The sequence below is a fragment of the Tetrao urogallus genome (genome assembly GCF_951394365.1).
Source record: "Tetrao urogallus genome assembly, chromosome: 7".
Classification (NCBI taxonomy): Eukaryota; Metazoa; Chordata; class Aves; order Galliformes; family Phasianidae; genus Tetrao; species Tetrao urogallus.
In genome coordinates, this window is record NC_136820.1 from 16,460,918 (window position 1) to 16,526,394 (window position 65,477).

At 40.9% G+C, this 65,477-nt stretch overlaps 3 protein-coding genes across 3 annotated transcripts; 1 reads left to right on the plus strand and 2 right to left on the minus strand.

Annotated features, from left to right (window-relative positions):
* Positions 1-8,445: 8,445 nt before the first annotated feature.
* On the plus strand, positions 8,446-26,207 carry EFHB (EF-hand domain family member B; the record flags this gene model as incomplete). The annotated part of the gene is made up of 13 exons (XM_079538489.1): positions 8,446-8,511; positions 8,764-8,826; positions 9,689-9,832; positions 11,308-11,488; positions 12,019-12,129; positions 14,679-14,808; positions 15,198-15,281; positions 16,919-16,986; positions 18,327-18,481; positions 19,444-19,651; positions 20,950-21,150; positions 22,672-22,853; positions 26,043-26,207. The coding sequence occupies 13 exons, from the start codon at positions 8,446-8,448 to the stop codon at positions 26,205-26,207; spliced, it is 1,758 nt and encodes a 585-aa protein (XP_079394615.1).
* A 402-nt stretch (positions 26,208-26,609) lies between these two features.
* On the minus strand, positions 26,610-29,539 carry LOC306948793 (PHD finger protein 7-like; the record flags this gene model as incomplete). The annotated part of the gene is made up of 8 exons (XM_079538490.1): positions 26,610-27,310; positions 27,469-27,587; positions 27,703-27,816; positions 28,040-28,408; positions 28,567-28,691; positions 28,887-28,988; positions 29,084-29,175; positions 29,512-29,539. 8 exons carry the CDS (start codon positions 29,537-29,539, stop codon positions 26,610-26,612), a joined length of 1,650 nt encoding a protein of 549 aa, XP_079394616.1.
* Positions 29,540-29,798: 259 nt separating this feature from the next.
* LOC306948794 (uncharacterized protein) lies at positions 29,799-43,421 on the minus strand (the record flags this gene model as incomplete). Its single annotated transcript, XM_079538491.1, is given in 11 exon segments — positions 29,799-30,233; positions 30,445-30,667; positions 40,496-41,192; positions 41,351-41,469; positions 41,585-41,698; positions 41,922-42,259; positions 42,263-42,290; positions 42,449-42,573; positions 42,769-42,870; positions 42,966-43,057; positions 43,394-43,421. Coding segments are annotated over 11 exon segments (2,301 nt in total).
* Positions 43,422-65,477: the final 22,056 nt, after the last annotated feature.

Sequence of the window (65,477 nt, forward strand, 5' to 3'; positions counted from 1 at the left end):
CCTTCATTCCTCTTCCTAATTCCCCTTTTGTAAACTCAGCACAAGTTCTGAGGAGCATTCTGTAGAGAGCTCCACAGCTCTAGCCGAACCCAATCCACCACTGAAACACTCCCTTAAACCTATTTTTCACTAGTATTACGTGATAAGGAAATCAAAGTATTACTCTTAATGAATATAACATTTTGAATAAGCTGTTATTTTCTCACTGTAAATACAATTTTAATATAAATCCTCAAAAAAATGTATATTTTCCAACACCTTACTGATAACTCCTATTTGCTCAACACTGCTAGTTTACTCACGCTTCTCAAAATAATTTAGTCTCTTCCAGCTAAAATATTCCAATCTTTTATTCATCTGTCTGCCCCAAGGTTGTGACCTGCTAGACAGTTATGACTACCCTTAGAAATCAATGATTTTTATTTCAGTTGCACAACAGGAGCAAAATACTTCAGATGTAAGTCCTTTTAAGCATTTGGAAGAAAATACGCAATAATGAAAGAAAGTTTTATGAAGCAAAAAAAAAAAAAAAAACCAACACCACATATTCCACCATCATTATTAGTCCCTATAATTACATACCAAAATCCTCTCATTAAATTTGTTTTGATTGAATACTTTAGAATACAGGAATGGATCTACCTGGTTTAAGAACACCAGGCTTTTCATCCTTATGGCATTAAAAAATAAATAACAAGTGACATACAGCTGATGTGTTAGTTCTCAGGCAAGACTTATTTCCACATGCATTGCTGAAATCTGCTTGAGAAGTTGGGGAAGAACATGGATAAAACTGGATCAGCGACAGAGTGAATCTCTACCTAATTATAATACAAGAAAAAGCAGCACGGTGTTGCCAAAATACGGATAGCTCAGAATGTTAGCCATTTGTTTATCTCTTCCTTTGGAAAAATGAAGATAATTTCTTTATGTTTTAAAATAAAACACCTGTTTGCACTGTAGCATTTTAGTGTGCCTAGGTAACCCTGAAATAATTTTAAAACCTTTAATCTTAATTCACCCCATGCTCTTCTAGATTCTGGAGCATGAAGATATGAGGGTTAAATCCAAGTGAAACCAAATGAATTACTCTTTGAAAGAAGTGACTTCCAGATGATGTGCAATGTGCAAAAAATCAACCCATTTAGTCTCTATGATCATCTTTTTGCTTGCTGCCTTAAAAACATACAAAGGGTGGCAGGAAAGAAAAAAACAGAAAAGACTGATTTATCCTCCACAAATCTACTTGTTTAAACTGGTTATTTACAACCTCTAGTTACTGACTTTACCATATAGTTAATTCACTTACAAAATATTACTAATCTCTACAAAATTCGTTTGGGACTCAAAGTTGAATTAAGTTGTCAAAACAAGTATCAGTCTTTCATAAATGCCCAATCAGAAAATCTTGCAATTTACACACCCCTCCCTTCTTCAGAAGAAAGCATTCTATACACTCAGGTATTGTGCAAAATTAACTAGCTGTCAAGATGACAAAGATCACACTACTTGCAAGGCCAACAAGCCCTGCCTGAAAACATCTTGCAAACAGCCTTCCCTCAATAGCTGCAACAGTATGCCTATTAACTTAATGAAACCTACCACAGTTGTACTATGCAGTTTTTAATAAAGAATAATAATAATAAAAAAAGAACTGGAAACCTCATAGAGCATATCCAGCTGATTTTGTTATATATAAAGTCACAATCATTTTCTGTAAGCATGTATGCATCATCTTTTACAAGTTTCAGATTACAATGAAACTGTCCAGTAAGCTCACAAAAGGACATCATACAAACATGACAGAAGAGGAATCAACAGATCATCTTAATCTGAAGTAGTACAACTATGACAGCCATTACAGCACATTCTTGGCCTTTCTTTTCAGATTTGTGCTCAACATACTGGCTCACAAGAATGTAAAGGTAGATTTCAATGCTACAGAACCCACATATGTTCCAGAACTCAGGCCACACTTGTTCTCCAGCTCTTAAAGTCATCTGTAAAACACTAGCTTTGGGAAACAAAAAAAGCACCACACAGAAGACAGCAATATTACTTTCACTATCTCACAAACACAAACCATAATTTTAATTCTTTTCTGACAAATAAATTTCAAGGCAATTCTGAATGCTTACTTCAAGAGCTTAGCAGCTGTATCTTTTTTTTTTCTTCCCTTCTTAGCTTCACTTAAAGTCTCCAGGAAAGATCCACTAAATGCATCATTTCCTAGCCCTGCCATTACCAAGAAAGTGCTTCTGTTAATCCTACCAGGTAATTTACCAGAAGCTGGGTATTCTCACCCCTTTAGAAGTCAAATTTACATTATTCTAGGTAGTCCTTGTTAATGAGGTTTGTGAGAGTTAAAGGGTCACAAATATTTTCATGGAAAATCATGTAAAATTTCTCATGTTTGAGTTCATAACCAGAATTCTACCAGTTCCTGCCAAGACCTACAAACTCACAACTTAATGGAACTTAATTCAGTCGTTTAAGCATTCAGATCAGTGTCTATTTTAAACAAGAAAGTCAAACAGAAGTATCAAAATAACTCTTGTGACAAAAGCCAGACTACTAAAGGGATTAAGACAGCTAACAATGCTCCTACAATGAATGTGATTAAGTACATAATCAAAGACCTCAAGAAAAGTCAATGATTAATTCAAACATGGAACATTCTATCACTTGAAATACTTTCCCATTTCCCAAATGATAATATTTCTTATACATAATATTGTACTAATTTCTAATACATTTTCTGATGTTTCACAAATAGAGATCATACAGCATCAAGCTTGCAACCATTGTTTAATTTGGTTATTCTGGACTACCTTGTCTGTTTTAAAAAGCAGTATCGAAAGAAATCTACTTATTAAGGACTCTTGCTAACAAAGTTTTCTGTTACTCTCTCCCAGAATTGGTAAAATTACTGTGCCATCTTTCAGCAGTGTTCATGACAGTGACACACATAACTATCTAAACATTTGTTCCAGTTTGTATTGAAGCATTATGAAGATGTAAATTAAAGATGTGAATCAACAGTCACCACAAGAAAAAAAACTTCACAGATTTCCAATTAAATGCAACAGTTATTAATAAACTATTAAATATATCATATAAAAGACACATAGTATCAACTGCTTTGAGACAAACTGGCCCATCATACAGCAAATGTAAGTAACGATGACTGTCTATCATTGTCCCTAAGCACCTCACTTCAGCTAACTTCTACTTTTTACTGATGTTTCTTATTACATAATATCATCTAGGCAAGACACCTAGTCTGTCCACAACTACCAAACTGGGAAGAAAAAAAAAAGATGCCATATTGAGTCTGAATATTGTGTAAATGGAGCTCATTAATTTTAGCTCAGTTAACTGTTAAGTCTTTTTCCACTCCTATGTCGTGGAAGTGGCATAAGGTTGAAAAGAATCACAGAAAATCCTGGGAGAATAATAGCCTTTCTAGGGCCAGTTTCTTGAAACATTTTGATGTTTGATGTTTTGATTTTTACAGTTCAGCTATGCTCTAAAATACGAGGGTAAATGTTTCTACAGCGCTCCAAGCTTCACCCCTAGCTCCAACCGAGACTCAGACAGTGCACACACCGTCCACTAGGCCTGCCAGCATTCTCTGGATGGCGACGCGTTGTCTAAGTATTTTACTTCCCACCTTCTTCATTGGCCTTTCTCCAGTCGCAAACGAAAGGGAAAGCAAGGGGTCCACCGCCCTCAACCCTTGCACGCACAACTCGAAGGGCACAACCCTTCCCTCACAACTGGACCAAGCGGCGTTGAATCGCAGTGGAGGATCTCCCTCCCTGCTACGGCTTCGGGCCCGGCCCCACCAGCCCTGCCGCCTCCCCTCCCCCGCAGCTCCCTCCCAGGCTCAGGAATAAGGGGAAGTGGGAAAATCGGGGGCGCCATTTTGAGCCGGGAAGAAGAGCTCAGCCTCTCTTCCCCTCCACCGGGCTGCCCACCTTGGCAGCCCGCCCTGCCTCCCAGTCTGCCCGCAGCGCCCGGCGAAAGGGGAAGAAGTCCAAGCAGCCCAACCGCACACCGGGCGCCGTCGCAGCTTCACCACCCCGATGCGGCCCCCGCCCCACCAGCCCCGTCGCCTCCTCACCTGGCCAGACCGCGACGGCCGCGCAGTGGAAGGGGGTGGATGGAGAGTCAAGAGGCGGCGGTGGCGTAGCGTCTGCTTTTCCGTTTGTCCACCCGCCCGGCCAGTAGGGCTGGAGGCCTAGTCGGAGCAGGGCCGCGGGAGGAGGGGGCGGCGGGGAGGCGGCTCCACGGCAAGCGCGGGGTGGGGGCGAGGGGCGGGGGCGCAGCTGGGCCTCACCCAGAGGCCGCCGCCGCCGACTTCCGCCGCCTCCTGTTCCCCGACCAAAACACACACGCACACGTACTTCCGGTACTGCCGCCACGTCATGGCCCGCACGCGGCGCACGCTTCCGGTTCGCCCGTGAGTCACGTGACCCCTCGCTCCTTTTTTTTTTTTTTTTTTTTTTTTTTTTTTTTTTTTTTTTTCCTCCTCCATTTTCTCCCCCTCCTTACTGAAAGGGCTGAGGGTGGTTGGGTGCTGATGCCTCCCGTCCCTCCTCAGGTGACAGGCTTTTGCAGTGAGCAGGCATCTTCTATGCCTCTCCTCTAGGAGACACGTATATTTTAAATTATCAATGTATCTTTTAATATTGGCAATATATATTTTATATTAGCTGCATATATTTTAAATTAGAGATGTGCTTAGTATTGTGAGAGTGCTGAAACTGAAAATGGCAGGATGCAAAGGCAGAACAAGTCTTGATTGCTAGTAATACAGGCAGACACTGTGGGATACGTCTTCTTCAAGAGGCTGTTGGGCATCAATTTTTGATGTTTTGTGCTACTGGTTGTTTGAAGTCTTCACAATCCTGCATACCTTTTTGATGTGTATAGAATTGCAAAATGTCCTGAATTGGGAGAGATACACGTGCATCATCAAGTCAAACTCCTGCCTCCACACAGGACCACCCAAAATTCAAACTCTGTGTCTGAGAGCTTTGTCCAAACACTCCATGGACACCATCAGCCCTGGGTCATGACTACTGCTCTGGGGAGACTAAGGTAGAATGTTGAAAGGTTAGAGGAAGCTTCAGGGAAGACTGGTAAGAATGGCTATAAAGGCTTGAAAACTTGTGTCATAGAGGAAGAGGTGAAGATGTGCTGAAACTCATAAGTGACAGTAGTATGGATCAATCACTTGGTCCCACGTGTGGGACTCAGAAGTGAGCTGTGTAGGAAACAAAAGTGCGATAATAAATATTTATTCAATTTGGCAGATGCATCAAGGTTTTGTAGTTGGCATTTGAAAAAAATCAAAAGCAGAACATGCAAGAAATTATACAAGTTCATAATTCATCATGTTTAATCACTTGTATAATTTAATGAAGGTTGTTTAGAAAATCCATCACTGGAAATACTGAAACAAAATGAAGTGGTATTTTTCTCGCAAACTATGCTTTAGTTCAAACACATGAGAAAGAATTATTTTCATCCTAGCCAGGGCCAGTACAGAAATGAACAGTTTTGGATGAAATACATACTAGGGTACACCAAAAGTAATGCTTCCTAGTTTATCACATTTGGCTCATGATGTCACAGGAGGATGTTGGTGATATGGCAGTAAAGATTGAACCTTCCCACTGATATTCTGCTTCATTTTGTTGTCATGTGACAGATGGCAGCAGAGCCATAATCTGACAAGTTGGTGTCTGACATGAAAGTGCATGTGAAGCAAAGGTTTGTAATTGGAAGCCTCCATGCAGAAAAAAATGGTACCTACTGACGCTCATCAGAGCTTGCTGAACGTTTATGGAGATCAAACAGTGGATGAGAACACAAAGAGGCAGTGGGTAATATGTTTCAACAGTGGTGACAGTGGTTCACCTCCACTGCTGCAGATTTTTACAAGCACAGCATGCATGTTCTTGTTCACTGCTGGCAAAAATGCAAAGCTAATGGTGATGTCTGTGTTGAAAAATAGTGTTTTTTTAGCTGAGAGTTTGCTCTATCAAACAGTGTTATACTTTTTGTGGTATATGCTGTAGTTTGTGTGGAAATAAGAGGCATTACTTTCAGAGCGACCTGTGTACAACGGTAGAACTGCGTGTGATACTAGTGTGCTGCTAGAAAGCATACATTACAAGCATGAGATTCCTACTGGCTATGGCTGTGACACAGACCTGCAGTCTCTCTTTCCTGCTTCATGAAACCCCAAGTCATTCACATCTGGATGAAGCTGACATAAGCAAAGATTCAGTGTGAATGTATGAAATAGAGAGTATGGAGCAGTAATTAAATGAATTTTCATTACCGTATCTTGGACTTAATGAGTCCATGAATGGTAGTGGTGAGGATGAGTTTCTTCTACTGGACTAACAGCACTTTAATAACAGGCCTGAAATCAACAGGCTAGTCATTCCAGTGATCATGTTTTCCTATTTGTTTCTCTATGTTACTGTTAAAATATGAAAAGTTAAACTTTGCATTGGATTATGTTAACAAAAATATGTAAATAAATAAATAAGTGTTATCAATAGGTCATGATCTCAACAAATTGGGTTTTTTTCAGCATTTTTGAATGGAGTTTAACAATATGCTCTATTCATGCTTTTTTGTTTAAATGTAGATATATAACAATAAATAGAAGTTGACTTCAGAGGATGTACTATCTATTCATCTATTTATTCTGTTAGATTTTTCATCTTGGTTTCACTTCCTCAGTTTTTTTTTTTGTTGTTGGGAAATATTTTGTTAGGGAAATATTAATCTATCTTTCTAGTAACCTATTTCCTACCAAGGTTTATGAACTCCCTTGTAATTTATGTTAGAAGTAGCTCTTGTAGATAAAAATATTTTCCTATTTTCTTTGGCACCTGTACAGAAAGCAGACAGTGAGGCATCACCCTCTTTCGCAAAGAAGTTACCAATGGAGAACATTTGTATAAGCAGATTTTCAGTCTGAAGAGATTCAGGATCTGCTTCTAAGAGTTGTGTTGAAGATTGCTCCAAGAAGCACAAATATTGCTAGTAAGTTTCAAGTTGATTCATAGGGATCCCCATCTCTCTTGAAAATCACAGAGACAAAACAGAAAAAATCTGGGATTTCTGTACTTGTTTCTGCAATAGGTATTGCTTTCCCAATGCCAGTGATTATTTTTTCAGCAAGGCTGAAGGGATTCTTTGAGTTAGACAGTGTAGCCACCTGTTGGGGAGAAACACTGTAAAATAAAAGAAATCAGAAGTAGCAATGTATAAAGTGATCATACCTTGAGTACAAGCCAAGTAGAAATGCAAACACATAAAATAGTAAAAGTTCAAGTCCTTGTTTCAGCTTTTTGTATATGCTCATTTGAGTGTGTGGGCTTGCAATACTATGCTTCGTTCTCTCCCTGAATGAGTAGTTCCCTCTTCTGCTGACAGTTTTATTCTTGCCCAGTTACTCCTTTCAATCAGATAAAATCCATCCCTCATTTCTAACAGGCTGGCTTATTCAAATCATAGTTTGGCCTTTACTAGGTAGAAATTGTATGTAATAGGGGAACAGGTTGCACACTAAGGCATAACAAGTAATCTAATGATTATAGTTAATCATTATATTACTTGTCAGGAACATTTAAAAATAACAACAAAAATGTTTGAAGGAGGTATAAGTAAACCAAACATTTTAAGAATTTCCTAAAGTTTATTTGCCAAGTGGTCACATTTGTTCTACATTACTGGCTTTGTACCATCATTCTTACAACAAAAAAACATCTACTCTTGAAAAAGGATGCCAGCAATAGCCACTGCTAAATTAGAGCTGAGAACGTATGTTACCTGGAAAAGATTATGCTGTGGTCACACATGCTCACAGATCACACGATGGACATGCATCACTGGAGTAGGTGGCCAGACATCCCTGACATCAGGCAGGCTGTTCACCCCACAGGAGCCACAGCCAACCTCCTGCCTGCCATTTGTAGGACAGAATCCTCAGAGCTCAGCATTCAGTTAATTTCTTTATCAAACAAAAGTTAGAACTGTGACTAAAATGGCAGCAGCTGGTAATGTTTGTTAATTAATTACAGATAAGGTACGTACATTTACCTAAAATTGGTTTTGCCATTGTTTTGTTGGGAGGAAGGGGGGAGTTTACTGATGTCGCCTGAGAGGAAATCAGCCTTTCTGAAAGCAGAGGAGCTTTAAACAGCAGCGAAAATTGATCTGCTTTACCTAAGCTACTTTTTGGAAACAATCTGTATCTGTTTCCACTGGGCAAGTTTGATACTTGTGTTGGTGTTCCCCTGGAGGCCAGGAGGCCATCAGTGTGCGCTGGCTGTTGGGGAGGTGTGGCAGAAGCTGGAGGTGGCACCTGGGGCATGACCGTTACCAGGCCAGCGGGTAAACCGCCCCACTTGCACCATGGCGGATCCGCCACAGCCTGTCTACCAGGGGAGTTTCACGGACAGATTTCCCCACATCTCGGCTGTGAGTGAAACCTACACGCTTTCTATGCCTTACCAGTGGTCATAGGTCAAGGTCATAGTCTGGCCTTGAGGCTGAAACAGAGGCAGCTTGTGGGGCCAGTGGGCTCCTCTCACTGCAGTCCTGCCTCACCCTCAAAATAAAAAAAAAAAACAACCTTTCTTTTTAATGGAGTGGGACAATTAGCCATCTTGTACGAGATGTTGGAGCATTTGGCTTAGTTACACCTTGTTTTTTTTCGGTTGTGTTGCTTAGGCTGGGAAGTTGTTTCCAACTGGTGATACGGCTGCACAGTGCCTCACTGAAGCTTTACCCAGGGTGAGTGTGCTTTTGAGATTCTCACTTTTAAGTTACTGTGTGATTTCACACTAGTGATTGTGCTCTCAGGCCCAAAATCTGTTATTTCTCCTACCTCATGGTGTTTTTTAAAATAAAGAACATCAGTGAAACCACGGTCATATTTTTCTACAGCTATTGTTTAAAGGGATCACAGAAAATAGCTGGTAGGCATGTAGAAGTTTATAATTTTTTTTTTCTGTCTGTATGTTTTACAAAATTCATCATATCCTCTTATGGTGGATTAAAGAAGATTGTTTTACACCACCATTTTTCTCTGTTGATACAATTACAGTGATTATTTTGAAGAGTTGTTATTACTTCTGATAGAGGACCTTCTCCTTTATCAAGGTTGCCCTGTTAGAGTTGTGTTTCCCATGCTCTCTTCCCAGTCTCCTTGAAGAATTAGAAACTGCATCCTTTCACTGACAGCTCTCCCTTTAAATGAGTGCATAAAAAAAGCCAACAAAACAAGACGGTTGTTGAAGTAATTTCTGAAATTGCTTAATTGATGGGGGAATTGTTGTAGATTAGGTTAAACGTTTCTTAAGTTGGTAAATGTAACATATATAAGGAAGCTTTTATCCACTTAAAGCCTAAATCAGAAAGGTGAAGCTTAGATACTCTTTCCTGACTTATATTGGTGATTTGATTAAATTTAGACTGGGTCGTGTTGACCTTTTGTTCAGAGTATCTGCACCTGCAGCAATGCAGGCATGTGTTATAGTCCTAAAACATCTTTCTGTTTTGCTCGTACATCTGTGGAATCACACTGAATTGGCTTTTTGTTATTGTATTATGGAAATCTTCTGTAAAATCGTTATTTTCTTTGCCTTACGTATAGCCTGCTACTCCAGCTGTTGTGAAGAAGTTTCACAATATGACAAATCCAGCTCCTGGTGCTAAAAGAATATTCTATGGCAGAGCAGATGATCCTGATGTTGCAGCTCACTTGACACACGGCATAACATCAGGTTCTTCAGTTGCTGTAAGAATGTGACTTGTTGAGCTCTTAGCAAGTAAACTATTACCAGAGATTGTTCAGCAATTTTTTATGTATTCTTTCTTTCTTTTGAGTTGTAAATGATTTTGTTAGTTAAAAAGTGCTATTTTGGACATGTCAATCTATTTTGTGTATATTACTCAGAAATTGTTTATGTAAGATGTAATCAAACAACTGAAGAGCTTCTGGTAATTTTATTCAAATTTCTGAAAGTAGTTATTTGTTAGTAAAATAACACTTGCTGGTATGTCTTGTCAGCAGGGCTTGTAAATTAAGAGTTTTCAGTTTAGCAAATGAAGAAGCTTAGGCAAAACTTTATAGGCTTAGTCTCTAGGTTGGAAAACCTAGGACCTGATAATTGATGATGTTGACTAGCACATTCATTAGGCATATCCAATATAATAGTAACAATTAAAAAAATTGGACTTGTACTGTACCTCCTCAGAAGTTTTACGTTGAATAGATTGCCTAGTTTAGTCTGTATCATCTGTGGAAGACCTTTTTACTTTGTGTTATTAATTAAATGTTAACTGGAGGAAGAGTTGGAGGCAGTGAGTTTTCTAAGCATGGATTTGGATCATTATATCTATTACTACATTTTTTTCCCCCCTATCCAATATGTATCTATATAACATTCACCAAATATTTAATAATAAATCCTCTTTAGGGTCCCCATTATTTTGATGGCCAGTCTGAAAAACTGTATAATTTGAGAAGATCAGTGTAGCCCATTTTAATATTTTTTGAACCTTTTTTACTTTTTTGATATTTTATTATTCTCTTTGTGTTGACCTAAGCTTACAAATAATTGCTATTGACCCAAGCCTTTTGGGGAGACGTTGTGTCCAAATTGTGTTGTGTTAAGCTTTGAGAAATCCTCCTAAACTCCTTTCTGTTGATACTTCCTTTTGGATCACAGTATTAGTCTGTATCTTAAAGTATGCATGGGCAGAACTGAGAGTAGATGTTTAGTGAATGGACTTAACCACTAGATGACAGATGTCTTTCCTCATAAGAACTAGGAGACATTCAAAAGATGTTATAGCTATATCATTTTCACGCTTCAGTTTTGTCATATTGTAATTTGTAATTTCACAATGGTTTCTAATATACTATATATATATTATAATATATATTAAAAGCAGAAAAACTATAGTCTGAAATTTTATTTATCAACAAATGAAAAATCCTGTATAAAATTAAAAAGTTCTGTCTTAGAGTCTGTGTTTTATTTTGCTGGACATTTAGCATAGCACTGATTATTAATGACCTTATCTAACAATACAGTTCTGTATTACAACTTGTTAGAAGAAATTATGAGTCTAATAATCTAAAACATCTTTAGAAGACTTAGTATCAATCTGCTGTTCTTGTGGATGTGAGGAGTTAGCTGTCCTGATGTGTGAAAGATTAAAATTTGCTGGTTTTCTTGTCTCTTTTGTTGTTTGTGACATCTTTAGGCAGCTTCATTGATAAATCCACTTCCCAAAACTAATTTTCAACAAAAATTACAAGACAGAAAAGAGGCAATCTACTTCAGTAATCGTGAAGCACCTTTGGGCAGGTCACATGATCAATCTGCTATGTTACCCGAGGGCTTGGATATAATCAATACCACATTTGGAACAAAAATTATCCAAGGTAGGCAAAAGTAATGCTAAAACATACTTCTTGTAAATAAAAGATAGTATGCAATTTAATATTTAGCCTAAATTGTATGCTTCCAACAATTCTGGTTTAGCAGAAAAGTCATTACAAAAGATACTGAGAGGCATAAAAATGTACTGGTGTTTTTTCAGTTATGATAAGCAAACAGACATCTGAAACATTTTGTAACTAATAGGGCTTTTTGCTGTGTAAAATATATTACCTTGACCTGTCAATCTTTCCTCCATATATGCGAGCAGATCACATTTGTGTTCACCATGTAGTCCCTTTGCAACATTTACATTCATCTCAGTTTCTGTGATTCTTGCTTTATTCCCATATTATCATGTTACAAGATTCCTATTGATTTTATTGATTTTCTGCAGGGATGATTTAAAAATATCATATTTCCACTATTTCCATATTTCCATATTTCCAAGTATTAGCATCTTCTCCAATAAATACTATTTCATATTTAAAAACGAATCAACAATAAACCCATATATGTGTTCTTTTCTTTTCAGATACATCAGCTGGGGAGCTTATAAATCCTCCAAAAACTTTTGCAGAAGTAGATAAAGAAGCCAGAGAGGGACATGATTTGTATGTTGTGTCACACAATGATTATTATTCTGGTATGTTCACAATGATTATTATTCTGATCTGTTCAAAGGCTAGTAAGTAGCAACATAAGAAGACCTAATATAAATTTGAATCTCATTGCATCTTCAAAATATATACACATGATTTTTGAGATGCAAGCAAATACTGTTTATTTGTTTATTAATATAATAGAATATAAATCATTTTAAAAGCAATAGTGGAAAAAAAATCAGATATGCAACTGAGAAGAGTACTCATTTCTAGAATTGTAGGTTTGTTGTCAGTGTGTTAGGCACACACATAAGAGCTTAATGAAGGTGCTGAAAGACTGATTTTGGTTGGGAGCTATTTGAAAAACAAAGTATCCCCAAGAATGCAAAAACATCTAGATGCTCTGGTTGCTTAGTGACTTCAGCGTTATCTATGCCTGTTATCTATGTCTGAGCAGTCTCAGGCTCAGAGGTGTATACTGTGAGCCCAGCCTGTCCCATTACTTTTTCTTCTGATTCCTCTGTTACATGAGGATACAAAATTTAGGTCTTCTGATAGGAGCTCGATATCAAGCTCTGGTTACTAGGAAGAATTTCAGTGTGCTGTCCGGCGCTCTGAAATGCAAATTCCTCAACCTGCTGCATAGTGCCTGTGAGTCTGTCCCACAGTCTTGGTTTATAGTCTTCCAGTGGGCTGTACCTACACTGCTTCAGGAGTTATACTTATTTGAAGTGTTCCTTAGTAGTTATCGTTTATCTTGTGGGTCTACGCAGGAACACTGGAAAATAGGCAGCACATGCATTTGTTAGGCCACCACTTCTGTTTTTCCCATGTCCATCTTTTCCACTTACATTTGAAACTTATGTTATAGATCTATAAAATTGGCATTACGGTAAAGTTGGCCATTGTGCTAGTACCAACAATTTAGGAGGTGTTGGCTCAGAATGTAAGAAATTGTGAAATAGATATTTCAGTTGTAATAATGAATAATTTCATATGGAGGCTGTTTTCAGAGAAGTGAAATTATAGTACTGTGGTCTCTCACTGAGAAATTCTGCTTTTGCAGAATATGGCACCATTGCTATAAATTGGCCAAATGTAATTTTCTTTCCTCTCCTCCCCAACTTTATTAGGTGTTTTAGTGGAATTATCTGTTTCGGTCTTCTTTATAACTTCTATCCACAAGACCATAGAGAAGTCAAGACAAGAGCAGACAAACTAAGCAGCAGGAAAACAAACTGTTTTTATGTAAAAGGGAATAGAAAATCAATGATATGCTTCAGTTTTGAACAAAACATAAATGTTCCCTGCAACAATGCAGCCAGAGGAAGGCTTTATTAGTAAGCAGGCATTGATAATTTTTTTTTTTTTAATTTAACTTGCAATTCTTTTCAAAAAGCGATTGAAAATGCAGAAAAAAAATCATGGAATCATAGAATGGTTCGGGTCGGAAGGGACCTTTAAGATCGTCTAGTTCCAAACACCCTGCTAAAGGCAGGGACATCTCCCTTTAGACCAGTTTGCTCAAAGCCCCATCCAGCCTGGCCTTGAATGCTTCCAGGGAGGGAGCATCCACAACCTCCCAAATCATTTTCCTCAGGGCTGCTCTCAAGGCATTCTCCACCCAGCCCGTATCTGCGCTTCGAATTGCCCCAACTCAGATGGAGGATGTTGCACTTGGCCTTGCTGAACTTCACTAGGCTGGGCCCACCTCTCAAGGCTGCTCAGGATAGCATCCCTTCCCTCTAGTGTGTCAACTGCACCACTCAGCTTGGTGTTGTCTGCAAACTTGCTGAGGGTGCCCTTGATCCCACCATCCATGTAATCTACAAAGTTGTTCAATAACTCCAGTCCCAACACTGATCCCTGAGGAATGCCACTCACCACTGATCTCTACTTGGATGAGTGGCACTTGTGAAATGCCATTTTTCTTCTGTGATGGGTTGCAGATGCTTGTTACTCTGTTACACAGAGTACTGAAGTGATGTTCTTGTACATAAAACAGGCAAATCTGGATTAACAGATTCATAAACATGTAGTGCAATATCTTTTTTCCCACTGACTTTACTGCAAAATTCCTACTAATTCAACATAGGAAGTATCTATCTGAAAGTGCAGCAAGTCAAAATACTTTTTTGCTTAATTGTTTTAATAAATAACACATTGAATGGCATTTGTTTCTGCTTAAATGCAAAATTAAAAAGTGGTTTCATTTGCATGATTAAACAATCTACTATTTTTTCATTAATTCTGTTAGGATTTTCTTTTGTCTTTATTTAGACATAAAAAGCATTTTGGACATCCAGCTGTTTTATAACTCGAGTAGTTTTTGTGGCTTTTTTGTTGCCTTTAGTCTGCTCTTTTGAAAATGAGATTAATCTGAAATACTTAAGTGTTGCATGAATTACACAAATTTCTTGTCTTTTATTGAGAATAATAATTAGGAATTTATTTTTTTTCTTTATTATTTTACTTTTTTTCTTTATTATTTTATGAATGAATATGCTTTGTTGTTGTTGTTGTTTTTGTATATTTCTCCTGCTGAAGTGTTTTAAACAAGTTGAAACAATTATTTTTTTTTCTTTAATAGGGGAAGCAATAAATAGGAAGTATGACTCACCAAACTTCAACAAATCTTATGTGTATGGAATAGAAACCCCTCACTTTGAAGATGGACGAAATGTATCCAAATCCTTAAATTGGCTCTATGATTGGCAATTGTAAGTTACAGTGAGTTAAGTAGTAAATTAGCAGTATGAGTTTTAAAAAAGAGTCTTCATATTGAATATAATTTTTTTTATCTTGCTATCCTTCAGTTTGTTAGATTTATTGAACTGAAAGGTAAGTGCAAGGACTAATTTTCAGAATAATTTATTAAAATCTGTTCTGCTATAGTATGAAGGCATAAAACATGGCATTTCCTTCATGTTACATAAAGACATACATAAAAATCTTTGATTTTTTAAATATAACAATTTTCAGTTCCTAAATTGTATTTCCCTTGCAAAGAGTTGCTGTTTCCTTTTAGTATATGTGTTTTTTTTAATATTATTGAGTGGTTGTAGAATATTGTTAAACAATTGCTTGCGAGTTCTCTCAACATTCACAGGAAAAGAGCAGCAAAAATTGTGTCCAAAAGAATTGATGACTTCAAGGAAAAATTTCAGCCTCAGATTGGAAAGGTCCTTGATCCGTAAGTAAGCAAAGATACCTTCCAAGAATAAAATTTATACACACTTTCCAAGCCTCCAGTTTCTTTTTCTGTCTTAGATAAGCAATATAAATTTGTGTTCAAAGCTTCTACTGGAGTGCTTAATTACAAGATGGGACTCTGCGTGCCCTCATTGTGAAAGTAAGTAATGAAGGCTGTGTTGTGGCTATATCATGAAGTGTTTATTTATTTAGTCTTTTGCTTTTGGGAAGATTTGAAAGGACTGAAATGTCTCGTATTGTTTGGAAACAACCGTTTTGCTTACTCTGACACTGGATTTGTTGATCTGCTTTAGTCCATCTGTATTCAGTTGGATGTGAAAGTAAACTGTAATATTGTCTAGCAGCACGTACTTAATCATATTGTTACAGTGCTTCATGAACCTCGGGTGATTTCCAACAACTGTTTTAGTTCTCAAAAGAGTGCTTATGGTGAACTGTGGTAGTCTTATGGCACGGCATGATCAGGATCCAGCTGTGCTACTAAACTGGCGTTGCTGAATGCAAAGATTGTCTTTACAGATGTTTGGTATTTCTTTACAACTGTCTGGGGACCCAGAACACTATTGACTTTTGTACCAAATTTAACTTTGCATTCAAAATCACAGGCTCAAAGTGACTCTGATCGATTATGCTGATAGTTCCCATTAGGAGTGAGCATGTTTCCCTTTCTGTAGAGACAGCCAGTTTATCCTCTGTCCTTTCTGTCCTCACTGTGAAGTAGACTTAGATTCTGATCTGCATGAGGCAGTGTGATCAGTCAGGGAATACAGATTGCTGTACAAGCTCAAATCCAGCACTAATTCTACGGGAAAGGTATAACCTAGCAACATTTAATCATATGTGTAGTATGAAAAGGAGAAAAACGCACAGTAGTATTTCAGTTACCATGCTTCCATCTCTGTAGTTATGTGCTTTTTGTTTGTTGTTGTTGTTTTCAGAAGCAAGCACTACTCCTCTTTTCAGTCTTGACAGAGACTTCTAATTCAAGTAACAAAATTGTAATTGTTAAACACAAAGATAAAATGAACACTGCATCTTCTTCAGATGCAGAAATAAGTTCTTAGAGTCATCAACATCATCTCAATTTTCTATTAAAAAAATGGGGTCAGGTTTTCTGAGTGGATATTTGCTTTGTTGCTATTTTGTATTGCTACTTTGTAGAAAACGTTAGGTGCGAAAAAGCAGATGTAAATAAATCTTTCTACTGTTGTCAAAAGCGGTTTATTTTGGAGACACTTTTCCAGATGGAGATGTGGTTTGTCCTAAATAATATCTGTCAGGTATACTATAAAGCATTTCTCACTCTTTAATTTCTATCATTTTTATAGAAAAACAATTTATTTTAACATTCAGATGCTTTTTCCTATTACCTTTTTGAACACAATATGTTTACACTTCGTTCTGTTTAACAGCCAATTTTCTAAATGTATATAGCAGGATGCTTTTCTGCAATTATAACTTTAAAGCAGTGTACTAATGAAAACAAATCCAAGTTAATTATGTATATAATTCCTAGTTATATAACAGGTGAGCATGTTTCTTTAATGATGACTTACAGTTTATTTTAGCCACTAATAAACTATTTGACAAATAACAAAGAAATGTGCACATTGACAGTATAGCAGAAACAATGAATGTTCCTGCAGACCATACCTTTGGAATGTTACTCCGTCCAGATGAATATGGTAAGTCTTACAGTGGCAGAATAAAATCTTGACTTGTTGATGAAACTATGCTGAAGTAATATAGTATATAGTTTTCACAAACTCCTAAGGATAACACTAAAGTTTTGGAGGGGCAATTTGAGAAGAAATGAAGCAACTTTTTATTATTTTTTTTTAGTTAGTATTTTTTTAAGCTTTTGTATCTGAGGCAGGAGAGGAGAGTGTGAGAAACTCATATTGACATCTAAGTGACAAACTAAAAATGGATATTTGCATCAATTATGTGTCTTTCCTCACAATGATTTTTCTAGTATGTTTTCACAAGAGTAAAAGTAACAAACAATAGTTAAGGAAAAATAGGAATGTACAGACATTGGTAGGGAGACAGAAAATGGAATGAGGGGGAAAAAAAAAAAGATCATTGTGACAAAATTTTGAAAGCTGCTGAACTCAAATAACAGTTGTTAGAATTTCTGATATTTTGGTATAATTATTAATGACTTGGAAGCTGCAGCAAAGGAAATTGCTGCAAATAGTTAAGCAACAAAAATTAAGTGGTTCAAATTTATTTAAGTCATTCTTTATTTATTTAAGTCAAGACCAGCGTACTTATTTTAAATTCTGTGTAAGCCTGTGTACCTGCTTTACTCTGTTGGGTATTAAGTGACATCTTATATGTGTAGGTATGCTTGCCTTTTAAGGAACTTCAGAAGGAACTGAACAAACAAAAGAAAGCAGAATGACAGCAAAAATTAATTTTTAACATATAGAAAATAGTGCATGTATATTCCTGTTTGAATGGGGTTAGGTGAACTACACTTATTTGCTAGTTGGACTCTGAATTTCTTGCACTCCATATTGCCTTCAGTGTTGTAGTGGGGAATTGGATGAAAATTGTAGATCAGTGTGTCAGAGTGTTTGAAAATGCCAACGGTGTTAAGATACATAGAAAATTGGAAGAATTACACAAGAATAGTGCCAAGAACAGTTTTGCCTTTTAGAAATCAGTGATATTGAAGCCCTTGCAGGTATTACATTGTATTTTCTACTAGTTCTTGTAATCACATGACAAGCTGGTAGTGATGCATTAATAATGTATTTTATTTTGTTCTCAACTATTTGCACATCAAGTAACTCTTACTATATTATGCTATAAAGATGTTTCAAAATATTCAGTATTAACTGCATGTCAGTAGTGAAAATGTGTGATCTTTTAATGAGATGGCCTTATCAAATATTCTGCACTGAATAAAATCAGCATCTTGAAATTAAAATTCTTCTACTCTAGACACTCAGTCATTTTTTAAAATGTCTATTTTCTATATATGTGTAACTAATCGAGGAAGTGTTTACTTTTATAGGTGTTGGAGATCTTCTTCACTGTAGGGTTCCAAGTGAGTTCCTCCGTGGCAAAGACAGAGAGAGAGCTGTCTTAGCTGCAGTTAGACAGTGTTTGAAGAAAGCTAACTATGAAAATTTTGACATGTTACTAGAAGCATTCAGGCATTATGATAAGGTTAGTGTTTTGGAAAAAAATAAAGTAAGTGTATTGTGTGTCATTAGTACTTCTGTGTTGTAGAGGTGCATATGTGAAGAATAATAATAATAACAAAGCAAATATAAAAAAGAATATGAAGACAAGATAGCTTAGTTACTACAACTATATAAAAACCAACCAATCAACCAAAAAGAAACAACCTAACAACCCAGACCTAAAAATCAAATGAAAACTTCTGGAAAGTTATAGTTGCTGTACTGGCTCTATATTTAACATAAAATCATAGGCACTGGCTGGCAAATCACTGCACAGGCCGGATCATATACTATAGTGATAAGTTGGATCTCCTAAAGAAAACAGTCTTCTAAAAACCAGCTTCTCAAATTGCCACTTATCAAAATAGATACTGCAACAATTTTACCCAATAGTATTTGGAGATTCCAAGATAAAGACAAACACGGGAGAAGAGTAAGAAAGAATAACCTTACCATTTTTTATCTCCTCAAAATTTATTTTTATATCACCTCAGAAGAAAAATGATAAAAGAATTTTATTGATGTTTTTCTCCAAACTGTAATTCTTTGCTGCATTGCCAAGCACCAGAATTTCAAATCTCTCTTTTTTTTCCCCTCTGGATAAAAATATTATTTCTATTTCATACATAACATTAATGATAGTGTATGCAAAATGTTTAATGCCTGACTTTCAAAAGAAATCTTGGTTTTCCTTTAAAATTTGTGATTAGATTGCTATTTTGTCACAGTAGATTATCACACTGAATTTTAATCTGAAGTCACTGCATTATTTGGGTAAAAAATTATTCATTATTACTCTTGTATTCAGATTCTGAGTTTCTGATTTACTTGAGGATTTTTTGGTGCTCTTTTGAAATGGTGTGGCTACATATGTATATATATGTACACATATATGTTAGAGTATTTTTATAACAGTTGTTATAACAACTATTTTATTTATAATAGAATGGTGATGGGATGATAGACAAAAACGACCTGAGGAAGTCCTGTTTTCAACTTAATCTGAATCTGGATAGTGACCTCTTGGATTCCTTATTTGACTATTGTGATTTGGATAAAGACGGTTTCATTAATTATCAGGAATTTGCAAACTTTCTGAATTGGAAAGACAAAAAGGCTGTAGAAGAATTTGAAGAAAAAGTAATCACAAAAGGTAGGTGAATTAATACTGAGAGATTACGTAGTTGAGCTTGTTGCTACAACAGCAAGAATCCTTCTGAAGTAGACTAGGTTCTCCATTAGAAGAGCAGGATTTACAGAGTGCATATAGCCCTTTCATGCCAAACAGTGTTGGCCAGTGATAGCAGAGAGATATATACAAATTACAGAACCCTGGAGTTATTTTCATACGATTATAGAATGGTTTGGGTCGGAAGGGAACTTTAAGATCATCTTAGTTCTAAACCCTGCTATAGGCAGGGACGTCTCTCTCTAGACCAGGTTACTCAAAGCCCCATCCAGCCTGGCCTTAAATACTTCCAGGGAGGGGACACCCACAACCTCACTGGGCAACCTGGTCTGGTGTCTCACCACCCTCACAGTAAAGAATTTCATCCTAATATCTAGTCTAAATCTACTCTCCCAGTTTAAAACTCTTTCCCCTCATTCTATTGCTACTTGCCCTTATAAAAGGGCAAGTTTCTCTCCAGCTTTCCTGCAGGCCTCCTTCAGATACAAGAATGCTGCTATAGGGTTTCCTCAGAGCCTTCTCCACGCTGAAGAGCCCCAGCTCTCTCAGCCTGTCCTCATAGGGGAGGTGCTCCAGCCCTCTGATCAAATTTGTGATCCATTCATCAAATCCATTTTTCTCCAACAAGGATGTCATGCAGGACAGTGTCAAATGCTTTGCACAAGTCCAGGTAGATATCATCGGTTGTTCTTCCTTTATCTACTGATGCTGTAACTCCATCATAAAAGACCACCAAGCTTGTCAGGCAGGTCTTACCCTTGGTGAAGCCATATTGGTTACCACCAATCACCTCATCTTTATTTTCCATTTGCCTTAGTAGGGCCTTCAGGAGAATGTGCTCCATGATCTTTCCAGGCACAGGGGTAAGACCGACTGGCCTGTAATTCCCTGGATCTTCTTTTTTTCCCTTCTTGAAAACTGAGGTTATATTTCCCTTTTTCAATTAGTGGGAACTTCACCAGACTACCGTGACCTTTCAAATATGGTGGATAGCTGCTTGGCAGCTTCATCCACCAGTTCCCTCGGAACCTGGGGATGGATCCCATCAGGTCTCATGGGCTTGTGCATCTTCAGATTTTGTGTTTAGAGGTTGTCTCATAAACCAGGAGGAAGTAAAAATTTCCTAGAATCGTTATAAAGTATGCAAATTTTTAATCTTATGTTATCTACTTTATAATTCTGAGAAGTTCAAGCAACTTTTAAAAATCTCTTATAACGTGTTGATAATAAATCCTGGCTATTCTGTAACTTCTCTTTAACAGGGAAAAAACTAGATGTTCCTCCTCAGTCTGACATCAAGACAGATGATGAGCCACTGTTGAAGCAAGAATATCTTGCAGAAGAAGCAGAAAGCTCAGGAAAGACACCAAAAACGCTTACAAGACCAACGGACAGTGTATTTGCAGACTATCAGACAACTTCTTCTCAGTATAATGCTGTAGTAGGTGGTCTTCCAACAAACTGTAAGTTCAATGGACTGTACCTCACATTTCTAAGCATTATTTAAGAAAAAATCAGGAGTAAGTTTGAAAACTATTGCTGCAGATACTGCTAATGTTCAATAGTGAATTAACTTTTATCTAATCTAGGATTGTGGCTTGGAATTTATCAGTTTGAATATTTGGCATAGATTGTAGAAAAATTTGAAATTTAGTGTAGACATACAAAGCATTTGATGCTGTTCCACACAACATCCTTGACAATTAGCTCAATTGCTCAGTGTCCAGGTGGAGACAAGTGAAAAGCAGTGTTCCTTTTTTTAACACCTTTGTCAGTTACATGGACAGTAGGGTTGAATACTCTCAGCAAGTTTGCAGCCAGCACCAAACTGCATGGTGCAGTTGCATGCTGGAGAGAAGGGATGCCATCCAGAGGGACCTTGACAGGCTTGAGAAGTGGGTACGTATGAACCTCATGTACTTAAACAAGGCCAAGTGTAGAATCCTGCCCCTGAGTCAGGGCAATTTCAAGTGCAAATATAGACTGGATGATTAATAGAATGAGAACAGCCCTGAGGGAAAGGACTTGAGGGTGTTAGTGTATGAAAAACTGAATGTGAACCATCAGTGTGCACTTGCAGCCCACAAAACTGACCATATTCTGGGCTGCATCCAAAGAAGTGTGACCAGCAGGTCTAGGGAGCAAATTCATCCCCTCTCCTCTCATGTGGTCATACCTGGAACATTGTGTTCAGCTCTGGAGACTCCTACATAAGAAAGACACAGAACTGTTAGAACAGATCTAGTTCTAGTACCAGTGAGGATGATCAGAGGACCTGAAGATATTTACTGTGAAGATAGGCTGAGAGATGTGGAAGAGAAAAGCTCCGGGGAGACTTTATAGTTTCTTTTCAGCTTTTAAAAGGGGCCTAGAGGAAAGCTGGGGAGAGTCTTTATCAGGGAATTAGTAATGGGACAGTGAGTAATGCTTTTAAACTAAAAGAGGGTAGATTTAGATTAGACATTAGGAAGAAAATCTTCACTATGAATGTGACAAGACTCTGGAATTCAGGCTGCCCAGAGAAGCTGTGTATGTTCCATTCTTGTAAGTGTTCAAAGCTGGGCTGGCTAGGGCTTTGGGCATCCTGGTTTAGAGGAAGGCACATCTATCCATGACAGTGGAGTTAGAACTAGGTGATCTTTAAGGTCCTTTTCAACTCAAATCATTTTATGTTTTTGAGAAATTAAGGTTATAACTATAGGAAAACAAGATCACCTTAGAATCATCCAAAAATGTTTTTAGAAGAAAGTGCTCAAAAGTTACTAAAATATTTCCCATTCTCATGTATTGTTATATACCTGGAGGTAAGAATTTGGAAGTAAGAATCCTACCAATAGTAAAGATGAGGGGGAAAATTATATAAACTCTTGAAGCTATATGAGTCAAAGGATCAAAATTGCTCTTATTTAAAGCAAAATATTTTATTGTCCCTGGAAGTATTCTTTACATACTTTTCTATATTACCCATTTATTAATTTCCACAGATTATCCCGTATGTGGCGTTCCAACTATTCGTTCAGATATTCCAGCTCCTCGAATTCGCCGCATTAGTGACAGAACTAATTATGGTGATCAGGCCAATGCTTATGCATTGTTGTTCCCTTCCATCTTCAGTCAAAAGGGAGTGTATGAAGGAGACTTCTTTAAATCAAGATCAAAGGCAGAGGTACAGTACATTTTTTCCAGAACTTTCTTTCTAGATAAATGCAATGCCTTGACCCATGGGGAACCGGAAAGTTGTATAAGTTGTGAAATTTATTATTTTGACATTACCATCCTTTAATATCCATTCAGACATCTGAAAAATATATGCTCTTCACATTCAAAGTTATTCATAAAGATGGTAGATACTGAAGTCGTATCTCAATGAAAGGCGTAATATAAGGAAGTATGTCAGGTTGTTGCAGCTCACATGCTCAAATGCTGTGTTGAATAATGCTAATTATACAATATGCTAATAAGATAATTTAGGGCTTCAGAGTCTGTCTTTCAACATTTCTGTAATGTGAGAAGAACAGGGGAGGAACAACCTCATGCATCAGGTTAGGGGCTGACCTAAAGTAAAGGAGCTCTGTAGAGAAGGACCTGGGTGTCCTGGTAGACAGCGAGTTGGTGATGAGCTACTGGTGTGCCCTTGTAGCTAAAAAGCACAATGGTATCTTGGGCTGTGTTAGAAAGAGCTGGCCAGCAGGTCAAGGGAGGTGATCCTCTCCCTCTACTTTGCCTTGGGGAGGCCATGTAGAATCATAGAATCATTTGAGTTGGAAGGGATCTTTAAAAATCATCTAGTCCAACTCCCTGGCAATGAACAGGGACCTCTACAGCAAGATCCAGTTGCTCAGAGCCCTGCCCAGCCTGACCTTGAATGTCTTAAGGGATGGGTCATTCACCACCTCTCTGGACACCCTATTCCAGTGCTTCACTACACTTATCATAGAAAAACTTTCTTATATCCAATCTAAATATCCACTCTTATAGTATGAAACCATTTCCCCTTGTCCAACCACAATAAAGCCTGCTAAAAAGTCTGTAACCTTCTTTCTTAAAGTCCCTATTTTGATATTGAAAGCTGCTATGAGATCTCCCCAGAGCCTTCTCTTCTTCAGGCTGAAGAGCCCCAGCTCTCTCAGCCTCTCTTCACAGGGGAGGTGTTCCATGTCTTCGGTCTGGAGTACTGTATCCAGTTCTGGGTTCTCCAGTTTAAGAAAGACAGGGAACTACTGGAGAGAGTCCAGTGAAGGGCCATGAAGATGTTTAGGGGTGTGGAGCATTTCCCTTATGAGGAAAGGCTGAGAGACTTGGACCAGTTCAACCTGGGAAAGAGAAGACTGAGGGGATTTTATCAGTGCTTGTAAATATCTGAAGGGTGGGTGACAAGAAGTTGGGACTAAGATTTTTTCAGTGGTCTCTAGTGATGGGACAAGGATCAACAGGCACAAACTGGAACACGGGAAATTCCATGTGAACATGAGGAAAAATGTCTTTACTTTGAGTGTGGCAGAGTACTGGAACAAGCTTGTGGAGTCTCCTTTTCTGGAGATACTCAAAACCTGCCTTCACACATGTCTGTGCAGCTTACTCTTGTGAATGTGTTTTAGCAGAGTGGTTGAACAAGATGATCTCTAGAGGTCCTTTCTAACCCCTATGATCCTGTGATTCTGTAATTCAGAACAGATGTGAAATTTCCATCTTTGGATGTATTCAAATTCTGAGCTACATTCCAAGGAATATGGTTTAGTGATGAATTTAGCCCTTCTTTGATTGTATGATTAGATGGATTATCCCCAGAGATCTCTTCCACATGAATTATTGTATAATTCTATCAGTAGATAGAATCATATAAAAATAAATGCATAAATAGGTTTGTTGTTGTTGTTGTTGTTTTAGTTTTCTTAGAGAAAGAATTTTGCAGATGTGTAAAATTAGTTTCTGTCACACAGGAATTTTCAGTAAAAATTTTGGCCAGATTGTCTTCCCTTGAACTGCCAGGTTTTGCTAATAGCAATTTACAAGCATTTTTCAACTGATATCTTTGAGGGCTGCTACCACTCTTGTTTGGCAACCCAAAGTTCATCCAGCATAAATGCTAAAACAATGTTGCCCCTTGTTCTATGTTGCTTATGGTTTTTCTATTTTATTTCTCAGCATTTTCTAATGAAAAAAGAGATCACTTAATTATTGAAATATGATTTATGAGTCAACGATAGGAAAATATGAAATTTTAATCTGAAATGGAAAAAGAAACATTAACTGTCCATCTCTTCTAGTCATTTTATTAGATAAATGACTGGATGTCATATGAAAGTACATCTGGAAGTGCATACATTTTGCAGAAAAAAATGTTGCTAATTAGTGGTGGGGATGTAAAAGATATAGTGTCATGTTCCATAAATATCCTTAAAATAGCTTGTCACGTACATGAGCATTTACCATTTTATAACGTAGCTCTCAAGCAGGAAATCTGTGTGTGCAGAGTATGGCTAACAGCAAATAGAATTTGTGCTTCACTGAGAAGTCCATTGTACCTGTCAAGCACCAGATAGATCTCTGAAGTTATGTGGCCTGAGATGTCATCCTCCATTGTAGACTACACAGGCTATACAGAGTGCAGTACAGAACTATCTCTGAGTGCATTAAATCATCCAATATTCATGAAATAGATTGCTTCAGTGTTGGTGATGTTCTTTTGATTTATATTGGCATGGATCATTAATATCTTGAAACATTTAGTAGCTAACTAAATTATTACATGAAAACCTGAAGTTGTGTCATAGTATCAGTTTGTGAATAGGCCTCTAGTAATTGATGACAATTCTGACTATGAAACAGTTTTGTAATGTGATGTTTCCTGTTATAAAAGAACAAAGTGTTTCTAAACCTGCTGTTGTCTTCAATAGAATTCAATAGTAAAAAAGAATTTAAATTACTTGGCTGAATAATAGTGTGTACTTGATATTCAATACGATCATGTTGATAGTACATAAGAGCCAGACAAAACCATGTGTGCACTTGATAATGTAAGGTTTAGTCAGTGATTATTTTATGGCTGCTGATGAGTCAGGACATAATTGTATTTTAATAAGTTAGTATTGATAAAGAAAGTTATGAGAACTGCTAGTTATTTATCCCCCATATAGTAGTATTCGTATTTGCATTTTCAACATTAAAGTTGTTTCAACCTTATTAAAACAGTTTTGTATACCACTGTTTTCATCAATATAAGATTCCATTTCACTGATGTGGGAACTTCATGGGTTAATCATCCAGGATATGGATTGCAAATGTATGTGAAAACTAGACTTCACAGTTTAAAGAAATTACCAATCAGAATTACATGAGTTGTATTCTTTTATAGGTAGCACAAATTCTTCACAACATTGGTGTGAACATTTCAGATGAAAGATTTGAAGAAATATGGAAACAAGTATGCATGAAACAACAAAAAGAAGAGGTTTGTGCAGAAATTATAAGAAATATACTGGATGAGATTCACGCATCAGACACAAAAGACAGTTGCTAAATCCACTCTTTGAGCTCTGCATTAAGTTAAATTGACAGCAGTCGTAATTCTGGTACTTAATGCAATAAATATTTTTTTGAAAGATGTGCTTGCATAACTGTAATTCACTGTTTCTGGTCTTTCTGAATAGTGCTTTCACCATGGTCTATATGATTCTTTCTGCCATCATTGTGGGTAGTAGCCATGGGAAGAAAAAAGGATGCAGCGTTCTTACGTTATTTATTTTTTTTCTCTTGAACTATAACTCATAATACGTTAGGCATAGACAATTTTTTTTTGTAAATTTTTTTTGAGTTTATTTTAAGACATTTTTGAGATTATTATCATTGAATGGAATGACATCTGGCACTGTTTGGAATCTTGCGTAAGGTGTTGTCAGCAAAATGAGCCAGCACACGGGGCTCACATGCGGCTAGTCCTGCGGCCTCTTTGGGGCCGGCTGCGGGGATTCGTGGCCCGATGTGCCCGGGAGCGGCTTTGCACCTGGGCTGGCCTTCGTCGCCTGGACTGGCTCCTGAGGTGTCTTTGGAGCTGGCCCCGGGATTGTGCAGGCCGACGTTCCACAGGGGAACGGCTTCGTGTCTGGGCCTGCACTAGCTGCCTGGGCTGGCTTCTTCCATCAGCCGCTGGGGCATCCCCTGACGACCCCAGTGCTCCCCGTCTGGTGTAGCGTGGGGAGCCACTCTCAGCCATTGGAGCAGGTGCGTGGCTCCTCCCAGAGCGCCTTTGGGGATGGCTGCTGGAACGTGGCGCCTGAGATTGGATTGGGGAGCGGCTTCGTGTCCGATTCCGCTCTCCCTGCCCGGACCTGCGGCTGCCGGCTGCTCGGGAAGCCCTTGAGGACCGTGGTGCCCTCTGACCGGCCGATGTTGGGGTGCACCTCTCAGCTGCACCCGATGGAGCTGCAGCATGGCTTTGGCCTGTCCCAGGCTGGCTGGACTGGCTGCCGCTGTCAGGCACCTGGGAACTGTGACCAGGCCCTGATGCTGCCTGGCTGGCAGTGCTGGAGCTGCTGCTCTCGGGTGCAGTGGAGCTGTTGGATGGCAGCAGTCCTTGCTGGCTGGCGGTGCTGGGGCCGGTGACCTCTGAGTTGACACTGGAGGCTGTAAGGGGGAAAGTCAGGAAGGTCAGCAGGGTGGGCCTCCAGCCCCGGCGAGGGCCAGGCTGCCATCCAGCTTGGGCCAGAGAGACTTTGGCAAGGCTGCCTCGGGCACCCGCTGCCAGGCCTTGCCTGGCCCCCACATGGCTATTTGCCTCTTACCGGTGCCCACGCCAGCACAGGCTTGGCACTCCCACTCGTCCGCGCTGTTGCTCAGCTGGGAGCAGCACCGGTGAGTGCCTTCTGCAGCACAGGAGCTGCACAGGAGCATCTCCCAGGGCCTGGGAAAACAAAGGGGTTGTGGCTGTGAGGACAAAGTGCATCAAGGGAAGGAGTGCTTGTTCCCCTAGCCTGAGATCCCACGCGTAGCCCCCGAGGGGTGCTGAGCTAACTCACCCCTCTCCCTCTGCCTGCTCCCTGCCCTGTGGACAAAGGCACTCGGTGGCATCACAGCGCCCGTGTCTCACTCCCAGCGATGCGTATGCATTGCCGTCCTCCCACATTGGTCCACTGCCAGAGAAAGGAGAAAATGCAATGAGCTCCTGCTGCCCCTGGACTGAGGCTGCTGCAGAGCAGCCCTGCTCTTGCACTCCGAGCCCGTTTGCAGCTTCTCCTTGAAGCTGAGGGCAGCCTGGGGTCACGGGCAGCAAAGGGCCAGGCCTGCCGGAGCCGTCCCTGGGCAGGCGCAGCTCTTGTGCCCTTGATTCTCAAGAGCCGGCAGAAAAACACCAACCTGAGTGGGATTCGGATGCCCATGATGAGCATGTCAGAGAGGAAGGCATCCGCATCTCTGCAGAGGGGGCACTGGAAGCAGTTAATTCCCGCACGGATGGCCTGTCCCTGTAGCAGAAACACAGTCATCAGTGGGAGCGGGAGCAGGCTCAGGTGCTGCGGGTTGCCTGCTGCAGCTTGCCCGCTGGTGTAGGGGAGGGCTCCTACCTGGACACAGGCCCGGTGGAACCAGGCGTGTTTGCAGGCTGGGCACACCAGGGTGCTGTAGGACTTGTTGTCCTCCACTGGCTCCATGCAGATAATGCAGTTGGTGTTCTGCTCTGGAGTCGCCTCCGCAGCCTGCTTAGGGCTGTGCTTCTGGCAGAATGAACTGGGGGAAGACGAAAGGGATGGGCAAGGTGAGAAGAGCTGTGCGGAGGGCAGAGGAATGGGAGGGAGCCCCGGGCCTTGGCTCTGCAGGCTAATGAGAGCAGTCACAGGGGGTTGCTCACTTCCTTGGCTGGTATTGCCAACAGGGGTTGTCCTTACCTGTAGTTTCCATAATACTGGGTGACACATTCACCCACCCGGGCGCAGGGCAGATGGAAACTCAGTTCACAGCCCGTCTCTGCACACGTGATGGGGGCCCCCGTTTCGCCACAAACGAAGCAGTGCTGGAAAGAGCAGAGCAGTGCCATCAGGAGCAGGCTCAGCGCCTTTGTGGCTGGCCCTGCACCTGTGGGCAGGGCTCAGGACAGAGCATGCAGGCACTGGAGCTGGCTGGAAGGGCCAGGATTGCTTCCTCGGGACCAGGCTGAGCTTGAGGAGCCTCCCCTGGCCCAAACCAGCCTGCTCGGTCAGGTCCTCACCTTCTGCGCTGCCTCCTGGATTACGCGTTGGACGTATTCAGGGGACACCTCAGCAGTCGTGTTCACTCTAGTTGCCTGCTGGAGAAGGCCGTTGGAAAATGCCTGTTTGAGAGAAAAGAGCAGGATCGTGTGAGGACAGGAAGGAAGGAACCATTGCTTGGAGGAAGGTGAAAAGAAGGAGCCCCAGGGGCACTCACCATACAGAATGCATGGGCACATATCCCAGAGTCCAGGTGCTTGAGCCCACAGATGTCTGGGTCAGCATCTGTCTGGCCGCACAGCATGCACGCTGGAGAGGAGAGAGCAAAAGCAGTGACTGTGTGGTGCAGGGCCAGCTGTCCCTGAGGGCTGTGCCCAGGGGCCTGCTCTGTGCCTGCCCTGATGGATGAGGGGTAGGACTGCAGGCTGTGCAGGGCAAGGGGGGTATTGCAGGCTGTCGGCCCCAGCAGACAGCCACGGACGGCCCAAGCGAGGCCACCCCGGCCAACGCGCAGAGGGGCCCACCCTGCCCACAGTGGCTGGGGAGTCCCTGCCCACGCCTGCCTCCCTTCTCAGCCACAGGCAGAGCCCCAACACCCCTCTGCCTGGTGATGGGGAGCTGTGAGTAGGGATGCTTGGCTCTCACCTGGCTCCGTCCAGTTGGGAGCCTCCATGGCGCACATCGACAGCGAGCACTTGCAGAGTTCCTGCTCCGGCAACGCTGAGCTTTCTCCTCTGCACACTCCTCTGCCAACTCTGAGGGAGAAGCAGGACAAGGGTGAGTTGACAGCACAGGGCACAGGGGGGTGGGAGCCTTCCTCCCGCTATCAGCCTCAGGCAGCCCTTTCCTCCCTGCCCTCTCCGCACCTCACCAAGTCACACTGACGCAGGTTCTGAGCTTGGCAGCCTTTGTTCTGCTCGCAGCCCCATGGGTCACAGTGGCCGCTCCCTGGCACCCACTGTGACACAGTCACCACCTGGCGGGTGAAGGTGGGGGCCCTGGATACCCAAGCAGGAAGGCGTGGGCTCTGCGCAGACCGAGGGGCCGAGTGTTGGCCATGCTGCAGGAGGAAGGATCGCTTCCCTCCACCTGCTGCCAATGATCCCCGTGCCAGTGGAGCTGTCTGTCCCTCGGGCACGGCTGCAGCCCTGGAACCACCCTAGGGCAGCCGTGCTCTTCATTGGCAGCAGAGAATGGCCGTGCTCAGGACCCGGGCCTGCAGCAGAAGCGCGGTTAAGGGCAGTGGGGCCTCGCTTCTGGGGTTGGGGGCTGGACTTCTCCCTGATCAGTGCCCCGGTGGGAACAGGTGTGTTTGTGCTGCTGCAGGAACTGCTTGACACACGTACACTCCTGACACAAGCGGAATGCTTTAATAAAAACAACTTAAAAATCAGAACAGCTTTTTTCCTGTGTAACCGAACTGTAATGCGTATTTTATATGCGATCAAAGACCTCCTTCATTCTTCTTCATTCAATATGGCTCTGGCAAGCCAGTGGGTTGGACACGCGTGCTTTAGCGCTGCACAGAGCTGCAAATTCTACTTGTTGGGTGCTGGATTTTCACTGCAATACACATACGAGACCTTGGGAAGACTCAATTGCTGTGGCACAGCCAGTGAACCCGGTGCGGTTTCCCAATCCTTGTTTCCTCTCGTTCAGTGCTTTGGGCACACAGTGGAGATGTTCATATTTCTTTCTTGACTTCCTAACGCGTAGGAATTCACGTTCATAAGCTTCAGAGCTGCAAGCGGTGTTCATGATTTCTGTTAGTTGCTGTGGGCTATGTGCAAGGCAAAGTTTTCTTGAAAAGGAGCAAAGCAACCTTCACTATGACTTAAAAATTGTGCATTTATGGTAGCAGCTATGTTATAAGAACAGCGAGACTGCAGGGAACTTGTCGTAGAGTTCTTAGAACAAATAAGCAGGAAATCTTGATAAGGAAAATGTTTTGGTAAGAAAAATAAAGCATCAGTAAGCTCCCAACCTATTTGGTGAAATATTCTCCTGAGATTTTTTCTTTTTAAATAGGCAGTGGCTAAAAGACCCAGCACATTCTGGCGTTTATGCACACACTCTTCCTCCATCCTTTTTCACCCAAGAAACCTTTCATCTCTGTTTCACCCAAGGAACAGAACATTTAATAAATAATGGAATTTAATTGGTTCTGTTAAATGAGTTGCACTCCTCCTGATTTTATTTTAGAGTGAACGTGTTATGTTTGCAGTGACAGAGTTGGAAGACCTTTCTTGCTGTATGTTTTTTCTTCTCCTCCAAAGCCGTGCCGTGAATACTGAATTTCTGTAGTGGAAAGCACCTGTTAAAGTTAGGACTGAAGCTTTGAATGTGCAAAGTCATTTGTTACTCATTTTATATTTCTGTTTTGTAATTTCTACATGTGAATATTAACATACATATGCCACAAGTTCATGTGCCACCCTTGGCAGTGACTCGTGCTGTGTAAGGCAGCTGCTGCACTCAGTTATTCCCGTTACTGTTGTCAAACGGGACAGTGCCTCTGTGCAACGGCTCATTTTTGGGCTCCTGAAAGGTCTGGTGGGCCGTGTTCCTTGGAAATCCATGTAATACAAGCAAACATAACTTTGCCTCGATACGTGCTGCGGAAATAATGTCAATATATACGTCTTAAAAGGATTAAAGACTTCCATATTCTTTTCTTCCCAATAACTTAAAATTGCTGGGAATTGATTGTTTGGTTGTTTTGATTGTTTTTACATAGATTTGCTTACATATTTGGAATTGACTGTTTATGGTCTTTCTGAATAGTGTTTTCTCCACGGTTCTATATGATTATTTCTGCCACCATTACTGTTAGTATCCATGAGAAGAAAAGAGGATGTAGCATTCTTACATTCTTTATTTTCTCTCTTCTCCCCACCGCCTCCCCCCGCACTGCACTGTAACTCATAATACTTTAGGTATAGACAGTTTATTTTGTTTTTTATTTTTTTTGAGTTAATTTTAAGATATTTTTGAGTTGATTATCACTGAATGACTTCTAGCACGGTTTTGAATGTTCCGTAAGTTCTTGTCAGCAAAATGGTAGCAGAGAACTGTCTAGGTTAAGTTATTTGATGTGTTTAAAAATCCATGCATCAAGCTGCTTGACCTTAAGATACTTAGTCGTGGTGTAGGATCTAATGTGTTGTTGTCATGGTTTTATGATTTTTGGTCATCAGTATTCCACACCATAACATCATGTAATGTACTGGGGGTGGGGTTTGATATCTGCCGAATGTTCGTCCGACGGAGAAGAACTGCATTTCCCCAGGAGGCTTTGCGGTCAGCAAGGGGATATAACTCCATGCAAGGTCACCTGATCCTTCTTCTTCGCCTGCGCTTCGCTGTCTGCGCTTCGCTATCTGTGCTTCGCTGCCTGCGCTTCGCCATCTGCACTTTGCCGTCTGTACTTCAGTCACTCAACTGGACTGCACTTCTCACCCCAGCATTGTGGTGAGGTCTATACAATTCAAACAGATTCTCTCTCTCTCTCTCATTGTATTTTACTAATACTATATTTAGTAAAATCATTTGTTCCACCTCAGATTAGTGCTGTTGTTTTCAAGTATTTTGGGGTCCCCTGCTTCCCCTTTCCCAGAGGCGCGGATCCGCAGATCCCTCCACCCTGCTGGTCACGGAACTGGGCCGGACCAGCCCATAAACCGTTGACATTTTTGGTGGAGAATGCGGGCAACAGTTGCTTTCTAGCTGTTTGGACTCTCTGCTCTCGGAGAGTTCCGTTGGGAAAGCTTATCTGTTTTACCACTACTCTCTGAAAACGTGACCTTGAGAACTCCAGGCGGACTGCCAGTATCGTAGGATATTTGTAAACTCTGAGCTTTACTATCTTGCCTCTGTAAAAAAAAGAAAAAAAAGAAAAAAAAAAAAAAATGCTTTCTGTAGTGAAACTGACTCTTAAAGGGCTGCACGCTGCTGCCTCTTCTTTCCTAATGCTCAAAACATACTGGGCATTAATTAAGCTGGCCACCTTGCTCTATGGAGCAATCGGCATATACAATCAATTGAAAACATGGGTGGAAATATGGACCTGGCACGTTCGTACAATGTGGCTTACAATTCCGGAGACAGCTGTCAATTTTACAGGACTGGGATTTTTTAAGGTTTCCAGTCTCACCTTTCAGCCTGTAATGCAGTTTTTGAATGAACACCTAGTCGCATTACTAATCTCCCTGAATGTATTGCTCATCATTTCGCTCAGTATTAGTATTTATTATATTTTGAGCATGTCCTCCCCAAAACCAGAGAATACTGAGTGGCAGGGAGTGTGGAGAGGTCTGGGAAAGACTTTAGACAGATGGAAATCTTCAGTCTCATGGAACTTTACTCCAGAACACCTGAAAGACCCCGAGAGTCTAAACAGCTATTTAAGGCAGGAATGTTGCGGCTTGGGCAGTTCTGAGGAGGCACATATGATTTGGGGCCTGGCTAATGCTTATCGGGCCTTATTCAATACTATCCTGGAGAGAGAGAGAGCTTCTGAAATTGAAAGGGAGAGTCTCAGGGAAAAAGTTCAAAATGAGCGAGAGAGTCTCCTGCTCCAGAGGAAAAACCTCCGATCTGAGAGAGATGCCCTCCGAATTGAGAGAGACTCCCTGCAATCCAAGCTCGACAATCTTCAATCTCAACAACACACCCTCCAATCTGAGCTAGATACTGTCATAATCGAACGAAACAAGCTCCAAGCTGAACTGGAGGATGAGAGCATTGGAACTGACCAACCTGATCAACCACAGGAGGCACCACAATCGATGTCAGTTGCCCCTGTAAGAGGACGGAAAACAAAGCGAATCTCGACTCAGTTAGAAGAGAAAAAAGAGGAGGAAAGAGGTCCAGAGGAGTGGCTCCGAGGGCCAAGAGAAGCACCTCTGAGTCCAGGGGAGGGGCCCTCAGTAAGACCACGGTCACCAACACCTACAAGGGCAAGAAGTCCTGGAAGAGCAAGAGGTGAGCAAGATATTGTTACCTTTGTTGATCGATCTCTGAAAATGAATGAAATTCGAAGTCTGAGAAAAGACTTCTCACGCCACCCAAATGAGCCTATTGCTACTTGGTTACTTCGATGCTGGGACAATGGGGCCAACAGTGTGTGGCTAGATAGTAGAGAAGCTCGCCAACTGGGTGGCATTGCTAGGGACTCAGCCATTGACAGAGGTATTAGTACATGCCAGAACCAGGCCTTCACCCTCTGGAAGCGGATGTTGTTAGCTGTAAAAGAAAGATACCCCTTCAAAGACGATCTGATGCCTGAGAAGAAGAAATGGGCTGATATGGAAGAAGGCATCCGTTATTTGAGAGAATGTGCTGTGGTGGAAACACTACATAGCCCCGATTTCATTCCTGATGAGCCAGACCAAGAGCATGATCCCGAGAGAGCCAGGTGTACACCAAACATGTGGCGTACATTCACAAAGACTGCACCAGAAAGGTACGCCAGTACATTTGCAGCTATGTATGGCAGAGGGGAAAGAAGACCCCTTATAAATGAGTTGCTTAATAAACTTCAAGACTTTGAGTTACATTTAAGCCCTCTACGAGCTTGTGTTTCAGCCATTGAAAAAGTAGCTGAAAAGCTGGACAGAATGGAGAACAAACAAGAAGATATAATAGGTAAACTATCAATCGTGCCTGATGCCGATGAATACATGGTGGTAACAGATACATCCAATGAGGAACAGAATTCCCAAAACAGCCTACTTGAGGGGCTAATCAACTTGATTTCCTCCCAGTCAGTGTCATCCAACGTCTCAGCTATCAAAAGAAGACGTCCTCCTGCTCGAACAAGTGACAACAGTAAGACCACGTCACGTTTTGCCTTGTGGCATTACCTACGCAACCATGGAGAAGATATGAAGAAGTGGCATAAGCAACCTACTCCAGCACTTCAAGCACGGGTAAAAGAATTACAAGACAGATCAACCACCAAGGTGAACTTCTCCAGAAAGGTGATTGCTCCAGTTGCTGCAGACAACGGAGGTAACAAATAGAGGGGCCCTGCCCCCAGCCAGGGGGGGGAAAGGGATAATAGAGTTTATTGGACTGTGTGGATTAGATGGCCTGGCACATCAGAATCACTAAAATATAGGGCCCTGGTGGATACTGGTGCACAGTGCACTCTAATGCCCTCGAGTCACCAAGGGACAGAATCAATTTATATTCATGGGGTGACAGGAGGTTCCCAAGAACTGACTATGTTGGAGGCCGAAATCAGCCTCACTGGTAGAGACTGGCAAAAGCACCCTATTGTGACTGGCCCAGAGGCTCCATGTATACTTGGTATTGATTACCTCAGAAGGGGATATTTTAAGGATCCCAAAGGGTATCAATGGGCCTTTGGAATAGCTGCTGTAGACACAGGTGTTAAGCAGTTATCTGTTTTGCCTGGCCTATCAGAAGATCCATCTGTTGTGGGGTTGCTACAAGTGGAAGAGCAACAGGTACCGATAGCTACAAAAACGGTGCACAGACGGCAGTATCGCACCAACAGGGATTCCTTGCTCCCCATTCAGAAGTTAATTCATCAATTAGAGAATCAGGGAGTGATCAGCAAAACTCACTCGCCTTTTAACAGCCCCATATGGCCAGTGCGTAAAGCCAGTGGAGAATGGAGGCTGACGGTGGACTACCGTGGCCTGAATGAAGTTACACCCTCATTGAGTGCTGCTGTGCCAGATATGTTAGAACTCCAATACGAACTGGAGTCAAAAGCAGCTAAGTGGTATGCCACCATTGACATTGCTAACGCCTTTTTCTCCATTCCTTTGGCCAAAGAATGTAGGCCACAGTTTGCTTTCACATGGAGGGGCATTCAGTATACCTGGAACCGTTTGCCCCAGGGGTGGAAACATAGTCCAACCATTTGCCATGGGTTGATCCAAGCTGCACTGGAACAGGGAGGTGCTCCTGAGCACTTACAGTACATTGATGACATCATTGTGTGGGGCAACACAGCAAAGGAAGTTTTTGAGAAAGGAGAGCAAATAATCCAGATCCTTCTCCGTGCTGGTTTTGCTATTAAGCGAAGCAAAGTGAAAGGACCTGCCCAGGAGATTCAGTTCCTAGGCATAAAGTGGCAAGATGGCCGTCGTCACATCCCGACAGATGTGATCAACAAAATCACTGCCATGTCTCCCCCCACTAATAAGAAAGAGACACAATCGTTTCTGGGTGTAGTGGGTTTTTGGAGAATGCATGTTCCAAACTACAGCCTCATTGTAAGCCCACTTTATCAGGTGACACGGAAGAAGAATGATTTTGTGTGGGGTCCTGAGCAGCAGCAGGCTTTTGAGCAGATTAAACAAGAGATAGCCCGTGCTGTGGCCCTGGGGCCAGTACGGATGGAACAGGATGTGAAGAACATCCTCTACACTGCTGCTGGAGAGAAAGGCCCCACTTGGAGTTTGTGGCAAAGAGCCTTAGGAGAGACCCGAGGCCGACCCTTGGGATTCTGGAGTCGAGCCTACAGGGGGTCGGAGGAGGGCTACACTCCAACTGAAAAGGAGATCTTAGCTGCGTATGAAGGGGTTCGGGCTGCTTCCGAAGTAGTCGGTACTGAAACACAGCTCCTTCTGGCACCTCGACTGCCAGTGCTGAACTGGATGTTCAAGGGAAAGGTTCCTTCCACCCATCATGCTACTGATGCCACTTGGAGTAAGTGGGTTGCACTGATTACACAACGAGCACGGATGGGGAACCTCAGCCGTCCAGGAATCCTAGAAGTCATCATGGACTGGCCTGAAGGTAAAAAGTTTGGAACACCACCAGCAGAAGATGTATCTCGTGCTAAAGAAGCCCCACCATACAATGAATTACCAGAGAATGAAAAGAAATATGCCCTGTTCACAGATGGATCGTGTCGTATTGTGGGAAAGCATCGCAGATGGAAATCTGCTGTGTGGAGCCCCACACGACAAGTTGCAGAGGCCACCGAAGGGAAAGGAGAATCAAGCCAATTTGCAGAGGTAAAGGCTGTCCAACTGGCCTTAGATGTCGCTGAACGGGAGAGGTGGCCAATGCTCTATCTCTACACTGATTCATGGATGGTAGCAAATGCCTTATGGGGGTGGTTACAGCAGTGGGAGCAAAATAATTGGCAAAGAAAGGGCAAGCCTATTTGGGCTGCTGACCTATGGAAAGATATTGCTACCCGAACAAAAAATATGGTTATAAAGGTGCGTCATGTAGATGCTCATGTGCCCAAGAGTAGAGCTACAGAAGATCAGCGAAATAACCATCAGGTAGACCAAGCTGCCAGAATTGAGGTGGCTCAAATAGACCTGGACTGGCAGAACAAGGGTGAGTTATTTTTAGCTCGGTGGGCCCATGAGACCTCAGGTCATCAAGGGAGAGACGCAACATACAAATGGGCCAGAGACCGAGGGGTGGACTTAACTATGGATGCCATTGTACAAATCATTCATGACTGTGATACATGCGCCACAATTAAACAAGCTAAGAGGATGAAACCTCTCTGGGAGGAAGGGCGATGGCAAAAGTACAAATATGGGGAGGCATGGCAGGTTGATTATATCACTTTGCCACGATCTCGCAATGGTAAGCATTATGTGCTCACCATGGTGGAGGCAACAACCGGGTGGCTCGAAACATATGCAGTACCCCATGCTACCGCCCGAAACACCATATTAGGTCTGGAGAGGCAAATCCTGTGGCGACATGGCACCCCGGAAAGAATTGAGTCAGATAATGGGACTCATTTTAAAAATTCACTTGTGGATACTTGGGCCAGAGAACATGGCATCGAGTGGATTTATCATATCCCCTATCATGCACCAGCCTCTGGTAAGATCGAACGCTACAACGGGTTGTTAAAAACCATGTTGAAAGCAATGGGTGGCGGAACATTTAAACACTGGGAGAAGCATTTGGCAGAAGCCACCTGGCTGGTTAACACCAGAGGATCAATCAGTCGAGATGGTCCTACCCAATCCAGCTCCCTACATATTGTAGAGGGAGATAAGGTCCCTGTAGTACATGTAAAGAACATGTTAGGAAAAGCAGTTTGGGTTTTTCCTGCTTCTGGGAAGGGCAAACCTCTTCGCGGAACTGTCTTTGCCCAGGGACCTGGGTCCACCTGGTGGGTGATGCAGAAAAACGGGGATGTTCAGTGTGTACCACAAGGGAATTTGATGTTGGGGGAGTGCAGTCTGTAATCCCATGTGTTAAGCATGATGTAGTGATGTAGAATAAGGGGTCAATTTCAGAAGCTCTCTCTCTCTCCAGGATAGTATTGAATAAGGCCCGATAAGCATTAGCCAGGCCCCAAATCATATGTGCCTCCTCAGAACTGCCCAAGCCGCAACAGTTGTGGTGAAGTCGCCTCGGTTACGAATCCATCAATTAAACGCAAATAGAAATGTCCAGTATTATTGCAGATGACTTCCATTGTCTATGCCAGCTTACGGCTATTTGTCTGTAGCGTTCATTTTGACAGTGATGAAAAAAAGAAGGGATATTTTAAAGAATATTGGAAAGTGATATAGACATACAGACCAGGTAGTCAGAAAAGCCTGGGAGGTCGCACATTCAGAGCACTAACTGTTCACCTGTGCCCAAACACTGGTGTGCGATCAGTACTGGCTGGGCTGTAACCAGGAGGCAGGGTGCACTGTGTTGCGAACTCAAATCATGGCGAATCATTTTATGAATTTTGATACAGTGGATAAACACAGTCCCACAAACAGCCAAAAATATGCACCTGTGCTTTCCGTTTTGACTAAGGAATTTGAGAACGGGTTTCAAGAGTGCCGAAAAAATGGTTGATTTTTTGGAATATTTGTGACACCATTATCAGTTGACCTCAATACATTCTGCAATGGAATGTATGAAGACTCTGTTGGTTACACGCATTAGCTATATTATGGATGGTGCATGCAACTCAAAACAATTCTTCTTCACTGAAGAAGAAATCACAGCCTGTGATGTATATATGTTTTATCATCACTCAGGGATATTGAAGCTTGGAGACCGAGAGAAAGAAGGCAGTGCATCAAACACCAGAGCCAAAGCCAAAACAGGAACGGCGCACTTTCTTACGTCGAGTATGGCAGGATGGTGTTGATGTGCATACCAAATTATGGACTGATTGTGAAACCTTTGTGTGCGTCAGCTGTTAAAGGAGAAGGAGAATTTTTGGAATAGAATCCACCAGAATGCCAAACTGCCTTTATCCAATTGAAAGCTGCTCTGGCACTTCCCAATCTGGAAAAGCCTCTTGAATGACATGTGCACAAAAGGCACCACATTGTACTGGAAGTGCTAAAAGAGCACACTGAGTCCTGGGAGAGGCCGGTGGAATATTGCTCTAGACAACTGGGTCAAGTAGATAACGGGTGGCCATCGTGTGTACAAGCAGTGGCAGGAACAGAGCTGCTCATAGAGGAGCAATAGAGTAGTAGAGGATTCTGCCCCTCTACTCTGCTCTTGTGAGACCCCACCTGGAGTACCATGTCCAGTTCTGGGGCCCCCAATAGAAGAGGGACATTGGAGCAGGACCAGAGGAGGGCCAGAGAGATCATCAGGGGGCTGAAGCATCTTCCCTATTAGGACAGGCTGTGAAAGTAGTGGCTCCTCAGCCTGGAGAAGGCACTCAAGGGGACCTCATAGTGACCTTCCAGTACCTAAAGGGGGCCTACGGGACTCATACAGGAGGCTTGATAGACAAAATGACTTTGGGACAGAAATTAGTGGTTCAGGCACTCAAAGCAGAACCACCACTCAGAGCTTCTGGCACTGCAGCAGCGCAGAAGGAGAACCCAGGCAGGCCCTGGCTCAGCCCGCAGCTGGTTGCTGGGGGAGGTGACTTCCATGCCATGGACACAGTGACAGCCCCAAGGCCATAAGCATTGCCAGAACATAGATGCCCCTGCTAGCCTGGTCTTGGCCTGCGGGCATTGGAGACGTTGAGCCCCAATGGAATTGGGGCTGAAACGCAGCTCTGCCTAGACCCAGCCATGGGAAGGAAAGTATGGAAGGGATATGTGCAAGGGAGAAGAGTACCCTGGGGTTCCAGCCCCAAATGCATCCCACCTTGGGAAAGGCACAGGAGAACGGCACTAAGAAACGTCTAAGAGAACTCCAGTTTCTATTGTGCTGACCTCTGAGGACCTCTGAGCCAGCACATGGGGTTCACATCCAGCTGCTCCTGTGGCATTGTAAGATACTTGATAAATTCAGTCTTTGAGCTCTGCATTAAGTTAAATTGACAGCAGTCGTAATTCTGGTACTTAATGCAATAAATATTTTTTTGAAAGATGTGCTTGCATAACTGTAATTCACTGTTTCTGGTCTTTCTGAATAGTGCTTTCACCATGGTCTATATGATTCTTTCTGCCATCATTGTGGGTAGTAGCCATGGGAAGAAAAAAGGATGCAGCGTTCTTACGTTATTTATTTTTTTTCTCTTGAACTATAACTCATAATACGTTAGGCATAGACAATTTTTTTTTGTAAATTTTTTTTGAGTTTATTTTAAGACATTTTTGAGATTATTATCATTGAATGGAATGACATCTGGCACTGTTTGGAATCTTGCGTAAGGTGTTGTCAGCAAAATGAGCCAGCACACGGGGCTCACATGCGGCTAGTCCTGCGGCCTCTTTGGGGCCAGCTGCGGGGATTCGTGGCCCGATGTGCCCGGGAGCGGCTTTGCACCTGGGCTGGCCTTCGTCGCCTGGACTGGCTCCTGAGGTGTCTTTGGAGCTGGCCCCGGGATTGTGCAGGCCGACGTTCCACAGGGGAACGGCTTCGTGTCTGGGCCTGCACTAGCTGCCTGGGCTGGCTTCTTCCATCAGCCGCTGGGGCATCCCCTGACGACCCCAGTGCTCCCCGTCTGGTGTAGCGTGGGGAGCCACTCTCAGCCATTGGAGCAGGTGCGTGGCTCCTCCCAGAGCGCCTTTGGGGATGGCTGCTGGAACGTGGCGCCTGAGATTGGATTGGGGAGCGGCTTCGTGTCCGATTCCGCTCTCCCTGCCCGGACCTGCGGCTGCCGGCTGCTCGGGAAGCCCTTGAGGACCGTGGTGCCCTCTGACCGGCCGATGTTGGGGTGCACCTCTCAGCTGCACCCGATGGAGCTGCAGCATGGCTTTGGCCTGTCCCAGGCTGGCTGGACTGGCTGCCGCTGTCAGGCACCTGGGAACTGTGACCAGGCCCTGATGCTGCCTGGCTGGCAGTGCTGGAGCTGCTGCTCTCGGGTGCAGTGGAGCTGTTGGATGGCAGCAGTCCTTGCTGGCTGGCGGTGCTGGGGCCGGTGACCTCTGAGTTGACACTGGAGGCTGTAAGGGGGAAAGTCAGGAAGGTCAGCAGGGTGGGCCTCCAGCCCCGGCGAGGGCCAGGCTGCCATCCAGCTTGGGCCAGAGAGACTTTGGCAAGGCTGCCTCGGGCACCCGCTGCCAGGCCTTGCCTGGCCCCCACATGGCTATTTGCCTCTTACCGGTGCCCACGCCAGCACAGGCTTGGCACTCCCACTCGTCCGCGCTGTTGCTCAGCTGGGAGCAGCACCGGTGAGTGCCTTCTGCAGCACAGGAGCTGCACAGGAGCATCTCCCAGGGCCTGGGAAAACAAAGGGGTTGTGGCTGTGAGGACAAAGTGCATCAAGGGAAGGAGTGCTTGTTCCCCTAGCCTGAGATCCCACGCGTAGCCCCCGAGGGGTGCTGAGCTAACTCACCCCTCTCCCTCTGCCTGCTCCCTGCCCTGTGGACAAAGGCACTCGGTGGCATCACAGCGCCCGTGTCTCACTCCCAGCGATGCGTATGCATTGCCGTCCTCCCACATTGGTCCACTGCCAGAGAAAGGAGAAAATGCAATGAGCTCCTGCTGCCCCTGGACTGAGGCTGCTGCAGAGCAGCCCTGCTCTTGCACTCCGAGCCCGTTTGCAGCTTCTCCTTGAAGCTGAGGGCAGCCTGGGGTCACGGGCAGCAAAGGGCCAGGCCTGCCGGAGCCGTCCCTGGGCAGGCGCAGCTCTTGTGCCCTTGATTCTCAAGAGCCGGCAGAAAAACACCAACCTGAGTGGGATTCGGATGCCCATGATGAGCATGTCAGAGAGGAAGGCATCCGCATCTCTGCAGAGGGGGCACTGGAAGCAGTTAATTCCCGCACGGATGGCCTGTCCCTGTAGCAGAAACACAGTCATCAGTGGGAGCGGGAGCAGGCTCAGGTGCTGCGGGTTGCCTGCTGCAGCTTGCCCGCTGGTGTAGGGGAGGGCTCCTACCTGGACACAGGCCCGGTGGAACCAGGCGTGTTTGCAGGCTGGGCACACCAGGGTGCTGTAGGACTTGTTGTCCTCCACTGGCTCCATGCAGATAATGCAGTTGGTGTTCTGCTCTGGAGTCGCCTCCGCAGCCTACTTAGGGCTGTGCTTCTGGCAGAATGAACTGGGGGAAGACGAAAGGGATGGGCAAGGTGAGAAGAGCTGTGCGGAGGGCAGAGGAATGGGAGGGAGCCCCGGGCCTTGGCTCTGCAGGCTAATGAGAGCAGTCACAGGGGGTTGCTCACTTCCTTGGCTGGTATTGCCAACAGGGGTTGTCCTTACCTGTAGTTTCCATAATACTGGGTGACACATTCACCCACCCGGGCGCAGGGCAGATGGAAACTCAGTTCACAGCCCGTCTCTGCACACGTGATGGGGGCCCCCGTTTCGCCACAAACGAAGCAGTGCTGGAAAGAGCAGAGCAGTGCCATCAGGAGCAGGCTCAGCGCCTTTGTGGCTGGCCCTGCACCTGTGGGCAGGGCTCAGGACAGAGCATGCAGGCACTGGAGCTGGCTGGAAGGGCCAGGATTGCTTCCTCGGGACCAGGCTGAGCTTGAGGAGCCTCCCCTGGCCCAAACCAGCCTGCTCGGTCAGGTCCTCACCTTCTGCGCTGCCTCCTGGATTACGCGTTGGACGTATTCAGGGGACACCTCAGCAGTCGTGTTCACTCTAGTTGCCTGCTGGAGAAGGCCGTTGGAAAATGCCTGTTTGAGAGAAAAGAGCAGGATCGTGTGAGGACAGGAAGGAAGGAACCATTGCTTGGAGGAAGGTGAAAAGAAGGAGCCCCAGGGGCACTCACCATACAGAATGCATGGGCACATATCCCAGAGTCCAGGTGCTTGAGCCCACAGATGTCTGGGTCAGCATCTGTCTGGCCGCACAGCATGCACGCTGGAGAGGAGAGAGCAAAAGCAGTGACTGTGTGGTGCAGGGCCAGCTGTCCCTGAGGGCTGTGCCCAGGGGCCTGCTCTGTGCCTGCCCTGATGGATGAGGGGTAGGACTGCAGGCTGTGCAGGGCAAGGGGGGTATTGCAGGCTGTCGGCCCCAGCAGACAGCCACGGACGGCCCAAGCGAGGCCACCCCGGCCAACGCGCAGAGGGGCCCACCCTGCCCACAGTGGCTGGGGAGTCCCTGCCCACGCCTGCCTCCCTTCTCAGCCACAGGCAGAGCCCCAACACCCCTCTGCCTGGTGATGGGGAGCTGTGAGTAGGGATGCTTGGCTCTCACCTGGCTCCGTCCAGTTGGGAGCCTCCATGGCGCACATCGACAGCGAGCACTTGCAGAGTTCCTGCTCCGGCAACGCTGAGCTTTCTCCTCTGCACACTCCTCTGCCAACTCTGAGGGAGAAGCAGGACAAGGGTGAGTTGACAGCACAGGGCACAGGGGGGTGGGAGCCTTCCTCCCGCTATCAGCCTCAGGCAGCCCTTTCCTCCCTGCCCTCTCCGCACCTCACCAAGTCACACTGACGCAGGTTCTGAGCTTGGCAGCCTTTGTTCTGCTCGCAGCCCCATGGGTCACAGTGGCCGCTCCCTGGCACCCACTGTGACACAGTCACCACCTGGCGGGTGAAGGTGGGGGCCCTGGATACCCAAGCAGGAAGGCGTGGGCTCTGCGCAGACCGAGGGGCCGAGTGTTGGCCATGCTGCAGGAGGAAGGATCGCTTCCCTCCACCTGCTGCCAATGATCCCCGTGCCAGTGGAGCTGTCTGTCCCTCGGGCACGGCTGCAGCCCTGGAACCACCCTAGGGCAGCCGTGCTCTTCATTGGCAGCAGAGAATGGCCGTGCTCAGGACCCGGGCCTGCAGCAGAAGCGCGGTTAAGGGCAGTGGGGCCTCGCTTCTGGGGTTGGGGGCTGGACTTCTCCCTGATCAGTGCCCCGGTGGGAACAGGTGTGTTTGTGCTGCTGCAGGAACTGCTTGACACACGTACACTCCTGACACAAGCGGAATGCTTTAATAAAAACAACTTAAAAATCAGAACAGCTTTTTTCCTGTGTAACCGAACTGTAATGCGTATTTTATATGCGATCAAAGACCTCCTTCATTCTTCTTCATTCAATATGGCTCTGGCAAGCCAGTGGGTTGGACACGCGTGCTTTAGCGCTGCACAGAGCTGCAAATTCTACTTGTTGGGTGCTGGATTTTCACTGCAATACACATACGAGACCTTGGGAAGACTCAATTGCTGTGGCACAGCCAGTGAACCCGGTGCGGTTTCCCAATCCTTGTTTCCTCTCGTTCAGTGCTTTGGGCACACAGTGGAGATGTTCATATTTCTTTCTTGACTTCCTAACGCGTAGGAATTCACGTTCATAAGCTTCAGAGCTGCAAGCGGTGTTCATGATTTCTGTTAGTTGCTGTGGGCTATGTGCAAGGCAAAGTTTTCTTGAAAAGGAGCAAAGCAACCTTCACTATGACTTAAAAATTGTGCATTTATGGTAGCAGCTATGTTATAAGAACAGCGAGACTGCAGGGAACTTGTCGTAGAGTTCTTAGAACAAATAAGCAGGAAATCTTGATAAGGAAAATGTTTTGGTAAGAAAAATAAAGCATCAGTAAGCTCCCAACCTATTTGGTGAAATATTCTCCTGAGATTTTTTCTTTTTAAATAGGCAGTGGCTAAAAGACCCAGCACATTCTGGCGTTTATGCACACACTCTTCCTCCATCCTTTTTCACCCAAGAAACCTTTCATCTCTGTTTCACCCAAGGAACAGAACATTTAATAAATAATGGAATTTAATTGGTTCTGTTAAATGAGTTGCACTCCTCCTGATTTTATTTTAGAGTGAACGTGTTATGTTTGCAGTGACAGAGTTGGAAGACCTTTCTTGCTGTATGTTTTTTCTTCTCCTCCAAAGCCGTGCCGTGAATACTGAATTTCTGTAGTGGAAAGCACCTGTTAAAGTTAGGACTGAAGCTTTGAATGTGCAAAGTCATTTGTTACTCATTTTATATTTCTGTTTTGTAATTTCTACATGTGAATATTAACATACATATGCCACAAGTTCATGTGCCACCCTTGGCAGTGACTCGTGCTGTGTAAGGCAGCTGCTGCACTCAGTTATTCCCGTTACTGTTGTCAAACGGGACAGTGCCTCTGTGCAACGGCTCATTTTTGGGCTCCTGAAAGGTCTGGTGGGCCGTGTTCCTTGGAAATCCATGTAATACAAGCAAACATAACTTTGCCTCGATATGTGCTGCGGAAATAATGTCAATATATACGTCTTAAAAGGATTAAAGATTTCCTTATTCTCCCCAGTAGCTTAAAATTGCTGGGAATTGCTGGTTCTGATTGTCTTCCTAGGTAAGTTTCCTCAGTGTGCAAGTCATTTTCAGCTATGAGTGGACATTATTTATTTATTTTTTGTTTCTTCTGTGTTTATTTACACCATGCTGTCCAGTAATTCTGGTACTAAATAGAGTTCCCAGAAATTTGAGTCTCTGTCTTGCCAAAAAAGATGAATAAGTGGTATGTTTTTCGAGTGGTTTCTATCAAGTAATTTTTTGGTGCTTTCTTTTTGGAGATCTTTTTTTGGAATGTAGTTATTTGCATTTTACAATCAGGTATCATCAGGCACCATCTGCTTGTTGAGTTTACCTTGTTGAATGTCCAGAATAATTCTCTAACAGATGGGTAGGATTTTGAGGATGCCAAAGATCCACAAGGTGCCACATAGTTGGGTCATTGCATAGAATCTTTATTTCTTTCTCTTTAAAACTTAATTCTGAAAGTGTCAACAGACATTATGCAAATGTGTATGAATGATTTAGACTTCTTTAATAAGGATTAATCTGCACTGGGAAAGGCTAGTTACAAGGATGTTTTGTACAGTTATAGTGTGGCTTGCGAAGGCTGATTAAGGCTCTGCTTAGTGCAGCACCCTTGTGATACACAGTTGTCTGCTTTATGCAGGTGTAGTTCCCTGTGACCTGCTTTGCTACTACAAATAAAATCAGTCAAGTGGATTTGATTCATGTTTGCATGTTGCTGTGAAAACAGAACTTGGTTCAGTTTACACTCCTGAACAGTCTATTTTCTTTCATATATTTCATATTATTTTACAGAAAGCAGAGCAAATTTTTAAGCTGCTAGAGAGAGATATTTGTTATATTGATACATAAGCTATCTCTTACATCAAAGATAGGCTTGGATTAGTGCACAAACTTTTACTAACATTGTAAAAATAAAGATCAGATACAGTCTGTTAGCTTTTCTTGGTTGCCACGTCTCCTGATCTGGAGCCAAAGCTGACACTACCTGCCAGCATTTTTTTTTTTGCTGTTGAATCACATTGGGAGTGTAGAATGATGCTATCTCTGTATTTTTTGGTCTTCTTATTCCAGTGGATTTATACAGGTAACAAAACAGTGCATTTGTATGATGATTTGCTTTGTCAAAGTGAAAACCAATAGAAGACAAATGTGAATGGATGTCAGACTTCTGAAATAAGCATTTCTTTTGCATTTCTTATTTACACTATCTTTAGGATGGAAAGCAGTATAAAAATCCTGAGGAAAATTGAGGTCATGATTAATCACCTCACTTTAACTAGACTTAAATTACAGTAAAAATAGTGATAATGACATATAGTGTTTTTTATGTCTGCTTTTGTCCTCATTCTACAGACTGGGAAATAAACACTCATATCTACATTTTTTTAGGACAAAAGTAGCTGTTGAACCCTCAACTTAAAACATTAGGCATGTATCTTCATGCATGCAGGCATATAATTATCTGTCACAGACCTGTCTGATTTTCTTTTCTGAAGTTAATCGCACAGGTGCTAAGTAAACCAGTCAACCCATGTTAAAACATTATCAGTGCTTAATTCATTGGCACTTAAGGTAATATACAGTTCCTCTCTAAAGCTGCTTGAACATGAAGCTTAATAACACTAACAGGGAAAAAACTGTAACCAAAATCTCAGATAGCACAATAAGTATTTCCAACTTGAATAACAATTTCTTTAAACTTTTTTTATTTTTATTTTTTAATGACTGGAAACGATAGCAGTAGACTGATCATATTGTCACAGAAAGTACTTGTACTTCATTACTGACTCATTTTTTCTTCAAGCTATTTTCTACAATTTGTTGAAGTTCAGAGAATTTTCTTAAGGGTAATATTGAGGGCGTAGAGTAGGAACACAGCCTAATAATATTTGCAGATAGTTGGAGGTGTGCTAATAATGTTTCAGTGTCATTGTTATTGGTCTTATTAGTTGAGCATGAAAAAGAACTGGGATATGATTGAATAAAATGCAGCACAGCAAATATTTGTTCATAAAACAAGGCTTGGATCAGATGAGTGATGATTACTTTCATTTTTACTGCTTCTCCAGACAGAGAATTAGAAAAGCAGAGGGCTGTCCTGAGTGGAGCTTTGCATGAAAAAGCCTGAGCGCAGGGCTTGAAACACAACAAAACCAATTTCCAGTTCTCCCCCTGGTTAACCAGTTACCAGAATGACTGGGGGAAAAAATCTACTTGGAATGAAAATACCCTAAAGTTTTCTATGCTGTAGCATGTTTTCTATGGGTTATTTCTTCTTTCAGTGGGAAAAAAAAAAAGAAAAAAAAAAAAAGAAAAAAAAAAAAAAAAAAAAAGGAGGAAAGAAAATAGGCTCTGCTCTTTTTCTTTTCCCCGCTGAAGAAAGTTGAACAAAAAACAACCATAAGAAAACAGGAAAAAAGTAGGGAAATTTAAATTTAGTAATAAATGAAATATTTGTTTTCCAGTAGAAGAAACACTTGTGTGAAAGAAGCTTTTGTTTTTCTTTGATTGTAAGAATAAATTTTGAAGGAGCTCTTCAGTCAGCTCCATCAATTTCTGCCAAAGAATCTACAAGGAAGAAAGCTGTAGTCTTCAAGGAAATGTCTCAAAGTCTGTTGTCCTTTTCCAGCATACAGCTTAAGGTTTAGGAGAGAAGCATTTTGCATATCTGTAGGGTAGTAAATATTATTCATCATTAAAAGATTATTTGCATAGATGAGAAGTTGTGTATTGGATTGTATGACTGGAGAAAATATGAATGGCCTTGAATATTTTGTAGTGTTTTGTATAATCAGGATGATATGTTGCATTGCTTCAAGCCGTTTTCCTGACATGAGAGCTGCAACAACTCCTTGAATTTCTGACCAAGAAAACCCACCATTTTTCTTCTTCTTTTCCTTTTTTTCCTTTTCCTTTTCCTTTTCCTTTTCCTTTTCCTTTTCCTTTTCCTTTTCCTTTTCCTTTTCCTTTTCCTTTTCCTTTTCCTTTTCCTTTTCCTTTTCCTTTTCCTTTCCCTTTCCCTTTCCCTTTCCCTTTCCCTTTCCCTTTCCCTTTCCCTTTCCCTTTTCTTTTTTCTCTTTTTTTTTTAAATTATTTTTAATTTTTAAAATATAGAGTTCATTCATATCCTTAACATTAACCTGAAATTACAGGTAGCCTATTTATTTTTTTTAATCCAGCATTCAAGAATACATCACATTTTAAACTATAAATGTGATGAATGTGATACATTTTGAAATAGAATAGTTGGTCATGTTAAACACAAACTGTCTATTCCTGTCACTTAACTGCAGACAATTTATTGAAGGACCAGCTTGCCTAAGGCATCCTTTATATTAAAAAGAAGAAAAGATGTGCACTTCTGTGGCAGCTCAGTTTTCAAGCATTTTTATCATTTGTCAGAGTTTAAGGAAAAATTCATAATCCTTTTTTTTCATAAGTTTAGCACATGAGCTTGATGGGATGCTTCCAAACTCAGCACTTAATTTACTTTCTTCTTTCCCCAGACCTTCTTCTATCATCCTCATATGTATACATTGGATTACTATATGAAAAAGAATAATTTTCCTCAAGATTACTTTACTTGTGAGTTTGCTGGACTGCATTTTTTTCCACCAAGTGACTTACTTTGTAGCAAAGTGTTGGCTCAACATTTGCTTTTAATGAGCCATAACTTACAGCTATTTGATTAAATGCTATTTTTGCAGGGTGGCAGTAGAAGTACTCAGAAGCCAGAGTGAAAAGGCTCTTGTTCCCAAAATTTAAAAATTAAAGTTCCACCTCTGATTTTTGATTGAATATTGATTTAGCTGATAAAATATGATATTCTTTTTTTTTTCTTCTGTGGGGTCTCCTTGTGATTTCCAGTCTGAATTTAGCCATAACAGAAACTTTGGCTAAAGATAATGATTATTTCATCAGTAGGGGGCATTCTTGTATTTCCAGGAAAGAAATACATCTCTGTTATTCAGCTATGTTGAATAACATGCACACAGCAGCTGCACAGAAAGACTTGAGAATAGAATAGCAACTGTTAACTGAAGGGTAGAATTGCTTAACTCTGCATTTTCTGAAAGTCAGGTGAGATATCCATTTTCCACTTCTATTGAATTATAGAAGTAAATTGAAAAATAATAGAGGTAATTATGTCCCTTTCTCTGTACTGAATTTTAAAGGGAAACATTAATTTGGGGATGTTTAGTACTCTTGTTCATTCTGGTCATATAGTACATACGATATATCAGTCACATAATTGATAATGTTTTCTCTGTAGCATTTGTATGACTTGAGTTGTCCTGAGGTTTCACTGTGCAAATTTAAGCAGGTTGCAGACTTTCAGTCAAGTTCAATAAGTGTTAAACCAATCTGGATCTGCTAATTGAGATTAAACTGGGAATATTTCTGTCTGTGAGGGTTTTGCAACTCCTCCCTGTCCATCATAGCCTCGTTTTACAGCTCAGATCTTCCGGGAACATAATATTTTTATCATTGTTAGAAAAAAATGAGAAACTTGTATTAAAAAAAATCACATCCATTTAATAGTAAGTTTGTGATCTCATGTATGTACCAGCTATGGTGAATGGCTAATATGGCAATTAAAATTGCAGAATGGAAAAACAAATCTTTAATGGATCTCCAGAAACCACAATATGTCTTATGTATTGCAAAAACGATTAAAAATGACCTCACAATTACATAAAAAGCCCAAACATCAGTGAGTACATATATCAGAAAAACACTCAAACAAAAAATTTGAATTTTTTTGATGGATTTATTTATTTATTTATTTTTAACCAGCAATCATATGGACCACTTCCAGACTGAAAGGATGGAAAAATGACTTTAAAAATCTTTTTAACTGTTAAAAATGTTGTATTACTGATACTCTGTAACAAATCTGTTTTTAATCGTTTGGCTCTGTAACAATTACAGGATTTTCATTCATTTGATTTTCAGTACTGAGTTAGTGATTATTGATGTAGCATATTCTGGTAATGTCATTTCTGTTTTGATTCTCGTATCTTCTCAATGACAAGTTTTCTTCCCTGTAAAGTATATGCCATTTCACACAATAATAGACACATGTTACATATCTGCCCTCAGGAACAGCTGATGAGCAGATAAGCAGAGCTGGGGAATGTTTCTAGCTCTCAAGTTTCAGCTTTATTAGTACCTGTTAGACTTTTCCCAGAGAAAACAAAACTAAACCAAAACAAATTGTGCTGAAAATCAATTAAATTGTTCCTTTAGTAAGCAAAACCTGAGAGTACATATATATATTTGTTAAATCTTCATGTGACAAACTTTTGCAAATAAAAACCTAAACTTGAAGGCAAAAGAAATCTTCCCCTACGATCATAGAGATGGGAGAATGACATATAAAAACTCTCTTGTGTTCAAAAGAACTTTTCAGTAAAGAACAGGAGATTTTTTAAAAGGCCCACTTGAATTACTTTTAAGAGGTCTGGTATTTCAAAGGAAAGGCTATCAGCACTTTGGAAAAATAAAGGCCATTAAAGTTCCTCACAGAGTAACTGGAAAGGCAGGCACTCAAAGGCAAGAGATATTTCAAGCAATATAGGTCTTCATATTACCTTACTCATATTCTTTCAGTGATTCATTCTGTAACTTTGGTGTAGGGCTCCTAAATTTGATTTCTGCTTTAAAAGTAGTGAATGGGAAGCAAGTCCGAAATTGGATATGGAACTCTTGTTCAAGAAATTGAGCTCAATTCTGCATTTGAGTGTTACTTTTCTTGATTAATACTGGAGAGAATAAAGTCCTTGTTCTGAAGTTGCCATGTTGCCACGTTTTGCTCTTTTCTTAACTTTTTCTTGAAGGTCAATGAAAAATTTTTTAAATTTCATCTGAAAGAATACTACAATTGAATGAGTATTTTGTCTTGGGTTGAATCTACCCTTGGGGGTGAACAGCAATCATGCTTTTCTTGCAAAAGCATATCTTCTCCAGTGCCATCCAACAGCAAAATCCTGCAGTCCTTGCACAGAAGTCTCCATATTAGCAACAGCTCCTGCCTCCAGCACTGTTGCAGAAAATGATGGTACTGACACAGAAGTGGCTGACAGGCTGACAATGAATATTAATCTGTGGACACACGGTTCATGGTCAGACCACTGTGTACGTCATTTGAGCTGTGTCCTATCCTTTTGCTCACTGTGTAACCTTATACGTGGAAAAGATTATTTCATTAAGTTTTATTTACCTACCAACAGTTTTTGTACAGTAGTTTAAAATTATTTCGGATGCTTTCCTAAGCATAATTAATTAGGGTAAATAGAAATTATTTTACTGAAAGTCGCTAAATTATTTCTTTTGCTGATTTATGCTGTTGAATTTGTTCAGTGCAAAGGATTTAATCTCTGACTCTAATTCCAAATTTACACTGTATTTTTTAATTCCCATGTTTCTTTCTACAAACTCATTTCTGACATCTATCCCACAGTTTCTACTGCTGTCTTATTTATCTTGTGATGAAGGCTTTTCTTTACATCTTCTCTAACTAACTACATTTCTGCCTTCACTTTGCTTTCTCTACTGGAACAACAATCTTACTAAAGGCTTTTCTCCTTTCCATGAGTCTGCCTTGCCTCACATTCCTTTATATTATCCTCCGAAATTATTCTAAAGCCTCTTTTCCCTTTTCTCAGCTGCTTTAGAATAATCTTTATCTTATGCCATGTCACCTCCTCACCCTGTTTCATTTAAAATGATGGAAGTAAAATCATTGTAAAATGATTGTACAATGAATAATGTCTCATTGTTATTTTTCATGTCTGTCTCTAAATCCTTTAATCTTGTTTGTGAAGTTTAAGTGCCTACTCTTGTATTTTGCTTGTTTTACATCTCTCTGAACCATACTTCCCTTCACCTTTGCCTTTACTCGTGTTACCCTCCTTAATACTGTGACCACTCCTGTTACTATTTTTATGTCTTTCCTTATCAAATTCTTGACACAAACACTATTTCACTATGTACTAAATAGTTTCCTTCTCTATATTTGGATTCTTCCTTCCTTAAAATAAAAACCTTGTGCTACAAGAAACAGCACATCCTAGCTCCCAATAACAAAAAATCTCTCAATGTGAGGGAAAATAGGATTCAGAGATGCTGTGAACTACTGGAAGAAACAATATTTTCATGCTCTGTCTACCTGTCTGATTAATGTGGAAAAATAAATTTAAATTAGATTTGCCAGCTTGAAAAAGTTGCAAAATTCTGATACTGTTTGCCTTAGACAACGTTGAAAATGTAGGACATTCATGGAAGCAAAGCATTTCTTTGAAAATATGCAAATATGTGTATAACCTTCTGTAAAGGACAAAATTTAGAAATAATTATCTCATTGCCAGTGTTGACAGTACTGCCTTTGATATTATATACTTTCAGGACAACATAACAAAATAAGATGATATTTAACATGATTATGTAAAGACAAATACCAGTCTTAAGTTTGAATAATGGTAGGGCACAGATCTTGAAATTTCCTGTTACAGAACATTATTTCCTCGCTACTTGGGACAGTATGTTTCTATGTGCAGGCATGTTTGCAAAGAAAACTGAAACTCTTGGGTACATCATATCATTACTTCTGTTACCTGCTGCTTCCAGCAACTTCAGTCTTTGAAGCTGAAGTAGAATAGTGCAGAAAGTTTCTTTTCTTGTGTAGGCTTCCAGATTCTGATAAAGATGAGTCAGGCTCTTCAGTTCAAGAATAATGCATAGTAATTGAATCTATAATATATGACAGTTCTGCCATTGAATGTTGACCTATAATTTAAGGGAAGGATGCCATCCAAGGGACCAGAGCAAGCTTGATAGGTGGGCCCACTTGAACACAGTGATGTTCAACAAGGCCAAGGGCAAGGCCAGGGCAATCCAAGGCATATTCAGACTGGGAGAAGAACTCATTGAGAGAAATCCTACAAAGAATGACTTGGTGATCCGGGTAGATGAAAATACGAGCTAGAAGTTTGTGCTTTCTGTAGGCCAGCTGTATCCTGGGCTCCATCAGAAGAGGGGTGGCCAGTAGGGGGAGGGAGACAATTGTACCTCTCTACTCTGCCCTTGTGAGGCTCCATCTGCTGTATTGTGTACAAGCCTAGGGCCCCCAGCTCAAGAAATACGTAGATCTTTTGGAGCAGGTCCAGATGAGAGCCAAAGACTATCGAACATCTATGAAGAAAGGTTTGAGGGAGCTGGGCTTTGTCAGCCTAGAGAAGAGAAGGGACACCTCATTGTGACCTTCCAATACTTAAAGGGAGCTTATAAGCAGGAGGGAAGATCGACTTTTTACATATTCTGTTAATGATATGACAAAGGGGCATGGTTTTAAACTAAAAGAGGGGAGACTTAGATTAGAAATCAAGGGAAAACATTTTACTCAGAGGGTGGTGAGGCTCTGGGAACAGCTTGCCTCAAGAATTTGTAAAATCTATCTAAATTGAAAGGATAATTCAGTAGAAAGTTGTATTTTATTTTATTTATTTATTTATTTTGCATAGAACAGTGTTTTCTATAGCAAAAAATTGCTCTTGAATATTACTTGTGACCAAATAATGGAACACAGTGAGATTATGTTCTTTATGAAATCTAGACAGAAAATAGAAAATATGCTGATACAGGAACGAAGAAATTGATTATATCTGCTCTTTCACAGAAATTATATCTTACAGTACATGGCAGTTACAAAAGCATGGCATATTTTAGCTATAGCTACCTTTCTCATAACTATTCGGGGAATGGGTTGAACAAACTTCAGTGGATTAGAATTCGAAAAAAAAAGTGGAACTAGTTAGAGTGTTTTTACAGTTATTTTTCACTTTTGAAACACATTCTTTTTTTTTTTTAAAAAAAAAAGAAGCAGTAGTAGAAATTGTTGCATATTTCTGCTGTTTTTGGCCAACTTGACCATCTTTTCCTCTAAAATCCCATATTCACTTCTTGTCTTGTTTACTGTTTCTAGCTTGTATATGTATTTTAACTGCTCTAGTATGCACTGCCAAAATTTGGATAATCTACCTTCAGCCTAAAAGGAGTGCAACTAGAAAGAATTACAGCTGTTTGCATTAACTGAAAACAAATCAGAAAAGAAGAAAAAAAAACAACAGGCTTTTTGTTCCTTCTCACCTCTCCTATTTTGTTTCTTTAAAATTAGACTGAGAATTTATTCAGATGTTCTTGTTAATATCTCCTATTTTGTTTTGATGTAGGAAGGGGTGGAGAGTGAAGTACTGTCTAGCTATGGTAAATTAAGTTTCTGCTTTTCCTTAGTCTGCTGCTTTTTCTATTTTGTAGTGGAATAATACTGCAGTGAAAGAGCTCAGAAGGAGTAAGAGGAGGTATGTAAGGTATGTAGCATTCTTAGCAGTCTTCTCAGTGTTGTTAATTCCTGTGGTATCTGTGTAATTTGTTTGCTTTCAACTCAAGCTCCAGTCCTGGAGTTAAGTGAAAGAATTTTGACATTTTTTCCTTTCAACAAAAGCTTTTCTAATGCCCATGATTTAAAACAAATAATTGAGATTCTGACTAGCATCTACTACATAGAAAAAGGATGGAGCTATTTTTCCTAATTCCTAGAAATAATAATTGAGGTCTTTATAAAATGCACTATTAAGTTTCATTCAAACTGAGAAAATAATCCTTGAAATTGGGATATGTATGTGAGTTAACAGTCTGAAACGTGGGTTTAGAGGATGCATATTTCTTTGTTTTTTCCTTTTTAACTGGATCCTAATAAGCTGCCATAGTAAAGATCAAAGCAGTTTTTACCAAACCATATTTCTGTTTGTTCTCTTCAGAAGTTTTTTTAATTTTATTAATATTTCTGAAACTCTTGTCTCGATGTAAGTGACTATGTAACCTTACACCCCCAGTGGCTGCACAAAATGCTACCATCTGGCTTTCATAACATTTTTTATCTTCCTTGTATAATAATTCACATCTGTGGTAATATCATTTGCAGAACCATGCAGAGAAGGACCTTCTGTATCTGAAATCTTTACTATGTAGATGACAGTAGGGTAAGTGAATTTTCAATATATGAGTTTTTTGCTTTTGATTACCTATGTTACCTAAGTAAATCATAGAATTATTAAGGTTGGAAAAGTCCTCTAAGATCGTCTAGTCTAATGGTCAACCTACCACTATTACCCACTAAACCTTGTCCCTACGTACAACATCTACATGATTCTTGAACACCTCCAGTGACGATGACTCCACCACCTCTCTGGATAGCTTATTCCAGTTTCTCACCACTCTTTCAAAGAAATTTTTCCTAACATTCAACCTGAATCGTTCCTGGCACACCTTGAGACCATTCTCTCTCATCCTATCTATACTCCTAGTATGTGTATTTATAAGGAAATACTCTGTGTGAAATGAAAGTGATTTTAGGCTGTAGGAGTAACTTGTAAATTGACAGCGATGTTCACCACGTGGATGTTCAGTACATAACTTCAAAGTTCCCCTGTGCTAGATATCCTCTCTAGCTTAGAAGAAGATTGAGACAAATGAAAACTGTGAAGTTTTTAGCACTGTCCCTTCTAATATGAGTAATAAACATTGGTAGCAATCTACTAGAAATATGTCACAGTTGGGTGATAACTGTTACCAGTCCTCTGCACTTCAGTGCTGTCCAGCTTCATAACTTAGTTGTGTTTGCAGTGATGCCAGCAATGAACAATAATAAGTGATCTTGACGTAAATGACAATAAAATTCTCAAACAGATGAGAGTTGGGACAATATTTAAATCTAGCCAAAAACCAAAAATGTGAGAATCATGGGGCAAATACTGATTGACTCTTGGTGTAAAATCAGGCAAAACTACCATTCTTGCTGGTAGTTTGGATGCAGAATTCAGCTGTTCAGAACAGTGGTTGTTTGTGGTTTTCAGTGCTATCCTCAGACATGGAGGCTCTATGACAACTCATCATTTGTGCCTCTGAGGTGAGTGTCTGGACCCCATCCATTTAGGAGTTTTGAGTACAGCTTATTCAGCTTAAGGAAAAAAAGCACAAAAACTATGATTCTTAAACCGAATGGCCACATTGGATTTTTATGAACAATTGAGAATTTAAAAATTGGGATAACATTGAGTCAGTTATGAATAAAATGTGTGTAGGACAAAAGGTGCTCAGATTAATTTATTTTTTTTTTTAGTAGTAATGATGAGGAAACAGTAAACATGAATAAATGTGATTGCAGACCATTCTGTGATGAAGGAGAGTTTCAGCTGGAATGTTTTCCATTTTCAAAAAATTAATTCTTATAACAGCAGAATTATTTACAGAGAATAAGTGTTTTGGCTGATGTCAATAATGGTCTTCATGTGTAAAAAACATTTCATTTTCCCCTCTTCTGGTCTAAAGGAAGTAATAGAATTACTGTTGATCTGTCTAGATGAAAAAAATATAGAAGTTGTTTTTGTTTCTTTTTTCCTCTTTGTTTTGTGCCTCCTTTCCCTTCCCCTACACCCCTTACAAAAAATCTTCTTTAATTAAAGAAAAAGGGGGAAGGCAGTGAGCAGGTGGGCAAAATAAGTTCCCAGACATTTTGTTTTCATGAATTCTGTTCTTGATTTTTGGCTACTATTAGATTTTTATTTGCTGATTCAGAGGAAAATAAAGTCATATTGCTGCAATGAATCTTGTGATTTGACGGTTCCTAATTTGAGTTCTATGAGACAAAAGAGAAGAGGATGAGATGGCTTATACCTCTTTCTTTGCATGTAGGACATGTTTGCATGAATCTCTGGCTGCTTAACTGCTCTAAAGGCAGGGCTGTTGCCCTTTGTCCATCAGGGAATAGTTCCTCTATCCTTTCTACAGATTCTACAGCTGATAGTCATGTGCAATGACTCTTATATCTAGGGACTTGTCTTTTGAATCATATTTGATACCTAGTGGCTAGCTCCTATATTTTAGAAGAATTTCTTGCTTGAATAAAATTGAAAAAACACTGTGGCTACATTTTTTTTTTCTTTTTTTTTTTTTCCCCCTGGCACTTCAGTATCCTCTTAAAAACTACCTGCAGCTTAATAAAGAACAGAGCAAAAGTTATTGCTCCTTTAAAATGAACAAGGTTGTACTGGTAGCAAAGTGTTGTTCACTGATGCACTATTTAAGCAGGGTTGTCAGGTATGTTTTGAGTATTTCAGTGGTCACTGTTCATAGAGTAACTGAACTTCTGACATTCCTTGAGATATTTATCCTATCTTTATAGCCTGGAGCCAAAGGTGCTGATATCTGTCTTTGAAATCTTCCTAGAATTTCATTCTCCTCCAGTGACTTGTGCAAAGTCACATGAAGCAGAGGGTGATAACCCAGAATGTTCATTCTGGAATTTTTTTAATTACATCTCAGAGTCCAAGATGCTGAGCCATCCTCTTTTATTGCAGAAACGAGAAGTACTGACAAGTTAAGTATTGAAACAGTCCTAAAAGTAAATGTCAGTGTTTTTACATTCATCTTCAGGAACAAAAATTTGCCTAACATTTCAAAGGTGGAAACAGTCCTGGGAATTTTAACAGTGCTATTGCAGCAGTAATTAAAATTCTTCTTTAAAAATATATTGAGAAATGTCATGTTCTATATTGCATCATGCTTGTCATTGGAACATGACGTGGCTAGAATAAAATTATTAACTCCATTTGGGGTTTTCAGAATAATCAGTTGATTGATCAACTATATACTTCAAAGCACTGAAATCATCTCACTTCTCAATTTTATTTCTTTCATCTAAAGATTGGTACAGTAAAATAATGAACTAATCTGGTGCAAATGACAAATCACTTCTGTGTTTTGAAGCTTTTAACAATGAAAAGAGCATCTACAACTTTATAACCTACTGACATTGAGAAAATGAAGAAAAAATGAATAATCTTGGCTCTCCTGATGAGTTCAGAAATCAGTAGAATATTACTTAGATGAACACTTAAGCTACTAAATTATCATTATGATTCATTCACCATGGAATATGATTTGAAGTCCAGAATATGTTAGCTGAAAACTATTTGGATCTTTGTTCCTGGAGAAATAAGAGAAGAGGAAAGAAATAATTTGCTGCAGTATGAATGAGATTGAATAATATTCTGAGTATTTTGAATTTTCTCTAATCTCTATTTTGTCTTGGACACTTGCAGTATTTTCGCAGGGTCAGTGATTTAGACCCACCTTATTTGTGGATTATGAGTGGGTTTTAAGGATCACAGTGGAGGCAGGGGCAGTAGGTTTGTCATGCAGAATATCTTTTTGGATATTGTTTTGCTTAGTGGACCTTGAGGAGGATAAAAGGTGGTTTCTTTGGTTTCTGTGTACTACTGCTCATCCAAGAGACTATAGGTGCTAGAAAATGCAAAATACTGGAGTCAGATTGTGATGGTTTGTCTCTAGTTTATGTACATTTCTCTTGTTGTGTTTCACATAGTCTTACCTGTCACTGTAAAGATGATTTCTACAAGAAGAAAATATGATCTTTTGCTGAGGCTTTCAGCATCTTGTAACAAGTTTTGTACCAAAAAGCAGTTAAACTGAAGTGTGTGCAAACTGTTGTATTTGCCTAGTGATGCTCTTGTTTTAGCCAGAAGAGCAGTGTTTAGTTTACAGAGATCATCTGTGCAGGGAAAAGTTGAATATTGACTTATTTGTGTTACTATCAGTTGTCATTTTGCACTCAATCTTTTAATATTACTTGTGATTTTCTTTTAAATAACAATCTTGTAAGTCTGGAGAACTAGGAAATGAGCTAAGGTCTCTTCAGCAGTTAGACAAAATAACCCAGGTAATGGCTGGTTGCCTTGACACTGACACCAATCAGGCAAAATGATTGAGATTGGTTTCAGAAGCAGTCAGTAATATTAGCAAAGCTAATGCCAGTCAGCATGGTGCTATGGAAAACAGGTTGCCTCTTATTTTCTTTTGATTTAGATTGGAAGTGTTAAATGAGACAATCTTCACTTACATTTACTTATGACAGTGCTTGTATGCAGTGTGAACTTCCTTGGGATGAACTGCATGTAGGTTGTAGTAGGCAATGTATAAGAAACAAATTTCAATGAGGTCAACTTGTGGTAATTTTAAATGTAGGTGTGCTCCATTGTGTGGTTATTTTGTAAAGGAGTTCCTTGACTACTAACTTTTTTTTTTTTTTTTTTTTTTTTTATGGGTGTTTTGACTGAAAGCACATAATCATTGCTGGCTTAATGGAAAGAATGGGAATGACTGAAACTGGTACCATGTGCTTGAGAAATGGAGAATTCAGAGTACTTGAAATGTATGAGGCTGAAGAATGTAGTGTATTATCAATAATCACTGCTTAAAAAAAATTTTTGTGGAGATTAAATGTCTGTTCTATATTTACATATAAGCATTTAGGTATATATCCAAAAACATGTTCATGAAAGCCATCACTGGCAAATATCTGACCGAATTTTCTTCATATAAAGTGAATGACCTCAGTGTTCTATTACTTTATGCGTTGTAATTTGCCTTGTGCATGAGGGGAAGATGCAGATTACCAGCATTATGTAGAACATCTTTATTCATTAGACTGTAATTACTAGCTTAACTGCTGAAACAACTCGGGCTCATTTTGTTCAGTTGTACATAGCTTGGTGGAGCCCCAGCAGACTGGCCATCCCCAGTGGACCAGAACCAGAGCTGAGGGGTGTTTGTGCATTCTAGACTTCTCCATAGTTTCTTGGAGTCCTGTTCCAGCAGGTAATTTTACTTTCCAAAACCTTCAGCTACGTCGTATTTCATCTTCCTCTGAAAGTGATCTTTCTAAACAACTTCTATTGTGTTTAGACAGACCAGAAAACAAGCAACCCCACCCCAAGATTCAGAGTCCTTAACTGATACTTTTCAACAAAAAAAGACCGATTTCCTGTTACTTTTGTCAAACAACAACAGAAATTAATGTATACTGACAGCTGACAGCAAATTGGAGATCTAATCTGTGTAGACTGGTTTATACTTAGAAATGTAAAAGCTTTCAGAAACTTTGAACATAGCATTTTTTTCCACTTCAGATAATGGGCAAACATTAACTTTGTGGAGAAAGAAATTCACTTTTGCAGAGTTGCATTCTTACTGGAACTCTTGGCTTGTTTGAGGGAAAATTTCTTGATTAAATTGCCTTAAGTAATTCACTTTTTGTGTTGTTGGCAGGTTTTTATGTTTTTAAGTTTTGTTCCAAATTTTGATAGTCATCTTAAAGTTAGTTTTTGAATGGTTATTATTCCTCATAGACTGACAAATAAGAATAATTTATTAAAAGCTTTTTGGCAAATGTTAGTGCAGTACCTGTAAGAAAGTTCAAAATCTCTGGGAAATGATACCTTTCGATCTGTTTTCTCAGGTCCAAAGGTATTTGGATTCTATGCGGAAAGGGAAAAGCCTCACTGAAGGTGCTGTTGTGTCTTTTCAGAAGCTGTTAAACTCTTTAGTGTTTGTCGTTAGTTTCTAAATATATTGTCAAACATATGGAAGTGAAATCTCAGCCAGAAATATACCCATGTGGTTTTGTTTTGGTGATGCATGACAAAGAATACAGCAAATAAGAGCAGTAAAAAAGATTCTAGAAATATATTTGGGAATGCCTTTTGCATAAAGCACTCTCTGGAAGGAGCCTTAGAAGTAAGAAAAATTGTGAATTGTTACTTTTTCCCTGAATATGGAGGAATTTTTTTTTGCTAAGTATTTCTGTGAATGAATTGCATCAAAGAACTGGCAGTACATAAACATCTTCTTCTAGAAAGAGGCATGAGGGAGGTAGGAATTATTTTTTGAAAACAATACAAAAAGTACCTTGTGCAACTCTGAAACAGATTAATATGGCTGCACGCTTCTAAACATGGTAGGAAAAATAGTGAACATAAGGATTTTAAATTTTACTTCACAAAGCAGGAGTTACTTTTAAATGCACTACGTATCCAGAATTGTTCAGTGTATAATATTGATAAATGTCATTAACAGAGCACTGATATTCCAAGCTTCACAGATCAGTGAAGTTTGAGATATGGAGCCAGGTGATGCAACTGGGTTGCAAAAATCAACTTAAAACACAGACAGCTTGCAAAAATGTGAACATCGCAAGGCATGTTATAACCTCGAAAGCACTTGCACTCTTATAAAGTAAACAGCAGGTGGCCAACTGAAAAAATTGAAAAGGCAGTTTTATGGGAAACAAATGTGTGATTCTTCCATAACCTTTTCATGGTACCTGATGTGGAAAATGCTGGCAATGCTTGTAATTAATTCAGTCACAGTGATCTTTGCTTAGCTATTTATGGTTACTGATGTAAATAGAGTCTTCCAAAACACTGTTACAAACCATTTTACACAGAAATAAATAGCTGATGTTAGTGATCAGAATGACAAGAAACCACCTGAATACCTGAAAAGGATTCAGTGTCTGGAGTAGATTTGGCTGTTCCTGGAAGCAGAGAGTCTGTGTTCCTGCCTGTACCCACTGAGCTTGGCTTGACCCAGCTCTCTACCTGACTAGTACAAAAGTATTTTGAGAGCTTCCAGCAGAGCTCAGACGAATGCTGAGGCAAAATCTATATTTTTGTGGAGTATGTAACTGAGAAAGAAAACGAAAATAAACAAAGTACATCTGACTGTATAAAATACAGTGCTCTGGAGGATTATGCCCACCTTGTCCTTACTCTGGACTGGTGTGGTAAGTGGACAGCTGCTCAGTGGTTGGGTCACCAGTAAGTGTTTGAAGAGCTCATAATATAAAGGAACTGTTCCAGACATGTAAATTGGGGTTGGCTCTGCTACTTGTAGGGAAGCCTTGGCAGGTATACCCTCTAACTGCCAAGTTCCCAAGACCTTTCACTGCCACAGGGATGACTATGCTTCATTTGCTGGTTCTGTCACCTATAATGCTACTGTGACCATCACCTGCAAGAGCAGCTGTGGCATTGGTTACTGTCTCTTCCTCCCTCACCCTTTCTGACCTATGTTGACAGTAATAGAGAAGATGGCATATATTGATGCCAGACACCAGCGCCAGTAACTGCTATGACAAAACAACAAGTGACAGTATGTGGTGAGTGACAGTCATCACCAACGGATCAAATGAGAGTTGCTACTTGTGAGCAGCTGTTCTGCAAAGCAGGAGAGACAATTGGCAGGAACTATGTAGCAGATGACAGGGCTGTGATAACACTCAGCTCCCTAGAAAATGAATCCATATTATTTTTCAAAGAAAAAAGAAATAAACAACAAAAATCTGAATTACAGGCAAATGTATCTCTTTCTCAAGTGTTGTAATAAAATGACATTTTACTTTTATGTTTGTCATAAAAAGGCAAATCTGAATGACGAACTTTCATAGAAGCCAGTTAGCAGTAGCATAAGCACTCTTGCCTGCAACAGAGTATTAGGTATTCAATGTTTAAAAAAATCAGTGTGATATTTCAATTTTCCCAGTCACTAGGGACTTTACTGGACTCCTGTGACTTTTTAAATATGATGGAGAATGGTTTGGCAACTACCACAGCCAGTTACCGCAGGACCACAGGGTGCATCTCAGGATTTCTCAGATTTATGTGTATTCAGGTTATTTAAGTGGTCTTCATCCCAGTCTTCATTGACAGAAGAGGCTTTGCTCCCTTAGCCCTTTCCTTGATGTTCAGCGCCTTGAGTGGTATGAGGAAAGTGATTGGCACTGAAAACTGAGGTGAAAATATTTTAGTTATTAGTGAAGATGTATTGTGAAAACTGTATAGTTGTATTTGACTTCAAACAAAATGAGGCGACAAAGAAAAGCACTGATGTCAGTGGGAATGCCTGTTATGGCACTGGAGAATCCATGTGAGATAAGACAAGGGCAAATGATTTTGAACTATAAGAGGGAAGATTTAGGTTAGATGTTAGGAAGAAATTTTTTGGAGCATGGTGAGGCATTGGAGCAGGCTGCCCAGAGAAGTTGTGGATTGCCCCTTCTCTGGAGGCATTCAAGGCCAAGTTGGATAGGGCCCCTGGACAGCCTGATCTAAGGGTTGGCAACCCTGCCTCTGGCAGGGGGTTTGGATCTATGTGATCTTTGAGATTCCCTTCCACCCGAACTGTTCTGTGATTCTATTTTACTCAAGATTAACTCAGTAATGTTCTCATGAGCAGTAAGACTCTGAAACTTCTAAAGGAAAGATGGATTTTTGAAAATCATCGTGCTCAAACTAATTACAAGGCCATAAAAATTTCTTCTGCACTGTGTTATACAAACTCTTTGCTTGAACTGTGATACTTCTTTGACTGAGAATGGTCTGATTGATTTTAGAAACTTACTGAAGTGGGAAGTGGATGAGTAGCTACAAAATTCTACATACAATAGACTTATTTTCCAAATATCTTTCTTCTGATTGGGAATGTGGATACTCTCTACCATTTCATCTGAGGTCATGATTCCCGTGTCTAAACCTGAAAAAAAATATGAATTCAGGCATTTAAAATGATCATTTGTAATTACTCTTGTGACATTTAAAACGAGAATAATTTTAACCTACTCTTTCTCTCTGTTCTTTAAAGGTGTTCTAGGGGGAAGGCTGCTGGGTGTTAAGGTTCTCAGGCTTCTGCTCCTTCTCCTGATGAAGTTGCATAGACATCAAGAAACTTCTAGCAGAGCTTATAAATTCTCCTGCTAAAAAATGCTGCTTCTCTTGTATCTTGCTGTGTATCAAGTCACTGAATCCATACTGAGATCCAGACCTGTGAGAAAACAAGTAGACTCCATTATAACATGCTAAAAGGCACAGAAGGATCTGAATGAGAGGTTTTTGTGACCTCCCCCACTAGGTTGGTAGGGCAATTGCATAATGTGCTAGGATGCTCAGCTGTGGAGTCCTGTACTAATACAGCTCTGGTCAGAGTGATTATATTACCAGGATGCTCTTTTTTCCCCAGTTCCTTGTACAAAAGACTTTTTGAAGGATATCTTTAAAAATGAGTCACAGAAGAAATGACCAAAGCAAAAGGGTACCTTTTTGAGGATCAACTTGAACCCTCAGGCTTATTCCTGAAATAGTCTCTACCATAGATGGTTCATCTTTGTATCTTGGAAAAAAAAATGTTAGTTTTTGTTTCCTGACCTTGCATCTGAGGTGGTTATACTCAGGAAGTAGGTTATATTAAATGGATAATTAGAGATTTCTCCCTAATTTTTTAAGTTCAATCCTTTATGTGAATAAATGAGTCCGATTAGATATTCCAATAGAGGAAGCCATTGCAGAAACAAGACCTGACAGCTGGATAAAAGTGGTCCAGAGGCACTAATCTACTAGATAACTTCCACTGAAAATTTCTTCCCTTCTGCTTTTTACCTGTACTTTGCTTTCAATTAGTGAATGCTATGATTTTTGAATTTATTTTTTTTTTTTGTAATTTGACAGTGTCATTATAGTTTCCCAATGGAAGAAAAATGATTTAAATAGCTAGCTTAATTTTTTAGTTACTGTAAGGTTCCTTCATGCTGGAATTTATGCTAAAATACAGTGACTAATTATAAATATGATGTGATGTGAACAGTTAAAGTACAGCTTTGTGTGTGTGTGTGTGTGATACAACTAATCGTACTTTAGTTTAGTTGTATTGATTAGAGACCAGTGTAACTTTCTTTTCTCCCTCAACTTTCTGTAAATTTGCATTTATGCTGTTAAGCATAAAGGATATTAAAAATAGTAGTATTCAACCTAGCTAACGTGAAGCCATGCTTCCCAAGAAAATTACAAGACTCAACAGTACAGAGTTAGAAAGGAATTCAGCACAGCCTATTCTATGTTATAATTAGGTTCAGGGCATGAGTAGACAACTGTAGTAATCAGCAAATGATTTTCAATAATCTGGTCTTTTTTTCTACCTTTACTCCTCTATTTTCCCACAGTTGTTCCTTCTCAAGTCAACTAAACCTCTGCCTTATCCCACGTTCTGTTAATTCCATAGACATGCCATGATAATCCCCAAATGCTCATCCTTTGCATACTAAAATGTGTCCCATACCTACACGCAGCAA